This window comes from Helianthus annuus, chromosome 12 (assembly GCF_002127325.2).
Source record: "Helianthus annuus cultivar XRQ/B chromosome 12, HanXRQr2.0-SUNRISE, whole genome shotgun sequence".
NCBI lineage: Eukaryota > Viridiplantae > Streptophyta > Magnoliopsida > Asterales > Asteraceae > Helianthus > Helianthus annuus.
The window spans coordinates 57102723-57174811 of record NC_035444.2 but is presented as its reverse complement, the minus strand read 5'-3'; the positions used below and the strand labels follow the sequence as shown (position 1 = coordinate 57174811).

Here is a 72089-nt window from a genome sequence, read left to right as displayed (position 1 = left end):
TCAATAGGGTTATTCACATCGCTCGCCGCTCGCTCGACACTCATTCGAAAACTACTCGGAAATTGCTTGTTCGATTTGACGCTTGGTTGTAAACGAGCCGCTCTGCTCGGTTCGGTTTGTAAATGAGCCAAGCATGAGCAAAGGTCCGCTCGGCTCGGTTCTGCTCGAATTATTATCTTAATTAGTATACATACACATATACATATACCTATACACATACATATATAAACATGTATATACACAAATATATATATATATATACACAAATATAAATTATACATAATACACATACATATCTACTTAAATATAAATTAGATTTATAGTTTTATATGTACCACTCTATTAGATTTTGGTCAACGTTATACAAATTTACAACTATATCTATACGTACTAGCCCAACCATGCCAATAAAAAGTTAATATTAAAACTAAAAGTTAAACCCTAAACCGATAAAAGTTAGTTCGTTCATCGCCTCAATGTTTTATGTCGTTACCCTAAGTCGATCGTCTCCTGCTCTCAACGTAATTGTTCGTGCAATACGATCATCGCCTCGGCGGCTACAACATTGTAATCAATAAAAAAAATATTGTGCCATTAAATGTGCATATTTTTAAAGACATAAAAACTTGAGACCCAACATTGTCACTATCTGTCCCAGCAAATTTAAATCGGCCGACACGGTTGTTCAGATCGCTCGACGCTTGCTCGGAATTTTTATTGCTCGAGAAATGCTCGATTGATTTGAGGCTCGATTTTAAATGAGCCGCTTGGTTCGGTTTGTAAACGAGCCAAGCACGAGCGAAGGTCCGCTCGGTTCGACTCGGCTCGTGAACAGCCCTAATCATCAATATAAGAATTTACAACTTGTTGTTTTATTTCATACTGTCGCCTAAGCGTATCAGATGTTTTAAAACAATGTTCTAATCTAGATTGAACAAGTTTCATTTGGCTTTTCACGTCTTCATATGACTCTTTTGTAATATGGTATGCAAGTTTTATTGAATCATACTCTTTTTTCATTTCTTGAAATGCTTTTACTTTTTGCAAACATTCTTCTGTCAACACTTTTCTTTCAAAATATCATTTTCTTTTTCTAAAACTCTACATTTCTGTGTCAGCTTTTCATCATTATCTTTTAAAACCTATTCGTTTTCTAACATTTCTTTACATTTATCTTTGAAAACTTTCTCAATTTTAGTAAATTCTATATCTCTTGCTCTGAATTTTTCATCTTTTTCAGTACAAACACTACAAGTTTCCATGCATTTCTTGCACTGTTCAACATTTTTATTTAAGACTTCAGAAGATTCAGTTGAAATATTTACCTCAGTGATTGGCACCTCGGTTGTTTCTGCCGTCTGCTTCTAGTCAGCTTCTTTCTTCTTCCGTTCCTCAGCACCACCAGCACCACCTACACCAACCACTTTTCCAACTCCTCAAAAACTACCACTTTCTTCTTCAGATCTTCTTCATTCTGTTGTTCTTTAGTAACAGCTTCTTCTGCTGGTTTTTGTTTTTCTTCTCCAGCTACTTCTTCTTTCTCCACTTCCACTTTCTCATCTTCAGTAACCTTCTTTAGTTCATCCACCAAATTCTCAACATTCTTCTTCATCCTCTCTTCATCTCTTTGTTTCAGACTTGTTGTCATGACATCTCTGATGATTTTGTCTAGTTTTTTAACATACTCTTTATCTTTTGCAACGTTTGAGTAGTATTCGCTAGACAGAGGGATTACTGCAAGAACGTCGTTATACACCACTTTTCTTGGATGAACAAGCGGTTCTCCTTTGCTGTTGATGTAAGACTCTCGCTTCTTGTCCCATCTTCGATAATTACTAGCTTCTTTGTACTCTTGCTCCATCTCTTTTATTTTGTAATCAACAATGCATCTTTCTCTATATGCTTTTTTTCTTTTAGAATCTCTTCTTTTGTTTTTTCTTTCACCATAGCCACAAATGCACTCTCTTTCACTTCAGCCACCAAAGCAGTTTCACCATCATCATCAAGATAATCATTCCAATTAAACCCTTCATCTGCATGAGTGACCCTGTGTCTGGCATGTTCAATTTTGGGTTTGACATGGTCACGAATCACTAAAGCTTGTGATTTTTCCTTTGATGAATTTCCAGTAATCTGCTTTAGGCTTTCTCCAGAAGTATGCTCACCGGTTTTATGATAAATTGCCTTTTTGTAAAAGTCATCATGGAAAGGATTTCCATGATCAGCTACTTCTCGGTTAACACACTCCTTCTTGAAGTGACCCTTCTGTTTAAATCGGAAACATGTCAGTTTTGACTTGTCAAAACCGAGCTTTGTGCTAAGTAACCCTCCAAGATCCTGCCTGCCTGTTATCTCCATGAACCTTTGAGCTATTCGAATGTCGCTTGCCAAACACCATCTGATGTCAATGAGTTCCATCTCCTCCGGATCTATCTGGTCATAATCTTCCTTTGTCAGCTCAGGATTTCCGATTCTCCCTGCCACCAGACTCTCATACGATTCCAGAATTGATGCTAGGAAACTCATTTGTTGTCTAACTGCATTAATGCTCATTGCTGGAGAATTTTTCAACTTTAGAGCAATATTGCAGAGAATCTCATCGGGTTCTTCTGAGTTTGAAGCTGTTGAAGATGAATGGTACCCTGGATTGTAGCTTGATGAGCTTTTCTGTGAGTCTTTTGACTTTTCGACATTAAAAGCAGCCTTTGGTGACTCATTGACCGACACCGAAGGTACACTGCCTCTGTAATAAAGACCCACATTCTGCTGATGCGAAGAACTGCTCATCTTACTTTGCTTTTGCAGTTCAAGCTCATGACTCTCAATCTTCTCTATCAAAGCATCAAGAGTAATTTCATCAAATAAAGCATCATTTTAATAATAAACACAAATGTTTGCCAATGATCAGCACGTGGTATTTTATTCTTTCAATCATTTGTCTTACAGATTCACCTTTTATACCCTCAAACAAATCAAATTCTTTTTAAGTAACGATATTTTATTCTTTTTGATTTGTTTCCCACCCTCAGCTGTAACCCGTAATGCTTCCCACACTGATTTTGATGACCCATCATGATTAAGCAATGCAAATATGTCATCTCTGATCGACTGTTGGATTAAGGAAATCATTCGTTATTCATGTGAAAAGTTCTTTTTATCTTCAACTAATAAGCTTTTAAGCGGAATCTCTTCATTCTTATCATTAACTGGCCTACTATAACCAAATTCCATGCAAAACCAACTCTCATGCGCATAAGCCTTGGCCCAGATAATAAATCATTCTTTCCACCATGTATAATCTTCAATACTGTCAAGTTTTGGTGGTTTCGAGTTAGTTCCGTAAAAATTATCATGATTAATGTTTTCGGTTATAACTTTCGAAATGCTTTTTGGTGTGACTGTCGATGTTTCAGAAGACTCTGAAGTATAAGCCTTGTAAAACGTGTTATAAAACTCTTCAGCCATGATCACCTACAAACAAAGTCAAACACTTGATTAAATCGAAAAATCAAAGTACAAATACTCCATATTCGAACGAAGCTGGAATCCTGATTGGTTCGAAGCTGGTAAACTGCGTTATTACGAGAGTAGGTTCATACGAAGCCAAGCTATTACAAATCACAGAAGATAAACTGCCTTCTTTTGAAGCTACGTATATGTGGCTTCGTTCGATGTTACTGTTACGATGAACATTGTTACGTTTTTCATTGATTTTCACTGATTTGATCACGATTTTGTTTGAAATTTGATTTAAAACTTGTTAGGATTGTTCAAAAACCATTTTTACACAACATTCTAAAAAATCAGCTGTTTTTAACCGTTAGAACTTTGTAAATCTGAGTTTTAAGTGTCAAAGGAAAGATAGAAGAAATGTAGAAGAGAATATGAGTAGAATATGATGAAATCCTCTCTGAAATTGATATAGAAGCTTGTATCTTCGTGTTTCTGATCCAAGACAATAGTCACCCGCTCTGATACCACTTGTGAATTCAGGATCGGAATGAATTCTCTGACCGATGAATGCGTACCGTCACGTGATATGTGCGAAATCCAATCACGTGCGTGGATGAGAACACGAGGATGTAATTATAATTGTTTTCTATTGCTGAATATAGCAGTACAGTACCACTAAAAGTTGCAAATGACAAAGACAAGGTCCCTATTTATAGACCAATAGGTTTGAACCAGGATTGATGTGACTTCGTACGAAGCCACCAGACCTTCGTACGAAGGCACTCTTTGAAGACCTCTTGCCTTCGTTCTAACTGGTCCTTCGAACCAACATCTATTTCTTCAATAACCTTCATGCTTTAAACAATTCTGCACCAGTCCTGTCTCATTTGTTTAAGCTACGATATGTGATTGATGCAAGCAATAGACAAATACACTCATACGCACCAAGCCACAACTGATACTACCACTGTTGAACCCTCCCCCTCGTAGTCATCTAAGAAAAACAAGGCCAAGAAGCGGAAGGATTCAAGCCAAAATTGTGCGGTCGTCACTCCGCAAAACCCTAAACCACTCCAATCAGTCGTTGCTACTCCACACCCTGAACCACAACGCAAAGCCTACACTGGGACTCAACCCAAGTGTAACACTTGTTTTTAGCACCATCCAATCAATGCACCATGTCGTTTGTGCACGAACTGCAATCGGTTAGGGCACTTTGCCACCCAATGCCACAACCCAGCAGCCAATCAAAATCAAGTCGTTGTAGCTCAGAACCCTGCTCCTAACCAAGCCCAACCACAAGCTAACACTGGTCGGGTGCGTTACAAATGTGGTGACCTGAATCATCTCGCTAATGCTTGCACTTAGCACGCCAACAACAACAACCAGCAACAGCAGCAGCAGCCTCAGCAAGCTCGAGGCAGAGCCTTTGTCATCATCGCCGCCCAGGCGCAAAACGCCAACAACGTCATAAACTGTACGTTTCTCGTCAACAATGTCTATGCATCTTGTTTATTTGATATTGGCGCAAATAAAAGTTTTGTACCCATCGAATTCGAGCATATGCTAAAGTGTAGACGTTCTAAGTTGCCTAAATCGTTCGATGTCGAAGTCGCTAATGGAAAATCCATCAAAGTCGATTCCGTTCTTTCTAAGTGTTCCTTGAACCTCAACGATCATACGTTTCCAATTGACCTCATACCTATGCAAATGGGTAGTTTTTATATCATAGTAGGCATGGATTGGCTTAGGCGAGTTTGTGCTGAAGTCGTTTGTTCCGATAAGTTCATTCATCTTCCTCTTCCTAACAGTGATTCTCTACACGTCTATGGGGAGAAACATTCTAAAGGTCTCAAGCTTATATCATGTACTCAAGCGAATAAACACTTACGTAAGGGTTCCTTCACCTTTCTTGCCCACGTTGTGGAAAAGAAGGATAAGGGCTCAAGCATAAGTGATGTTCCCGTCGTTTTTGACTTCCCTAATCTTTTTCTTGACGATCTCCCTGGTCCTCTGCATGCTCGTTCTGATGATTTTCGAATCGATTTAGTACCCGGTGTCATGCCTATCGCTAAGTCTCCCTATCATCTAGCACCCTCGGAAATACAAGAGCTATCGAGCCAACTTAAAGAACTTCTTGATAAAGGCTTTATACGCCCTAGTACTTTTCCTTAGGGTGCTCCTGTTCTGTTCGTCAAGAAGAAGGATGGATCATTTTGGATGTGCGTTGACTATCATGAGCTCAACAAGCTTAAAGTAAAAAACAGATATCCTCTTCCTCGCATCGACGATCTCTTTGATCAATTACAAGGCGTGACCTACTTTTCCAAGATTGATCTCTATTCTGGTTATCATCAACTTCGAGTCCTCGAAGAGGATATACCCAAAACCGATTTTCGTGCATGTTATGGTCATTATGAGTTCGTGGTCATGCCCTTTGGTTTGACCAATGCACCTGCGGTTTTCATGGATTTGATTAATTGCATGTGCAAAGCTTATCTTGATCATTTTGTGATCGTCTTCATCGACGATATTCTCATCTATTCTAAGACTTAAGAAGAGCACGAGCGACACTTGCGTCTTATCCTTCAGCTTCTACGCACTGAACGTCTTTACGCCAAATTCTCCAAGTGTGAATTCTGGTTAAAAGAAGTTCAATTCCTTGGTCACACCATCAACAAACTTGGTATTCACGTTGACCCTGCAAAGATTAAAGCAAAGAAGAATTTAATTGCTCCTAAGTCTCCGTCTGAGATTCGTTCGTTTTTTGGTCTAGCTGGTTATTATTGTCGTTTCATTTCGAACTTCTCGAAAGTCGTCGTTCCTCTTACTTCCTTGACTCAAAAAGATAAACCTTTTGTTTGGGGTCCTGAACAAGAGGAGTCTTTCCAAACGCTCAAAGACATGCTTTGCAATGCTCCTATCCTTGCTCTTCCCGATGGTAACGATGACTTCATCATGTATTGCAATGTGTCAAACCTAGGACTTGGTTGCGTTATTATGTAACGAGACAAGGTTATCGCTTACGCGTCGAAGCAACTCAAAATACATGAGAAAAACTACACTACGCACGATCTTGAACTTGGTGCAGTTGTTTTTGCCTTGAAGATTTGGCGACACTACCTTTATGGTACTAAGTGTGTGGTCTTCACCAACCATAAGAGCCTTCAGCACATATTCAACCAAAAAGAACTGAACATGCATCAACATCATTGGGTAGAGTTGTTAAACGACTACGACTGCGAAATTCACTACCATCCAGGTAAGGCGAATGTTGTGGCCGACGTACTTAGTCGTAAAACTCATGTCAAGGGTATTCGTTGCTTCCAACTCATAAACGAAATACCGCATTCGTGAAGCTCAATACGCATATGTTAACGAGGGTAACCTCTATTTGGGTGACAATATTTGGGTGATCATTGATCGATTGACCAAATCTGCTCATTTTCTCCCCATTTGTGAAGATTACAAAGTCAAGAAGTTGGCTCGTATCTACACAGATGAAGTCATTTGTCGTCATGGTATCCTCATTGACATCATTTCAGATCGCGATGGTCGTTTCACTTCTCGTCTTTGGCAAACGTTTCAATCCGCTATGGGTACTCATCTCAAACTTAGCACCGCTTTTCACCCTCAATCCAACGGTCAAACCGAGCATACTATCCAAACTTTAGAAGACATGCTTCATTCTTGCGAAATCGATTTTGGTGGCAACTGGGATATGCACTTACCTTTGATCGAAATCTTGTACAACAACAGTTACCACGCGAGTATTCAAATGACACCTTTCGAGGCATTATATGGTTGTAATGTCGTTCGCCTATTTCTTGGCACGATATCAGAGAAGCTCAAATCACCAGTCCCGAGCTTATATAAGAGACGACGGACAAGATTTTTTAGATTCGAGACAACCTGCTTAAAGCCAGAAGCCGACAAAAGAGTTACGCTGACAAGCGTCGTAAACCTTTGGAATTCAACGTCGGTGAGATTGTACTTCTCAAGGTATCCCCTTGGATGGGTGTAGTTTGATTTGGTAAGAAATGGAAACTCGCTCCTCGCTACGTAGGTCCTTTCAAGATTCTCGAAAGGATTGGCAAGGTAGCGTATCGACTCGACCTACCTCCAGAGCTCAACAGTGTTCATCCTACCTTTCACGTCTCAAACTTAAAGAAATGTCTAGCTGAAGAAGGACTTCAAGTTCCACTCGAAGATCTTCAAATCAACGAGACTGTAAGACCCTAACACGCTTTAACGGAAAAGACGCAGCGGAAATTCGTACCATAAAAATTTCTTTCATTAAAAACGTTTTGACCTACTTGCAAGTTCATTATGAAATACCTTCTTACAATATATACATTTTTTGTACTCATTTACATAATAAAAGCATAACTTGTAACTATCATTTTACATAATCAAGCATTCCCGTACAATCTATCTCGTGACTCGGTCTTTGATCGCTACACCTCATGGTGATAATCTGTGATTTATACAACCTGCACCCACCATATATATTCACAACATTAGTATACGTTATATACGAGCAAGATTCTTAATCATGTAACCTCGTTACATTCTATCCACATCTACTTTCCATCACATCATCCTTCTAGAATTATTCATTCCATCCGGGTGTCTAATCCTTGACGAAACTTCAATATAGTACCTGCACTACATTCATTCTCGAGGCACACTGTTAATAACGTCAATACTTAAGTGTATTGAAACCACGTATGCAATATATACATAACTGTGTACATACATTCCTACTCACATACAAACATACATACATAACTACATATAAACATACCTTCTCGCATACATACGTACATACATAACTACATACAACATACATACTCACATACATACATACATACTTAACTACATACAAACATACCTTCTCACATACATACATACATACATACTTAACTACATACAAACATACCTTCTCACATGCATACATACATACATACTTAACTACATACAAACATACCTTCTCACATACATACATATATACATAACTACATACAAACATACCTTCATAAAACGGATCATAACTACACACGTGCATACCTTCACTCACACGTACATGTACTTACATAATTACATAAACACATTCGTACATACATACTGGCTCGTATTCATGATTACTTATTAGCTTAAGCGTATTGGGAAGAAGTTAAATCAATACATACATACCCACATACTTAGTTCATTACCCCGCATACTCGCTCCTACAACCCGATCTTACCCACACGTCATAAACGCTTTTTAAATGCCCTTCGGGTATGTTTCAGATCTTAAGAATGAGTTCCAAACTTATCCGTAACTTACCAAGCCTTTCGGTAGGGTTGAGGAACATTATAAAGACTTAACAAGGCTTGGAATGGGTCCACGGGGTCCGAATTTGAAGGAAAAACAAAGAAATCCACAAACTGTACATTTGTATCTGACCTCCACCGTAAGCTACGGTGGCTACCGTAGCTTACGATGTAACACCTCGAAATTTTGTGTCCAATAATGTGTTGACACGTGTCATGAGTTTACACGTGGTATTAAATACTAAATAAAGGACTAAAGTTGACAAACCTTGAAAGTATGTAAATTCGAGGGTTATAAATGTCAACGAAGGGTAAATATACTGTATAGTAGCCCTAATTGATACTCGTACCTTCAAACGAATAAATCATGGATCGTACGGAGCGAAACGCGGGAGAAAGTGAGAGATTACAAGCTACAGGGGTTAATTGTGTCAACATGTTTAATTTATACCTCTGAGTGACCCTTTGACGAACCCGAGGCTTTGTAACAGTAAAATACGCTCACTAGAATATACTATATAAATTTCGCGAAGTTCCGTTTTAAAACGAGAAAGTTATGATCAAATTCGTACACGAGGGGTTAAAAGCGTCAACAATAAAAGTTAAGGCTTTTCGGATAGTAATTAAACTAACCGGGGACTTAACAATGCGGGTAAAAGTCACGAGGCCCTTAATTGTAATTAATCGAGGGCCAAATCGCAAAGTTACCCCTTCGAAACCGAAAGGTCAGGTTAATGATTACAAAAGATTTGAAAATCTTGGAAATCAACCCTCAGGCGGGCCACGTTAAGGATATGGTTGAGCTAATGCGGGCCGCGCGCCAGTTGAAGATACGTTTACTGACTTTAGGATTCATGTGGCCCGCGTCCGAGTTGCTTGAATCCTAATGCGGGCCGCGTACGACATACAGATGCAGAATTCTTGGACAGATTCAATGTTTAAGCTTGTGAACGATCATTGAGGCACTAATTGAAGCATGGGTGCCCTCTACATGTCCCCTAGCACTTTAGGACACCTGCTGATCATCCATGGACCATTGTAGAGTGAGTTGTAATGATCTTGAGCATGGAAATTCACTATAAAAGCCAATGCATTGCACCAATGTTCAACACACCTCAAACCTGCATTCTAATTCATCTCTGGAGCTCTCAAGCATTCCTCTAACATCCTTAGTCATGCACCAAGCTTCTGTAAGTATGCCTACACTTTTGTGGCTTAGTTTATGCATAGTTTAGCTTAAAAGTCAATACGTCGTAATTAACGATTGACTTTGCGATAAATCACAAATGGTCCGGTGGTTTGTCGAATCAAAGATAGTTATATGTTGGTAATCATGTGGGCTTTAAACCCCTAAAAGGGCACCCTCTGATTCCCACTCTAACTAGTCCAAATGTCGAGTCAAACGTGCTTCGAAAAAGTCAACAGAAATGCCATTTTGCGATTTAATGCATAATCAGTAATGTAGATGATGTGTAACCTGTTTAAACACTCATAAAACATGATATTAAGTATATTAACTAGTCTAAGCTTGTTTGATCCGACCAATTACTGTTTTGACCCGGTTCGGAGCCGAAAGTCGCAAAGCTTTGACTTTTGCATTGACTTTAGTTCTGACCCGTTAAAGTATGATTTAGATATGCCTTAGGACTCTCTTAGGACCAGGTTACATGATGGTATAACCCTCTGTGACCGGTTCGTTGTTTGTCCGAGTCTTTTACATATTTCCGTTAAATACTTAAAAGTTGACCGTAACGCCCTTTTTAATTTAAAATGAGAATTTCGGACATGTGAAAGAACCATAACCTTAGTTACTGATTTCTAAGCATGTCCCTAAAATTTCACGTCAATCCGAGGTCCAGAATAGGAGTTATGCTAAATAGCGCAAATTACGAAAACTTTGTAATTAAATAGCGCAATTAGCATAACGCCTATAAAAACCCGGATTTCGACACCAAACCTTTTACACACTGATGTAAAATAATATTTTGGGATTTTTAAAGATTTTTAATTATTTTTAACCTGCTCATAACCTGCGGTTATGGCAACGGTTCGGTAAATACCGAATATACCCTTTTCGGCCATAACTTGAGTTCTACAAGGTCTTTTGACCCGATTCCAGTTGCTACTGATTTTAAATAATAAATAAAGTATTTTAGACTTTATAAACTGTTCGGGAAACTTAGATTTCCTGTAGAACTCAGAAACCTCTTTTATAATCTTTAAAAAGACCGAAATACCCCTACGGGGCATAATATGAACTTAAACTCGTTATGAGCATTATGGAAGGTATCCTACTGAATAAATTTGATCGGCTCGTTTAAACAGTCTTGTTACTTAAAAGCCTTTGGGGGGTTAATGACCATGTCCCGAATATCCCTGGCATCATTTTACGAAATGGCCACGACCTAAGCGCGGAGTGTAGGCGTACACTCGTCAGTGCATAAATAGTCGCTGTGGTGTGTCTATTGATCTTTAACCCGGACTTGATCCGGGCTACTGAACGCATAAGGAACATGTAATTCGTGCACAAGATTATATACTTAAATAATTCTCCCGAGTTATAAAAGAGTTTGTGCCTTGTGCATTCAAATCAATTTTAATAAACATTTTTCAAAAGTGTCGGTTTAATGTATTTACCAGTGTAAACTGACGTATTTTCCCAAAAAGACTAAATGCAGGTACTATGCGTCATTGGCTGGATATATTCTCCTTAGCATCATAAAGAGTCTCGCAAGCTTAAGATGCCTTCGTCTGTTGAACAAAACTTATATTTTTATTTGATCCCCTGTGGATACTTTTCGACTATTCGTAATACATTTGATATTACAAACAATGGTTGAAATATAATTATCTTTATGCTTCCGCTGTGCATTCATATATTGTGTGGTTTGACTATATTGTTGCCAACTACGTCACGATAATCCCCCACCGGGCCCACCGGTGAGACACATGGAAATCGGGGTGTGACAGGTTGGTATCAGAGCCAACATTGAGTGAATTAAACACTATCATTAACTGTTTAATCTTAATGACACAATTGCACATACTTGAGTCTAGACAAGAACATAGGACAAATTCGAATTGTTATTCCAGTTTGTCTTTTATTTGTTTATTGTTATTTAAAGTTTTGAAAGCAGGAAATATGCCACTAGCAATCAGACGAGGAAGAGGAGGAAGAGGCAAGGGAACGATCATTACTCACAATGATCACGAGGCTGGTCCTTCGAACATGCGAGCTCCTTCCAGTACAAGGAGTGAAGAACCACAGAGACGAAGAAGAAACCTCTTTGAACCTGCGAGACATTCTACCTCGCATAGCTCAACACCCTCATACCGTCATTCTTTTGGTCCCAACTCAGAAAATGACCCCAATAACCCTCAACCATCATTTATACCTCTCCAGCGATCTGCTTCGCACCGTTCTTATGGCGATCCTTCACCTTTCTTCGTAGGACAGTTTAACCCGGCGGATTATGTCCAAGAGCCAATAGGGTACAACCCTTTAGGACCAGAGGATCACTTTTCTGAAGATAATGCAGTGGATATGGACGAGGATACAGATCCTGTCGAGCCTGCACGGGGTACACCCAACCATCCAATCGAGATCTCTGATGGGTCATCCTTTCATGGGACAGCCTATCAAGGTCCCGACAGTTACCAGGCGAGGTTTGACCAATGTAATTGGTACTTCACACCATCGCATCACTTCTCGCCTCACGACCAACAGCAACAACAGGATCCTTCCGAGGATTCGCGGTTTGTGGCAGTTACGCCACCGCCACCGCCACCGGTTCAACCAGTAATTCCAGATCCGCCAAGGCGTAGAAGATCAGGCGCACGGATGTCCACCCGAGGAGGTGAATTCCATTTCAGCACCCCTCGCAACTCGAGTGCGAGTCACTTTCCATCAGTGCCTGAAGAAGAACCACAATTAGGGTAACCTTCTGGTCACCCAGCAGAGGTGAATTCTGCACCAGTTGCACCACCTCCGCCACCATTCGGATATGACAATCCGATACCAGCGTACGGCGGTTCCACCGCGTACAATCCGTTTGAGCAGCCGACTCACACGCACTACAACTATAACTATGATGCCGATCCATATGTGGTAGCGGCTAATTACAATGCCCTCCATGGAACCTCTTGGAGACCCGATTACTCAGCTTATGGGTATCCAATACCTCCTAGACCTCCGGTTCAGCAACCGTCGCAGCAGCCACGTTTTTCTCCACCGGAGCAAGAAGAAATACTCCACCGTCTAAGCCGTGTGGAATGAGACTTCGAACAAGAACGTAAGAGTAATCGTGGATTTCTCAAAGGCTTAGCAAACCTACTAAAAGGGAGGAAGAAACGAGATCATTAGTCTCCTTATGTATTGTTGTATTTACAATTTAGTCCCTGCGTGGACATTTATCGTATTTCAGTCCCTACGTGGACTTATCTTTTAGTCCCTGCGCGGACATCTATCTTGTATTTGGTCCCTGCGTGGACTTGTTTTTTCTATAAACCTCTGCATAGGTATTTACTTATTTAAAAGTCCCGTTTAGGGCAGCGTGTAATCATATTTGAAATTTATGGAATGTTATGTTATAAATTTCATTTTTGTTATTATTATATATGAAATAAATAAAAAATCATTCCTTTTAAATTTAAATCTGCCTAAATAAAGAATCTTAAGAGTGAAACCTAGCCAGGTGTCTTTATAAGACCCGGCCAAGATGGTAAGACCTGATTAAAAGATTCAGATTCCCAGTTAACCTCTGTAAACATGTTAACGTTCATGGCAGATGTGATTCGTTTAAATCGCACGCGTCATTCTTATATAAGAATCCTGTTAAGGATTCCAAAGCCCAAATTAATGATTTGTAAATCATGGGTTAAGTCGTCAACGAAGATGATCAATTATTAAACATCCATTAGTGATGTAGTGCCTACGGGCCAAACTTGTTAAACATCCATTAGTGATGTAGTGCCTGCGGGCCAAACTTATTAAAACATCCATTAGTGATGTAGTGCCTACGGGCCATAATTATTGTCATATAAGACAAAAGGCAGTGGTAGTCTATGACTCCCTGTCAGAAAAGGTAAAAGGACTACGGTTCAAACCTTCATGCCTTGATTCTCTGTAATCCCGGCTTATGTTATAAAAACGTCCTCATGACTAGGCTTTTATGCTACTAACAATATTGCTTGTAATTAGGATAAGTTATATTCAAATCCTAAATAAAAAGTGAGTAACAAATTAACCAGATATGGTCTCTGTTTACCATGGTTAATGAATTGCCATAAAAGACAATTCCATAATAAACTCCTAAATAAAACTTTTTCGTTATCTTCTGTAGCAGATTCAAGTTACGATGGCCGATCCAAATGAGGAGAATAGTCATTCGAAAGAAGATGAATACGATAACGCCCAAGTTCATTTGACGGGCGCAGAATTGAAAGCTCTTGTCGACGGTGCTGTTAAGGCAGCCCTGGATCGACAGTACGAAAAGTATACTGAATCCCGGAGCAGAACCATATCTAAACCACACTCCAAGCCGAAAACCCACTCAAAATCTCACAGCAAACCCCCGTCTAAGCCCAAAAAGGACGATGATAATCACTCATCCAATGAAAACAGTGTCCGTCTAGAAAAAGTGTATACTGATGCATCTCGCGCCAGGGGCTGCACCTACAAATATTTTGTATCTTGCAAACCCCGAGATTTCACTGGGGAGAAGGGCGCGATAGATTGTATGACGTGGTTAGACGAGATGGACACCATGGTGGACATCGTGGTTGCGCAGAGAAAGATGTGGTAAAGTTTGTTTCACAATCATTCAAGGGCGAGGCCCTGGCTTGGTGGAGGTCTCTGGTTCAGGCCTCGGGGAAGACTGTTTTATACAGCATGACATGGGAGGAATTCATTTCTCTCATCAAGGAAAATTACTGCCCTCAACATGAGGTTGAAAAGATAGAGACCGACTTCCTATCGTTGGTTATGACGAACCTTGACTGTCAAGCTTACCTCACGAGCTTCAACACGATGTCCCGGTTGGTTCCATATCTGGTAACCCCGGAGCCAAAGAGAATAGCTCGTTTATCGGTGGTTTATCCCCCGAAATAAAGGCAAGCGTAAAGGCCTCTCAGCCAGCGACCTTTAGATCTGTAGCTGACATTTCTTTGTCCCTCATTCTGGATGCGGTCCGACAAAGATCGCTGAGGAACAAAGAGGCTGAGAAGAGAAAGCGTGAAGATGATACTTCGCGAAGTTCGGGCAAGAAGCACCGTGGAAACGGTGACAAAAAGAGAGGGTCTGAGTCAAGGAAGGATGGGCAACAGTCTGGTGAGAAGCCCAAGTGCAAGAATTGCAAGAGACATCACTTTGAAAAGTGTAGACTCGAATCAAACTCGCAGACTCAGTCAAAGTCATTTGCTTGCGGGTTATGCAAGTCCAAGGACCACAAGACCTTGGATTGCAAAAAGATAAAGGATGCAACTTGCTTCAGTTGCAACGAGAAGGGGCACATTAAAACCAACTGCCCTAAGAACGCCAAGAAGCCTGAAGAGGCCAAGAAGACTAATGCAAGAGTCTTCAGGATGGATGCGAAATAAGCAGTGTTAGACGATAACGTGATCACAGGTACTTTTCTCGTAAATGATATCTTTGCAAGAGTACTTTTTGATTCGGGCGCTGATAAGTCTTTCGTAGATCATAAATTTTGCAAATTTCTGAATATGCCTGTCAAAACCTTGAGTGTAAACTATGAGGTAGAGTTAGCAGATGGCACCATAGAAACCGTCTCTACTGTGTCAGATGGATGTGTGATATCCATTAAGAACCACTCTTTTCCTCTATCTCTACTTCATTTTAAATTGGCCGGTTTTGACATAGTGCTGGGTATGGACTGGTTATCTCACAACCAGGCCCAAATCGTCTGCAACAGAAAGCAAGTGGTGATAAAAACTCTGTCTGGTGAATCGCTTACCATTCGGGGAGATACCCAATATGGATTGCCTGAGCAAGTGACTATGCTCAAGGCTTCTAAATGTCTAAAGAAGGGTTGTGCCATCTACATGGCACAGGTGATTTTTGATGAGCCTAAACCGAAGATAGAAGACATTCCCGTCATTTCGGAATATCCAGAAATTTTCCCTGAAGATCTACCTGGTTTGCCACCAGATAGGCAAGTGGAATTCAGGATCGATATCATCCCTGGAGCAGCACCTGTTGCTCGAGCGCCTTACAGGCTAGCACTAACCGAAATGAAGGAATTGAGGACCCAGCTGGATGAACTGCTAGCTAAAGGTTTCATCAAACCTAGTTCGTCTCCCTGGGGAGCACCTGTCCTGTTTGTCAAGAAGAAGGACGGATCGATGCGTCTGTGCATCGATTATCGCGAGCTTAATAAGGTCACGATAAAGAATAGATATCCCTTGCCGAGGATCGACGATTTGTTCGATCAGTTACAAGGGGCAAGTTATTTCTCAAAAATTGACTTGAGGTCAGGCTACCATCAACAGAAAGTCAGAGATGAAGACGTACATAAAACCGCATTTAGGACTCGTTACGGTCACTACGAGTTCCTAGTGATGCCTTTTGGGCTCACTAATGCACCGGCTGCGTTCATGGATCTCATGAATCGCGTTTGCAAGCCGTACTTAGACAAATTCGTCATCGTTTTCATCGACGATATTCTTATCTACTCGAAGAACCGAGCTGACCATGAGAAACAACTTCGCTGTATTCTCAAACTCCTGCATCATGAGAAACTCTATGCCAAATTCTCTAAGTGCGAGTTCTGGCTTCGAGAAGTCCAATTTCTTGGACATGTTGTCAGCGAACGTGGTATCCAAGTGGATCCCGCTAAAGTTGAGGCTGTCATGAATTGGCAAGAGCCAAAGACGCCTAGAGAGATTCGTAGTTTCTTGGGGTTAGCAGGATATTACAGGCGTTTCATTGAAAAATTTTCAAGGATTGCTGCACCCTTAACTTCCCTGAACAAGAAGAAAGTAAAGTTCGTTTGGGGCCCTAAGCAGCAAGAGTCCTTTGATATTCTGAAGCAAAAGTTGAGCAACGCTCCTGTGCTGACATTACCTGAAGGTACCGAAGAGTTCGTAGTTTACTGCGACGCATCACACACTGGCATGGGATGTGTGCTCATGCAGAAAGGCAAGGTTATTGCCTATGCTTCAAGATAGTTAAAGGTGCATGAAAAGAATTACACCACCCATGACTTGGAGTTGGGTGCCGTTGTGTTCGCACTAAAAATGTGGAGGCATTATCTGTATGGTATCAAGTTTGTGATCTATTCTGATCATAAGAGCCTTCAACATCTGTTTAATCAGAAGGAATTAAACATGAGGCAACGCCGTTGGATGGAGACTTTAAATGATTATGATTGTGAAATCAGATATCATCCCGGCAAGGCGAATGTAGTCGCTGATGCCTTAAGTCGAAAGGAAAGGGTGAAACCCATCCGAATCAATGCCAAGAGCATTGAAGTAAGGAATAATTTGATTGAAAGGTTGTTAGCTGCACAGAGAGAAGCTGTGTTGGAAGCTAACTATCCTAAAGAGAAGCTGGGAGTAACTGAGGAGCAGTTAACTCTTAGCAAGGACGGAATTTTACGATTAAATGGACGAATATGGGTTCCAATTTATGGACTACGAGATGTTATCCTCCAGGAAGCCAATAGTTCCAAATATTCTGTTCACCCGGGAGCTGATAAGATGTATCAGGATCTAAAGGCAAATTATTGGTGGATAGGCTTGAAAAAGTCTGTAGCCGCTTATGTATCCAAATGCTTGACTTGTACGCAAGTCAAAGCTGAGCATCAAAAGCCATCAGGCTTGCTACAACAACCTGAACTTCCCGAATGGAAGTGGGAATGTGTAACTATGGATTTTATTACCAAGTTACCCAAGACGAGGAAAGGAAATGATACAATATGGGTTATAGTCGATAGACTGACTAAATCAGCACATTTCTTACCCATCAAGGAGACTTATAGCTCCGACATGTTAGCCCAGTTATACGTTGATAAGATTGTAGCCTTGCATGGCATACCTGTGTCTATTATCTCTGACCGAGATACTAGATACACATCTCATTTCTGGAAAAGCTTCCAGCAATCTTTGGGCACACGTTTGAATTTTAGTACTGCTTACCATCCTCAAACAGACGGTCAGAGTGAGCGTACTATTCAGACGTTGGAAGACATGCTACGTGCATGTGCTATCGATTTGGGTGGTAGTTGGGATAAGAACCTACCATTAATCGAATTCTCCTATAACAATAGCTACCATACCAGCATTTAGGCTGCGCCCTTCGAGGCATTATACGGTAGAAAGTGTAGATCGCCTGTTTGTTGGGCGGAAGTTGGAGATGTCCAATTATCAGGACCAGAGATAATCTTCGAAACGACGGACAAGATTGTCCAGATTCGAGACCGTCTCAAAGCTGCCCGAGATAGGCAGAAGAGTTACGCAGATCCAAAGCGTAAAGATTTTCACTTCGAGGTAGGTGAAAAAGTGTTACTTAAAGTATCACCCTGGAAGGGGGTGATGCGCTTTGGTAAGAAAGGCAAACTAAGCCCGAGATACATAGGACCTTTCGAGGTTATCGAACGTGTCGGGTCAGTTGCCTACAAGTTAAACTTACCAGAGGAGCTCAATGGAATTCACAATGTGTTCCACATCTACAATCTAAAGAAGTGCTTCGCTGATGAATCACTGGTAATACCACATACAGATGTGCATATAGATGAGAGCTTGAAATTTGTGGAAAAACCTTTGTCGATTAAAGATCGACAGGTAAAGAAGCTTCGAAGGAAGCATGTACCTGTTGTTAAGGTCAAATGGGATGCCCGTAGAGGTCCCGAATTCACGTGGGAGGTTTAATCCACGATGAAAAAGAAATACCCTTATTTGTTTCAGTAAATCTCGGGTCGAGATTTATTTTAAGGGGGTGAGGATGTAACACCTCGAAATTTTGTGTCCAATAATGTGTTGACACGTGTCATGAGTTTACACGTGGTATTAAATACTAAATAAAGGACTAAAGTTGACAAACCTTGAAAGTATGTAAATTTGAGGGTTATAAATGTCAACGAAGGGTAAATATACTGTATAGTAACCCTAAATGATGCTCGTACCTTCAAACGAATAAATCATGGATCGTACGGAGCGAAACGCGGGAGAAAGTGAGAGATTACAAGCTACAGGGGTTAATTGTGTCAACATGTTTAATTTATACCTCTGAGTGACCCTTTGACGAACCCGAGGCTTTGTAACAGTAAAATACGCTCACTAGAATATACTATATAAATTTCGCGAAGTTCCGTTTTAAAACGAGAAAGTTATGATCAAATTCGTACACGAGGGGTTAAAAGCGTCAACAATAAAAGTTAAGGCTTTTCGGATAGTAATTAAACTAACCGGGGACTTAACAATGCGGGTAAAAGTCACGAGGCCCTTAATTGTAATTAATCGAGGGTCAAATCGCAAAGTTACCCTTTCGAAACCGAAAGGTCAGGTTAATGATTACAAAAGATTTGAAAATCTTGGAAATCAACCCTCAGGCGGCTGCGTTAAGGATATGGTTGAGCTAATGCGGGCCGCGCGCCAGTTGAAGATACGTTTACTGACTTTAGGATTCATGCGGCCCGCGTCCGAGTTGCTTGAATCCTAATGCGGGCCGCGTACGACATACAGATGCAGAATTCTTGGACAGATTCAATGTTTAAGCTTGTGAACGATCATTGAGGCATTAATTGAAGCATGGGCGCCCTCTACATGTCCCCTAGCACTTTAGGACACCTGCTGATCATCCATGGACCATTGTAGAATGAGTTGTAATGATCTTGAGCATGGAAATTCACTATAAAAGCCAATGCATTGCACCAATGTTCAACACACCTCAAACCTGCATTCTAATTCATCTCTGGAGCTCTCAAGCATTCCTCTAACATCCTTCGTCGTGCACCAAGCTTCTGTAAGTATGCCTACCCTTTTGTGGCTTAGTTTATGCATAGTTTAGCTTAAAAGTCAATCCGTCGTAATTAACGATTGACTTTGCGATAAATCACAAATGGTCCAGTGGTTTGTCGAATCAAAGATAGTTATATGTTGGTAATCATGTGGGCTTTAAACCCCTAAAAGGGCACCCTCTGATTCCCACTCTAACTAGTCCAAATGTCGAGTCAAACGTGCTTAGAAAAAGTCAACAGAAATGCCATTTTGCGATTTAATGCATAATCAGTAATGTAGATGATGTGTAACCTGTTTAAACACTCATAAAACATGATATTAAGTATATTAACTAGTCTAAGCTTGTTTGATCCGACCAATTACTGTTTTGACCCGGTTCGGAGCCGAAAGTCGCAAAGATTTGACTTTTGCGTTGACTTCAGTTCTGACCCGTTAAAGTATGATTTAGATATGCCTTAGGACTCTCTTAGGACCAGGTTACATGATGGTATAACCCTCTGTGACCGGTTCGTTGTTTGTCCGAGTCTTTTACATATTTCCGTTAAATACTTAAAAGTTGACCGTAACGCCCTTTTTAATTTAAAACGAGAATTTCGGACATGTGAAAGAACCATAACCTTGGTTACTGATTTCTAAGCATGTCCTTAAAATTTCACGTCAATCCGAGGTCCAGAATAGGAGTTATGCTAAATAGCGCAAATTACGGAAACTTTGTAATTAAATAGCGCAATTAGCATAACGCCTATCAAAACCCGGATTTCGACACCAACCCTTTTACACACTGATGTAAAATAATATTTTGGGATTTTTAAAGTTTTTTAATTATTTTTAACCTGCTCATAACCTGTGGTTATGGCAACGGTTCGGTAAATACCGAATATACCCTTTTCGGCCATAACTTGAGTTCTACAAGGTCTTTTGACCCGATTCCAGTTGCTACTGATTTTAAATAATAAATAAAGTATTTTAGACTTTATAAACTGTTCGGGAAACTCAGATTTCTTGTAGAACTCAGAAACCTCTTTTATAATCTTTAAAAAGACCGAAATACCCCTACGGGGCATAATATGAACTTAAACTCGTTACGGGCATTATGGAAGGTATCCTACTGATACCACAACCTCTTTAAAGTATATTGACTTAGGAAACCAGTGTAGGACTCTTACGGTTACCCGTTACGCCTTTTGCGCGCACGGTTGGGCTTATGTAACTAGTTTACACAAACTAGCCGAAACGGGTCAAACCATATTGTTTTGACCCCAAAATCCAGAGTGTGATTATTATACCCATATAAAACAAGCCTTCAAAATTGTTGGGTCAAAATCACATTCCATTCCCGGTTTTCGCCTTTCAAGCGATTTAACCGTAATTATCCTTTGAAACTGACCGGTCTAAGCTACGGCTAAATTAAAGACCCGTTAGGATTCTAATAGGTTATTTTTAAACCTTCGTTCCAGAATAGGAGACCAGTAAAAGCTATTTGCAATTTACTCAGTTAAGGATTTATACTTGCAAAGGTAAATACTTTTAACTTATTTTCCGTTATACGGGCTTGGGTTACGGTATATAGTATACCGCTTGATCGGGCATCAAATTCTCCACCGCTTGAGTGCGTAATTGAATAAATTTGATCGGCTCGTTTAAACAGTCTTGTTACTTAAAAGCCTTTGGGGGGTTAATGACCATGTCCCGAATATCCCTGGCATCATTTTACGAAATGGCCACGACCTAAGCGCGGAGTGTAGGCGTACACTCGTCAGTGCATAAATAGTCGCTGTGGTGTGTCTATTGATCTTTAACCCGGACTTGATCCGGGCTACTGAACGCATAAGGAACATGTAATTCATTCACAAGATTATATACTTAAATAATTCTCCCGAGTTATAAAAGAGTTTGTGCCTTGTGCATTCAAATCAATTTTAATAAACATTTTTCAAAAGTGTCGGTTGAATGTATTTACCAGTGTAAACTGACGTATTTTCCCAAAAAGACTAAATGCAGGTACTATGCGTAATTGGCTGGATATATTCTCCTTAGCATCATAAAGAGTCTCGCAAGCTTAAGATGCCTTCGTCTGTTGAACAAAACTTGTATTTTTATTTGATCCCCTGTGGATACTTTTCAACTATTCGTAATACATTTGATATTACAAACAATGGTTGAAATATAATTATCTTTATGCTTCCGCTGTGCATTCATATATTGTGTGGTTTGACTATATTGTTGCCAACTACGTCACGATAATCCCCCACCGGGCCCACCGATGAGACACGTGGAAACGGTGGCCCCAAAAGCTTTACGGTAGTTCTATACTGTCTTACGGCAGAAAAAGGAACCCAGCTCCCACCGTAGCTTACGGTGGGCACCGTAAGCTACGGTGATGCCCAGTTCAGCTCCCCAATTTAATACTAAAACTCGCATAACTCGTTCGTTTTTGCATCTGTTTCACTTGAAAGCTGTTCCTAAACATCCGTAAAACAATTCCATACGTATTAGACTAAGAATCCTTACCCCGGGTCCTTAATCATTACCAGTTTTATTACCGTTACCTCACTTATTCTTTTTTATTCGACCCGTTTGGTCCACAAACTACCTTCGACTATCTATATCAATACTTATCTTAATAATTTCAATCATTTCATACCATACATAGCTTCCCTTAATTTACAAACAAGAAAGTCCTTATGTATACTAAGAAGTGAGTCGGAAGTCACTTACCTTAAGCGTTAGTGTTCATGCTTGATTCCTCGCCTCCGCTTGACCCGTTAACCTTCCGTTCTTGAGTCCATGCTAATGTGATTCTTATCCTTTCATGTCATCACAATCACATTATGATTAGCATATTTGCTCATTCATACTAATATTCGTTTCCTTCCATTCATACATTACTTGACTTTATATTACCCAAATACCACATACACAAAGCATAGACTAAGAGTCACATTGGCCCATATTCATACAACTCAATTATCATCATTTACGACACATAGATCATCTACTACGATACACATGACTTCTCTACTATTATAATCATGTCCGAAAGGCTAATCACGCTATACATTCATTATTGACCTTCAAGAAGTCAAATGTCCTATTTACATACTTTCAACTTATGAACATGTATCCTTCTTAATAGGGTAGCTTATATTAATGACGTGACATTTATTTCATACAAAATGTTGTGTGACACAACCCACTACATAATTACCTAGTCACATACTCGACATACAAGCTCCAAATGCATAAACTTGACTCACGCATATATTCAACCCGAATTCTTATACGAGTTCCATCTAGAGCACATTCTTCAAGTTAGTAAACTACTAGTCATATCATTATCATATTCCATTCATATATGTCAAGCCGTCTCCTACAATCTCACGTCCTAACTTCACTTAGGCATTTCATCAAACACTTGGTGTGCGTACACCATTTAATGCACAATATACAACTAATTCATGCATAGTATTACAAGTTCATGTCAAGATCATCAAGTTCCACTTAGAATCATATAATCCTCATAATATGCCCAAATTAACTAATTATCACTCATTACATACTACATCATACATAAACATTATACAACAATTAAACATGCATGATTATCCATATCATCATCTTCACTACTACATGTGGGTTTCATCTCTAATCATCTAATTAACCTAAACCATGTGTAATCTATGCTCTATATCATGATACTAATACATTCTCATGCTCAATTTCATCCCAATTCATGGATTAAGACATAACCCATTTCATATAAGATCACCAATCTTAGTTTTGAGACATACCTTTTGATCCTCTTGTGATGGTGAGCATTAATCCGTGTTTATTCATGATTTTGAGCTTCGATTTACCCTTCAATTTGATCATATAAGCTTGAGCTAGGGTTTGGCTCCTTTGGGAGCTCCTGATCGTTCCAGAACACACACGAGATGTGTGTTTGTGTGTGTTGTTATTTCCTTATAATATCCCAACTTTCATTTTAACCCACATTAGTCCCTCAAGTTTGTTAATTAAACATATTTGGCCCCATTGTTTTCCACTCTCAATCTATAACCAACACTATCTAACCAAGGGAGGTGACTTGGTTATTAGTGAAACAACTCACTTAACCAATAAATCCTACTTACTTATGCCAACCTAATAAAATGTCTAAATGAGATATTTAGACCCAAGTTTTGGGGCGTTACAAGTCTACCCCCCTTAAATGAGGTTTCGTCCCCGAAACCTTTCTCATTTCCATTAGACACTAATATCCTTTCCCTTACCCTATCAACACGACCACTGGCCCATCTTAGTAACAGCCCTCTTTTTTCAAGAACCCGTCTCGGAGTTCTTATTAGTGTCGCTTTCACTAATAGCGCTAGCTTCCAACACATTTCTTAGCTAATGGTTCATTCATCATTCTATTATTCGTATATCCTGTGCAATATACCAATTGTTTGCTTGAAACGATTCCAACATCCTAATAATAGCATTCCTTCCTGTTTATTTCAAATCTCATATTATCTTTGTTGACTATACGATCTAAGTTCGTAATTTATACATACACATCTACGTTTAATTTTGATATGTACGTCGTAGTGCTAAATAACTATCCATTCTCAATTCATGATTATTCGTATATTTGACTTCTTTCTAACAAGTCCATATTTCTCATACTTTACCTTCAACTTACCTCATTTATCCTACATTACTATTCTTCTCAATTCATGCATCACTAAAGTTGCCTAAACAAGCGCATCATACAGGTTCTTCATACGAGAGTTTAACCCATACCCGAAAGTTTCGCTCATAACTTATAAAATCTAATTCTCAATTACATGGTTCTCTCCTTATGTTAACTATAAGGAATCAACCATTCCATGCTATACCGTACTCCTTCCATCATTCAATTTGCAGGGCGATTACAATTTACTAATTCATACTTATCCGTCATAAATTAAAACACTTTACTTACCTCGATTTCATTCCATACTACAACGATCCGTAAATCAGATCTGTCCACATTCTTCACGAGTACTAGCCATACCAGGCTAGATTTCATTCATCCATGTAATGTGCCTCCACTCGTACGCATCCTTCCACCAATTCTGTTGGTTTCATTACATCAAAGATTCTAACATTATCATCAAGAAATTTAGCAGTTAGTATATTTCATTTCTCACACGAAACTTTTTCATTCTAGTTACTTATTTCTCCAACCTTCATAATTTGATCTTTCAAGGCCAACTGTCATTTCTTATTTATCGTATATGCATCGAGGTACACGTTCGTACTTCTTTTCATTCATGCTTACTTGCAAAGTCATTCATTACATTATTTCGGTACTCATGACCAAGCTTACCCTTCTCATTCATACTTAATTTATTGTCCGGGTCGTAGCCCGCCCTACATTATGACTCCTACGGATCGATTACTAACACATTTAACACATAACGGGTTGTAAAACTCCTTTCTTTCATTTTACAACTTAGGTTTGTGTGTGTCCATTACGATCATTCTTTTGTTCATTTACTTTGCATTTACTCATAGAACTCGTTTGACATAACTGCGGTCAATTATTGACACAATTCTGATGTGGGTAAATTTTTATCTTTTATATGTGTTAAATCCGCTTTGCGGATTCAAATGTAACACCCATACCTTTTACTACTTCTATATTTTGAATCCGTCTAGCGGTTTCTAACCTACCATTCATACTTTTTCTTCCTTTTACGATTTGAATCCGTCTCGCATATTCAAGCATATCATTCCTGCATTTCATTCCTTGAATCCGTCTAGCGGATTCAAACATTCCATTCGAGCCTTTCATTCCTTGAATCCGTCTCACGGATTCACACATTCCATTCATATCTTTCATTCCTTACACGTGTTGAATCCTTCCTGCGGATTCAAACAGGTCATTCACACTTCATTCCTTTCATGCTTCGAATCCGTCTCGCGGATTCTAACACATCATTCATACTTTTATTTCTTTCATGTTTCGAATCCGTCCCGCGGATTCTAACATATCTTTCATACTTTCATTTCTGAAAATCTTACATTTCTCTTCACCCCCACGTTCACCTACGACCTAATTCTAACGGACATACCTGTAACAATTATCACGGTCTCACGAACGTCATACGTTTCTTGTGTACTGGCCAGGTACACAATCCACATACTAATTTCGTGTCTTCGCGTAATCGCCACCTTATGTCCGCAGAATTAAGTTTCGGCACGTGTAACATTTCCAAAACTTCCTTACCATACCATTATTATATTCCATTTAAAATTTTCTTTCTCTTGCTTAATTCTACCATTTCATGCATCCATAAGCTAAATCTACGTACCTCGGTCAATATGTCATATTACATACCTTGGTGCCGGCGCTAGACCGCATTTACAAATCATCCTTTCCAAGCAATCATGCTGACCTTACACATAACATACTGTTAGTTATCTTCAAATACATACTTAAGCACATACTTACCTTGGCTTCTACCCTTAGATCTTGATCGAGTCTTGGATTGTACGGGTCCTTGTCACAAGAGCACACAGGTTTGAGTTTAAGTATTTACCTCCTCATACTTGATTTCTCTCAAACCAGGGCTCTGATACCAACTTGTAAGACCCTAACACGCTTTAACGGAAAAGACGCAGTGGAAATTCGTACCATAAAAATTTCTTTCATTAAAAACGTTTTGACCTACTTGCAAGTTCATTATGAAATACCTTCTTACAATATATACATCTTTTGTACTCATTTACATAATAAAAGCATAACTTATAACTATTATTTTACATAATCAAGCATTCCCGTACAATCTATCTCGTGACTCGGTCTTTGATCGCTACACCTCATGGTGATAATCTGTGATTTGTACAACCTGCACCCACCACATATATTCACAACATTAGTATACGTTATATACGAGCAAGATTCTTAATCATGTAACCTCGTTACGTTCTATCCACATCTACTTTCCATCACATCATCCTTCTAGAATTATTCATTCCATCCGGGTGTCTAATCCTTGACGAAACTTCAATATAGTACCTGCACTACATTCATTCTCGAGGCACACTATTAATAACGTCAATACTTAAGTGTATTGAAACCACGTATGCAATACATACATAACTGTGTACATACATTCCTACTCACATACAAACATACATACATAACTACATATAAACATACCTTCTCGCATACATACGTACATACATAACTACATACAACATACATACTCACATACATACATACCTACTTAACTACATACAAACATACCTTCTCACATACATACATACATACATACATACATACTTAACTACATACAAACATACCTTCTCACATACATACATACATACATACATACATACATACATACATACATACTTAACTACATACAAACATACCTTCTCACATACATACATATATACATAACTACATACAAACATACCTTCATAAAACGGATCATAACTACACACGTGCATACCTTCACTCACATGTACATGTACTTACATAATTACATAAACACATTCGTACATACATACTGACTCGTATTCATGATTACTTATTAGCTTAAGCGTATTGGGAAGAAGTTAAATCAATACATACATACCCACATACTTAGTTCATTACCCCGCATACTCGCTCCTACAACCCGATCTTACCCACACGTCATAAACGCTTTTTAAATGCCCTTCGGGTATGTTTCGGATCTTAAGAATGAGTTCCAAACTTATCCGTAACTTACCAAGCCTTTCGGTAGGGTTGAGGAACATTATAAAGACTTAACAAGGCTTGGAATGGGTCCACGGGGTCCGAATTTGAAGGAAAAACAAAGAAATCCACAAACTTTACATTTGTATCTGACCTCCACCGTAAGCTACGGTGGCTACCGTAGCTTACGGTGGCCCCAAAAGCTTTACGGTAGTTCTATACTGTCTTACGGCAGAAAAAGGAACCCAGCTCCCACCGTAGCTTACGGTGGGCACCGTAAGCTATGGTGATGCCCAGTTCAGCTCCCCAATTTAATACTAAAACTCGCATAACTCGTTCGTTTTGCATCCGTTTCACTTGAAACCTGTTCCTAAACATCCGTAAAATAATTCCATACGTATTAGACTAAGAATCCTTACCCCGGGTCCTTAATCATTACCAGTTTTATTACCGTTACCTCACTTATTCTTTTTTATTCGACCCGTTTGGTCCACAAACTACCTTCGACTATCTCTATCTATATCAATACTTATCTTAATACTTTCAATCATTTCATACCATACATAGCTTCCTTTCATTTACAAACAAGAAAGTCCTTATGTATACTAAGAAGTGAGTCGGAAGTCACTTACCTTAAGCGTTAGTGTTCATGCTTGATTCCTCGCCTCCGCTTGACCCGTTAACCTTCCGTTCTTGAGTCCATGCTAATGTGATTCCTATCCTTTCATGTCATCACAATCACATTATGATTAGCATATTTGCTCATTCATACTAATATTCGTTTCCTTCCATTCATACATTACTTGACTTTATATTACCCAAATACCACATACACAAAGCATAGACTAAGAGTCACATTGGCCCATATTCATACAACTCAATTATCATCATTTACGACACATAGATCATCTACTACGATACACATGACTTCTCTACTATTATAATCATGTCCGAAAGGCTAATCACGCTATACATTCATTATTGACCTTCAAGAAGTCAAATGTCCTATTTACATACTTTCAACTTATGAACATGTATCCTTCTTAATAGGGTAGCTTATATTAATGACGTGACATTTATTTCATACAAAATGTTGTGTGACACAACCCACTACATAATTACCTAGTCACATACTCGACATACAAGCTCCAAATGCATAAACTTGACTCACGCATATATTCAACCCGAATTCTTATACGAGTTCCATCTAGAGCACATTCTTCAAGTTAGTAAACTACTAGTCATATCATTATCATATTCCATTCATATATGTCAAGCCGTCTCCTACAATCTCACGTCCTAACTTCACTTAGGCATTTCATCAAACACTTGGTGTGCGTACACCATTTAATGCACAATATACAACTAATTCATGCATAGTATTACAAGTTCATGTCAAGATCATCAAGTTCCACTTAGAATCATATAATCCTCATAATATGCCCAAATTAACTAACTATCACTCATTACATACTACATCATACATAAACTTTATACAACAATTAAACATGCATGATTATCCATATCATCATCTTCACTACTATATGTGGGTTTCATCTCTAATCATCTAATTAACCTAAACCATATGTAATCTATGCTCTATATCATGATACTAATACATTCTCATGCTCAATTTCATCCCAATCATGGATTAAGACATAACCCATTTCATACAAGATCACCAATCTTAGTTTTGAGACATACATTTTGATCCTCTTGTGATGGTGAGCATTAATCCGTGTTTATTCATGATTTTGAGCTTCGATTTACCCTTAAATTTGATCATATAAGCTTGAGCTAGGGTTTGGCTCCTTTGGGAGCTCCTGATCGTTCCAGAACACACACGAGATGTGTGTTTGTGTGTGTTGTTATTTCCTTATAATATCCCAACTTTCATTTTAACCCACATTAGTCCCTCATGTTTGTTAATTAAACATAGTTGGCCCCATTGTTTTCCACTCTCAATCTATAACCAACACTATCTAACCAAGGGAGGTGACTTGGTTATTAGTGAAACAACCCACTTAACCAATAAATCCTACTTACTTATGCCAACCTAATAAAATGTCTAAATGAAATATTTAGAGCCGAGTTTTGGGGCGTTACAGAGACCCTACACTTCGTGGAGAAACCTGTTGACATCATGGATCGAGGCGTGAAGTAATTGAGGAACAATCTAATTCCTATTGCTAAGGTACAATGGGAAGGAAAGCGTGGCGCTAAGTTTACTTGGGAACTCGAAAGTGAAATGAAGACTAAGTATCCTCACCTGTTCGTTACATCTTCCTAAATTTCGGGACGAAATTTCTTAAAGGAGGGGAGACTGTAACGCCTCGCTTTTTGTGACTTTCCTTATTTAGCAAGTTTATTATACTTTCCATTTAATGAAACTTGTATTCCTTTATATTCGTATTTCCTTCCAAACGTTGTAATCCGAGACTTGAATCATAATGAAGATTCCATCTTTTATATACTTGTGTTATTCATTATTCACAAATATTTTTTCGATTATTCGTGTTACATACATACTTGATACAATTTTACATGCAAATTCATGAGTATTCATACTTATTATACATACAAAATATATTTATACATTCCTTTATTTATGCACAACACTTATACATTGCACTTGTACGCTTAAAACCGTCGAAATATAGCAAAATTGGAAATTGGGCTTTTGGGCCTGGCACTCTCGTGCGAATGGGCCTGGCCCATTCGTCCGATTGCACTCTCGCCCCAAAGTGCCACTTCTAGTCTATAAATAAAAGTCCATTTCCTTCATTTTAAACCTTCAACTTCTGAATTCTCTCTCAAACCAACTTCGAGCAATTCACTTAGAACTCATCTCAATCACTCCTAAGTGAGTATTTAGCTCGTAAACAACTGATTTCCTCTTCATTCTTCTACTTTTCTTCTGTTTTCATCAAACTATTTACAAAGATTCTTCACAAATCTCCGTTTGGTTTATCAGATCTGCCATGGCAGCTAATGTAAACACTCAACTCAGTTGAGGACCAAGATGGAAACGAAGTAGATCTTTCAAAAACCTTTTCACAAACTTTCTGACTTCGAACTCATCCGGATCTGAGGTTCTATGAGCTCACAAGCTAAGTCAATAGCTGTGGATTCAAGTTTGAGCCAATTCCAGTTGAGTAGGTAATTAGTTCAAACAAAACCGAACTGATTTTACCTAAGAAATAGTCCCAGTCGTCCGAATGGCTGGCCCACCCGTCCGAGAGGGACATCCCTCTCGTACGAAAGGGGACTCCCACTTCATCCGAATGTAACTATTCACCAAGTTCCGACGATTTTCAAGTGCTGAATGACTGACCAGATCACTATCTTCAAAATAGATGATTCTGGAATGTCAGTGTGTGTTCTGTGGGAACCTTGGTTTACAATCTACATCTACCACCTCACTTAAACTCGTAAAATGAACACCCAAACAATCTCCTAGAACTAGAACAAGTGAACCCCGTCCAGCCTCCGACACTTAGTTAATTCTTTCTATGTCGTGTTGGCACACCTGCGTTGTACATTGTTCGGTTGTTTAGATTATTTTACATTCTGTCTTTCCTTTTCGTATTCATTACCAACCGGTCAATTAACTAAGTTAAAACCTCCATACATGACTTATATGAACCTAGCCCAAAATTACAATTTTGCCTACAGTTAAAAATTGCAATATTGTCATTGTTTTAGTTTTTTTTTTAAGGTGTGGGGGGGGGGGAATAGTGTTAGGCTGCTGCATGGCACTCCCCCATTGGCTCAGGTATGTTACGATTTTACCCCTAGTTTAAAATTACGAATTTGCCCCTGTTCAAAATTACGATTTTGCCCATGATTCAAAATTACAATATAGTCATCGCTTTAGTTTTTGGCAAATTACGATTTTACTCTACTCAAAAATTACAGTTTTGCCATCAGTTCAAAATTATAGTATTGCCATCATATTAGTTTTTTTTTTTTTTTTTTTTTTTGCAAAACAATAGAAGTGTTTTGTTTTAATTGGTTGACTCAATTTAATTTTTTATTCGTGTCAAGGAGCTGCTTAACACTCACTTATTAGTCCTGACAAATTACAGTTTTGCCCCGAGCTTAAAATTACGGTCTTCCTATCGTTTTAGTCTTTTTTTTTTTACCAAAACTATAATAATATTTTTTTTAATTAGTTGAGAAATATTTGGCATATTACCGAGCAACACAGACAAGACATCAACTGGTACAAATATACAAATGTTGGCGTTCTACACTGATCGTTATATAATAGAAAAATGTTCCTTTTAGAAAAACATTCATTTTACGTCATTTTTTTATGATTACTACAATGACCAACTAAGGGAAAACATTAAGAAAGAATGTTATTTTTAAATAAAAAAAGACAACAATAACAATTATTCAATATATACAATTCACGTAAGGCCTTAGGAACAGTAGCACCCACGTCACTCACCTGATAAAACCTGCTTCTTTTGTGTTTGTACTTTGCACCGCTTATACCGGTCTCCCCCACATTGACCTTGGCTACACAACAGCAACAACTTAGGTTTTCGAGCGCCAGCCACCGATCACCACTGCTCGGCCCCAAATTGAGGTCGGCAACACAACCTTCGCCAAATTCCGTCATCGACTCCGTCCCGCACATCGGCTAACCTCCGTCGTCACCACAATCACCATTGATTGCCACCTGAAAACCCCCTAATCGAACACTAGGGCTTCGGAATCGCCTTCAATCGGAGTATGCAACATGAAATCTGTCACACGGACCAATTTGCTATCATTTGTGAGTCTCCGGTCACCGGCCTCCGGCGCGAAGCCGGTGAACCATGATGGCAACAGTGACGGCGTCGTGGCTCGAAGTCGAAATAGAGACGGCGGGGCTTTATCTGCCATTCCGGCCGCAGTGTTGCGGAATTTATCAGATAAGTTGTATGAGAAGAGGAACAATGTTGCGCTTGAGGTTAGGGTTGATTTTTGGTTGTTTTGATTGAATTATGAAATGTGATGTGTTTGTTAGGGTTTTGGATGGTGATGAGTTTTGTGGTGTTTGGTTAGGTTGAAGGAATTGTGAAGAATTTGACCGCGGCTGGAGATCATGATAAGATTACTGCTGTGATTAAATTGTTGACTCATGAGTATACATACTCGCCTCAGGCGAATCACCGCAAGGTATAGCGAGAATAGTTATGGAATATTATTTGCATTGTTTGTGATCGGATGTTGCTATATATAGGGAGGGTTGATTGGCTTGGCTGCAGCTACTGTTGGATTGAGTTCTGAAGCTGTGCAACATCTCGAGGTTTGGATTAATGTTTTTGCAGTGGTTTTTGGTATGCTATATGTACACGAGTATAGGGTTTGAACTTTAAGGATATGCCAGATGGATTTGTGTAGTCATAATAAAACTTATGCTATATTAGTTATTGCTTATCTTTATGTTTTTTGCACCACGTTATCACATTAATCACATTGGCGACCTAATGTTATGCTGATGGTCAGATGATAGAGATGTTATTTGGTAGTCGTGATTGATTTGTGTTTCACCCAAACAGTCATGCAGCATGCTCATATCTTTTGGATCATTTATGGACTGTGTTGTGAGGTGTGTGTTTTCTGATGAATAACAATAATATAGGCACATCATAGATGTGGTTATAGGTACTCAGTTTTGGAATTGCTTCCAAACATTACAAATTGGAGTAGAAACATAAGACATAAAAAAAGTGATGGTCTTCAGGAGATAAACATATTTACGGACGCAAAACTGAAAAAAGAAGTCGGAGTAAGTTTTGTAAGATTAAGATTTTATGTTCGTTTTAGTTGATCCTTTATTCTTTTGAGTCTAAAAGAAAAAGTAATGATAATCTTTCTTATAATTCTACGTTTAGTTACTTATAGTTTTAAACTTGGTATTTCTTTTAGGCGTACTTTTAGCACGTGGTGAAGAATACTGGAGCGCTTATACTTCTTGACAAGGGACACCAGATGGGGCACATTACTAAAGTAGAGATGTCTTTTAAGGTACACAAGCTTAAACATGGGCTTCCTTTAGTTTGTAGTTAGGTTGGTGTTTATTTTTTAATTCTAATTGTGAGTGCAGTTTCTAGGGTCAAATTTCTCTACTTGTAAAACTTTAACAAAGCTATCATACGGTCCCTAGACTTTCGTCATCACACGTTTTAAATATGCTTGATCTACCGCGCAACGCGCGGTTGGGGAACAACTAGTTTTATACTAAATTATTGAATAGATTGACCACGGACCGTTCATACCGGTTTCCCCCTCATCTATACCATGTAATTTTTAGAGTAAGCTTCTCTTTTGCTTCCTTTGGTTTGGTCATTTTAATATTTTTGCCTCAAATTTTTAAAAATAGTCATTTTCCTCCAATAGTTTGTTATGGTTTTTCCATTTTGCTTCCTGCAATGAGCAAAATGAAAAAACATACAATTTGGATGGAGTTAGAGGCGGGGAGCAAAACGGAAAAATCATAGAAAATGGCTATTTTTAAAGGTTTGGGACAAAACCGTTAAAGTGACCAAACCGCAAGGAGCAAAATGAAAGTTTACTCTACTTTTTATAAATAATAATAAAATTTACAAATTAATACTTGATAAATTAATAACTTCGATAAAATTAAAAAATTGTTCAGTCCGAACTTGGGACGAGTATAAAATTGAACCCCAATTGATATAATAACAAGATAATAACTTTTTTTGAAATACTATCTGTCTGTTTATTTGTTTTTTGTTGAACTTCAAATCTATCTGGAGTTCATCTTTAAATCTTCTCATTGCACATAACAGTTGGGGCTTTGTCTTCTCGTATTACCACAAACAATTGTGAATAGTTGTTGCCGCTTGCAATGCATTTAAGAAATGTGCATTGAAACTTGTTTTTGTAATTTATTTTTTTGTTACCATGAATTAACTTTTTGTATTAAAAAACAATGAATTTGACAAATTCAATTAATTTGTAAATATACATTGGACTTAGAAATTTAAAGGCCATACGTAAAACCATACTAAATTAATAAAATATCTCGGTCCCAACATATTAATTTATAAATGTACAAATTATGCAACTATAAGTAATACACGGGCCCATGTTTTTTTTTTTTTTGAACGGCAACGTAGAATCACTCATGGACCACTGTAGTATTATCGTGCCACCGGCAGAACCATCCGATCATATCCATCTCCATTAGGCTATAATGCCTATACACCAATTCAGGAGGAAACCTAATAAATCTGGAAAAAACACCCTTTGTGAGAATCGAACCCAGAAACTAATGGTTCCAAAACCTTATCTCACCCCCAATAAACCACTAGGCTATAATACCATGGACTGAGCTCGTGTTAAATTCCAATTACCTTCGTCAACAAAGTGAAATCTTGCTATATATTATTTACTGCGTTTCACAAGATATATCTGAAATAACATTTAAGCTCATGATGTCTAAAATCTAAATTATCATTATGGGGTAATGGAATGAACGAGTGAATGAAATGGACGAGGTAATGGAATGGATGAGGAAATACAATGGATCATTACCATTCCATATCTTGTTTAGTTACTATGTGTGAATGGAATGAATTATTATTGTGTATTGTTTGGTAGGCAATAAATACGAAGTGGTGATGGTCGGTGGTAGTGATTATGGATGGTTATAGGTGGCAGTGGTGGGTGGCGACGATGATGGGTGGTGGTGGTGGTAGCGGCGGCGAGTGGCGGTGCGGTGGCGACGACGGGTGGCGGGGGTTGGTGGCGGCGGCGGTCGTCGGTGGTGGTTGCTGGGCGCCGGAGGTGGAACTGGGTGGCGGCAGCGACGGTGGTGGTTTGTGGTGACGGTGACGGTGACGTCGACGGTGGTGGTGGTGGCGGCGAGTGGCGTTGGAGGCGGTAGTGGTTGGTGGTGGCGAAGGTGGTGGGTTGTGGTGATGGTGGTGGTGGCGAAGGTGGTGGGTTGTGGTGTTGTTGATGAATGATGCAAGGGATGATAGAATGAAAAAAAACATGGGGTGGACGGAATGATTTTGAATAAATGAAATATCTTATAGAATAAGTGATTCATTCCATTAATCAACCAAATATCATTTTCTTCATTCCCTTATCTATACTATATAATAAAAGAAACCACTTTAGGGACACTTGTCATTATATTAGACGATCTCTTACAGATAATTATTATTTTAGTTTAATCTTTTCTAATTAATTATAGATAATCACCATACTAAATATTATTTAGTTTAATATATTATATTATAGATAACCCTCCTACTAAATATTATTAGTTTAATATCTTATGGATAAATATTATTAGTTTAATTTCAGTGAGTATTATATATTCATAAATCTTAAGTATAAAACGACTTATTTCACTCTTCCATATTTAGACCATGCACACTTTACTTTGTTATTTACTCCATATTTAGACCATATACTCTACTTTAGTTCAATTTCTTTATAGTCTATTCGGTTAACTTTATACTCGGTATTTCATATCCACCTCCCTTTTTGTAGTGTTGTTTGTCACATTTGTAGCGTTGGTTATGGATCCATGATATGAAAACAAATTATGTTATCGATTGAAACAACCGATGATGTGAACATCTATATCTATATCTATGCTATATAATTAAAGAAACCAATATGTGACACGTGTCATTCATTGGAGGCACCTATTTTTTGGGTTTTCCGCCTTTCTTTTATATTTATTATTTAGTATATAAATTAGATTTTTTACTATTATTAGTATTTTATTATATATCAAATATATTAATTACTTAAAATTTATATATAAGACTTTATCCAACATTATATTTATTTAATACACTATTAATCTAAAATTACATTTATTCAACTCGTGTAATACATAGAGTTTTTAAAGATTTAACTTTTTTATTATTTGGTATATAAATTACAATACACGTGGTTCTTAAAAATATAATAGTTTTTATTATTTAATATATAAAATTACATTTATTCAACCCATGTAATAAATGAGGTTTTTAAAGATATATTGTTTTATTATTTAGTATGTAAAATAACACTTTTTTCAACCCGTGTAATACACGGGGTAATAATCTAGTAATATCTATTCAATTTCACCTCCATTCATCCGTATCAAACACTACCTAACTACTTCGACGAGAAATACTAAGTTTTCATGTTTGTATCCTTCTAGAAATTGTTGACAATTGTATCTAATAAAATAAAATAAAATATAATAAGGAAAAAACTCTCTGGGGTAAATTGTATGTTTGACAGATTGAGATTTTTTATTTATTTATATATTTTTTGATAGATTAGGTAAGCAACTAATATATATGCTATTTATTATATATTATATGTGTTTGAAATTTAACCAAATGTCGTAGTTAACTTTCTTTTATAAATATAACTAGGTTATTGCCCCGTGTAATACACGGGGTGAATCATTTAAATAAATTAGTAAAACAAAAGAATAATTATATTTTCGTTGTTGCTTATACATGTGATTTGATACATTATTAGTAATTATTGTTTATATCCAAATAATATATTTTATTTTAACAAATATATATGGTCAGGGTAAAATAAAAACTTCTACAAGTTGCGAGAACTTAGAGAACTCAACCTTACAAAAGGTTATTTTAATTTTGTACAGAGTGTGTGAATGAGCAGTTAGCAGCTCAAGGTGTTAAACCTTTTGATTTTAGATTCAAGTGGTTAAAACCACTAAAACATAGGGACTCAAAAAGTAATTTACTATTAATTAAATTTGAAATTATATGTTTGATCTCTAACTATATTAAATAATATTATACTTATTATATTATTTGATACATTTATATTTGTTATAGATAATTGCTAATTAAATTTGAATTTAGACGTTTATCTCTAACTATATAAATTAATATTATATTATATTTTGTGTATAAAATTAATATGTAATACTATTATTAAAAGGGATGAGGCACCAGAGGGTGACCCGTGTATAAAAAAATTTCATTTATTAGTATAGGAAGATTATAATCTTATCACACGGATTGCATATGTGTATTATTATATAACGTCTTTATTATAATAATTGTTTTATAATATTAGCAAGTATAATGGGTTGTAAACATCATAAACCGTTTGCCTTGCTTGCGCATTCGTGTTTTAAAATGAAAAAATTTGAGACCTAACTTTCAAAAAATTACAAAATAAACATAAAAAAAATAATAAAATGTGAATGCTACCCTGTAGTTATTTTTACTATTCTTATTGTAATTATTAATTAAACACCTTTAATAGTATAAACGATAGCTCCACAAAATTGTATCTCTTAATGTTTACTAATGTCTTGTGAGTTGTGTAATTGGTATTATAATTTGAATATTCTGTCGTATATAGTAACATCTTATTTATATACTAAGTAATTGCGATAACATATTTTGGACTTTGTTAAATTGCTTAAAATACTTTATCCTTTTAAAATACATATAATTGAAGACGTAAGACATATCCTTAATTACTATAATAATAATAATAATAATAATAATAATAATAATAATAATAATAATATAAGAAAGGATAAGAGTAAAAAATATTTTTAAAGAAAATATGAGTAAAAATGTAAGGTTGAAGGAGAAAGTGTCATGTGGCATTAATTGTAGTCTTTTATTAATATTTAGATTAGATAATAATATATGGCAAAGATAAAGCATTTAAACATCTCAGAAGAGGAAGGTATTTGATTCAAGTCCCATAGACGACATGAAATGAAAGAAATTTGTCGTTAAAAAAAATATAATAATATAATATAATATCTATGGCTTATAAATAAAGAGTTTATTATTTTTGAATGAAAATACACCAAGTAATTTTATCTATCACATTAATGAAAATAGTGTAACATAAATAATACTTTTGTGGTAGTGTTATTTAACTAGAAACTTGTTATACTCAATTAATATATTTAATCTTAAAATAGATTAAAAATCAAATCGTTCAGTGGAAAAAATAAAATTTACTATAGATAATCCATTTTGGCATGTATTAAAGATGTAGTAAATAAATGTAAAAAAATTTGTATTAAAAAGTATATAATAATAAAAATAAAAAATATGCTTAGTTAATAGATGAGATTTTAATATATAAAAGAGTGAGTTCATATAATATTGTGAAAACATTCTTTATCGACTAAAAGTCTTATCCAATGCCTTAAAGTAATACTACTAAATTTGATTAGTACACGGTTTGGACCAATATATGAAACAGGAAACGACTCCATTTAAAAAATGTGAGCCAACCACTATGGGAATTATAAACAAGTTTGATTATTATTCACAAACAAGTTTCTAGAAAAAAAAAAAAAAAAAACATTATTTATTTGGTTCTAATTAAATAACTAACACCGATTCATTCTTTTATTTTGCTTACAATAGGTTCTTACGTAATGAAATTTCTTAGTAAATGAGCAAGATATAAATAATAAATGAGATTTATCGGATAATCTTATTTCTTTAATTCATGAAATATATTTTTGATATTGATATACGTTATATACATAATAAGAACACCCCAACTCCGTCCCCATCTCTATCATTAAAACTTAAGGGAACTCATCTAAAAGCATCATTTTATATCGTTCTCATATGTTTTAGAGAAAACTAAAGTGAATCCTGATATTCTACGAAAACTAAAGTGAATCCTTATATTTTCAGATAATGAGGAGTAAGATATAAAAGGTTTTAAAAAAAATAAGAGATAAGTTATAGGGACGAGGATAGAGAATGGGAAATAAATGATCTAATGCATGATCAAATGTACTCAAAGTCAGAGATGCACACAAAAAAAAGAAAGAACCGGTTATTAATCAATATTGTAACCGATATACTAGTAACCGGTATACTAGTAACCGGTTTAGGTTAGAAAAAAAAAATTGTAGATTTAAGTTAGAACTAGAACCGGCTAGTAACAAGGCTTTTCTTGGGTTAACCGGTTATTATACTTTTTAGCCCATATCCATACATACATACACAAACAAACATATAAATAAATGAAACGAAGTTTATTTAGTTTATATTATATATTTATGTATTTTTTGAATTTTTTTGTTTGAAAAAAAAAAAGAGTTAAACGCCATTTTAGTCCCTGTGGTTTGGGCCATTTTGTCAGTTTAGTTCAAATGTTTCATTTTTAACCAATGGGTCCAAAAAGGTTTCCCAGTTGCCATTTTAGTCCACTGGGTTAACTTCATCCATTTTTTCTGTTAACGAAAAGGCCAATTCGGTCATTTTGTATTTAATTCTGTTAACTAAAAGGGCAATTCAGCCATATAAATGACCGAAATTGGTCTTCTCGTTAACAGAAAAAATGGATGAAGTTAGCTCAGTGGACTAAAATGGCAACTGTGAAACCTTTTTGGACCCACAGGTTAAAAATGAAACCTTTGGACTAAACTGGCAAAATGGCCCAAACCACAGGGACTAAAATGGCATTTAACTCAAAAAAAATTAATAGGTTAAAGAAATGGTTTTTTGAACCTATTATCAGTTAACCGGTATTTAAACTTAAACGGTTACTTATAATAGGTTATAGATTTACACCATGCAATTTGAAAAAAAAAAAATAATAGGTTAAAGAAATGGTTTTTTGAACCTATTATCAGTTAACCGGTATTTAAACTTAAACGGTTACTTATAATAGGTTATAGATTTACACCATGCAATTTGAAAAAAAAAATTAATAGGTTAAAGAAATGGTTTTTTGAACCTATTATCAGTTAACCGGTATTTAAATTTAAACGGTTACTTATAATAGGTTATAGATTTACACCATGTAAAACCGGTTATTTTTTATAACCAGATATATTTTCTTAACAAAAAAACCCAATTCGACTTTTTAAACCTGTTCGTTGTTTTTAAATTGATTTTTGCACCTCTACTCGAAGTCAAGAGATTTCATTATTCCATATGACAAAACAGGTCTAGGTTCTTCAACAAAAGCCAATTTTTCTAAGAAGGCTAAGAAGCCATGAAAACATAACATGTGGCAAACTTAAGTATTCAACAAGGATTAGTCAATTTAACCATGAACTATTTTTTATATTTATCATGCATTTACTTGTATTTCCAGTTTTTATGGAAGGTATCCGTCTTCTTCAATTTTGATTTATTCAATCATAATAACACAACATCAATACATTTATTTTAACGACAAATTTCTTTACTTCTATTGTCTGTGAGATTTAAACCCAATACCTCCCCCTCCCAATATGTTTAAAGGCTTTGCCTTTGCCTATGGACCACCACCCCAATAACACAACATCAATACATGGTGTTTTTAATTGTGTATGGTGTTGCTACATATTTACATAACATGGCGTTTTGATAAAGTCCTGGGTCAATGTATTGTATTTTACAACCTACTTCAAGAAGATATTCTTAGTATGATGTTTTATATATAATAATAAGATGTTTTTAGTACAGTGTTTATACATGCATTAACACATAGTGTTAGTTCAATTCTTGGTGTTTTACAACTCGCCTTTCTAAAATACGTTGGTGTTTTATATATAATAAGATGTTCTTAGTAGTTAGTACAGTGCTTTATACATGCATTAACACATGATGTTAGTTTAACTCATTGTGTTTTACAACCTTCGTTTCCAGAAGAAGTTCTTAGTATAGTGTTTTATGCATAATAAGATGTTCATAGTATGGTGTTCTACAACTCATGTTTCTAGAAGATGTTCTTAGCATGGTATTTTATACATGATGTTTTAAACATGTTCCAGAAATGATGAAAAATAGTGATTTTTAGAAGTGAAGGACCGAGGAGATCTAGATTACTTTTGTAGGGTAAAGTTCTTGTACAAATAATCTTAACATACTAAACATACAAATTGAAGGAAAACTCAAAAAGACAAGGTGGCATTTTTGTAATTATCAATAACTATCAAAGTTACTCTACAAATATACCTAAAAAAAACCTAACCACTCCCCCCACCCCAAAAAAAAACCTAACCCCCCCCCCCCCCCACCCCCACCCAAGCTAAAATGCTAAAAACTAAACCCCCCAAAAAAACCTAAAAAAATAAAAAAAAAAAAAAACACAATTATTTTATTTTATTTTTTAACATTTTTTATTAAAAAATCGCTACTTTTAGTAGCAGCAAAAAAAAAAAAAAAAAAAAATTTTTTTTTTTGCTAACGAAATGTAGCGATTTTTTAATAAAAAATGTTAAAAAAAAAAATTTGTGTTTTTTTAGGTATTTTTGGTTGTAACTTTGATAGTTGATGGTAATTACAAAAATGACACCTTGTCTTTTTGGGTTTTCCTTCAATTTGTATGTTTAGTATGTTAAGATTATTTGTATTTGATCTTTTGCCTACTTTTGTATCATGTTAAACCCCATTTATTTGGTCGATCGTCCATTTGATTTTGAAAAATCCCGATTCGAAGGAAGATAGAAGAGTTAGCTTGATAATCGCGGTTGGTTAAAGTGATATATGGCAGTTTCTTTTTTTAAACAAGATCAATTATAATTTTACCCCTACGTGCCTTAACTAATACCCAACTAAATAACACTATTTACAATTTTGCCACTACCGAATCTCCACCATCCATTAACACATCCAATGGCTCAAAACCCTTCTCACACTTCTTAGATAAAAACCCTTTTGTAGGATAACTCCACCCTACAAAACACGTCATTAAGAACTAAATTACCAAGAGATTCAACTTCGTTTGATATACGGATATACCAAACTTAACTATATATTGACTATTACTGATCTGGAGAAAACATACTCGACCAAAAGATGATTAGATCGATACGCAGTCTACCAGGCAGATGAACAGGTAGTCCGGATAGGACATACAACGGTTCAGACATATACCTACCATTTGGATCGTTGCTATCCTATCCAAGGGTTGATTTAGTACGACATGTGTTATGCATCACATATAAAGTGACACGTCCACACCATATGAAGAGAGAACAGTAGTCATCACTAGCTACATTACATTACTTAAAATTTATATGTATATATCTAAGTCAAAGTAGCACTAATACATCAACCCATATACCTGGCATATGTTTGCAGATGGGCTTCCAGATATTAAGACAAATAGAAACATAAAGACGGGTCCATTTTGGTGGCTGGTAAAGTTGGACTTTGTTTAGCTTTTTTACATAACACTACACAGTTGATATTTTATAGTTCAATTATTATTTCATTTGAGTTTAGGTAAAGGTTATCACTGAAAAACAATATTCCAGCAACACAAACAATAAACCAAAATCATTTCTTGAAATAAACTTCTGATGGGGACCAGTCCTTCCTTGCCAGAATACAACCCACAGAAACTAATGCAACAAAATACACATCCATTGTCGGTTGCAAACAAATAAAAAGGTGATTAATCATACCAGAAACTCCCAATACTGAAATTTGGTGTCGAGTCAAGTATAGTATAATCAGACAACTCATCTTGCTTGCCTTCCGCTGCGTGCAAGCAGAGCCAGAAGTATCTTTTTCCTAGGTCCCTGAAGGGTGTAATTGATTGTGATTATATAAGAAACAAAACTTTAATTGATAAGTGATATAGAAAAACATACCATAGGTATTCCTAACTCTTTGAGATCTTGGTCCCCCATTTGGCTCAAAGCAGACATATCAACCTACATTCAATAGGATTAGCACAGCTTTACAGCAACAAACATGATTCCAGGTAGCAATATAATCCTTAAAACTTTCAGCCAATTCTATACAAAGAGAGCCCACTAGATAAGATAATTTTACAACAAACCAAGGGTTGTGACCATGTTAAGAATGGTGCCTATGTTGTCAAAAGCCCTTAGGGCGCACACCTAGGCCCTCAGGCAAGGGGAGGCGCAGGGAAAATGCCTTGCTGCCATCCGGTCTGGCGCTCCGGCAACCTTCGGCAAACTTGTCTGAAACATCCAAAAATAGCCTAAACAAACCTAAATCATGTCTAAAACCCCAAAAGATGGCATGTTTATGCTATGCGCCTTGCTAATTCTAGACCCTCGCTTTTTAAGCGCCTTACGCCTTTGAAAACTATGAATGGTGCAACATAGTTAGTGTGGGAAATCACATCTATACTGTACAATAAAGTGAAGGCTAGCAACTCTTTGTAGGTCTTGTGTGATTCATACTTGGTTTAAAAAAGCGAGCTTTAAGCGCGCTTAAAGCGTTAAGGGCTGAAGCGTTTGGTAAAACGCTTTTTTTGGTCTGAAGCGCCATAACACATGAAGCGTTTTGAGGCGAGCTTTAAGCACGAAGCAACCATGGTCTGAGGCGACGCTTCAGCCCAATCAGGTACAAAAAACGACGCTTCAGCATAGGTTTAAGTTTGTTTTTAGAAAACAACAATAAAAACGAAAAAGAAAACAACATTAAAATTGAACAGCGCGTGCAAAAAACAGGCTCACGCGGACCCGGGTTTTCGGAGCTGCATTCGTGCGGGCACGCACGGGTTTTCGGAGCTGCATTTATGTTTTAAGTGTGTTTCGACTTTAATTTATGTTTTAACTGTGTTTTTATGTGTTAAGTGTGTTTTTTAATCATGTTTTTGTGTTTATTATTGATTAACAAGTAGAATAGGTCATATTGATGTGTACAATATTTTTTTTTATTTTTTTTATTTTAAGCGCTTCGAATACGTGAAGCTCTCGCTTCGCGCTTGAAGCTTCGCTTAAAGCTTTTGGAACCAAAACGCTTCGGAGCGCCTCGCACTTTTTTAAACCAAGGATTCATATAATTGATGATATACGTACTAGACCTCTTTTAACAGCCATACATAACTTCAAGTTGCCATATACATGTGTGAATAAAGCAGGGAAACAACATATCAAAGTTGATGATAAACCTTCATGTAGTATGCATTTTATAACGTCTTAACAAGAATAATGTAATGAGAAGAATTAATCTTAGTTAACAATGCTTAGTACCTCCTCAACCTTGAACGAAATCAGATACTTCTCCAATCCCAATGAGCGCAAAAATCCTTCCACAGTAAGATGTTCTGCCTATAACAAACAATCACCAACAAAAAATAAGAAAAATAGCAATGAGTATTTTTTTTATTTATGAGGAAACAAGGGATGGCAAACAGTTTCACATCTAAACTAATTTAACTGTTCAATTATTCATAAATTGCATGAAAAAGAAGATGGATGGCTTACTGGATATTGACTTCTTTGCATATTGCCACCAGGGGCAACCAAAGGCGTAGCCCCCACAGATTTCATTGAGAGGGGTTGTTTTGTCAGAAACGATGCGGGGGGCGCAGGCCTTGAATTATCACTAACATCCCGAGTGCCATACGCCACTGGTCTAGAATCTTCAAATGCCCGCCTTCTCTGGGGTGATAAACCTCTAGTATTCGAAACCCTATCTGGTGATTTACGCCTAATATGATCCAAAGTCCACGGGGAATCTCCTGAAAAGCCCGTACGGGGAGGACCTTCTGAAGGTCTCAGGGAAGCGTATTGACCTGTCATGGTACCGATGGGCCGTTCTGCTACGTGTGGTCTGACATCATTTAGCTTGGGTACTCGATTTCTAACCTCACGTGGCTCAGGCATGCCTTGTCTACCATCCAATGGTTCAGCCATCCTCTGTCTATCGTCCCTAGACATGAGCCCACGAGGTCTATCATCCCTAGACACGGGCCCACGAGGTCTATCACCCCTTGGCTCGGGAACGCTCTGCCTCTCATGTCTTGGTTCAGGCATATGCCTTGGGTCGGGTACCCTCTGTCTTCCATCTCTAGTTTCATGCATGCTATAGGAGGTAACAGGCTTAGCAGTTGAAGGACGGGCTGACCTTGACAGCATATCACGAAGGTCCACCATGTTCTGATGTTTGTTGATTTGCTTTTGTTTCATGATTTTGAATCGTAGATCATCTTTACGAAGATGAAGATCTTCACAAATAGACAGTAGTATTAGGACTCATGATAAAACTTGACCAAAAAGACAGACATAAACAATAATCATCAACAAAAGTCATTACCATCCACGGAATTACTAGCCTTCAAGTTCCATGTATCATTATCTCCACGCGACCTGAGAATTAAAGTGAAATTAACTATATTAAGCATTAAATCATTGCAAAGTTTTAAGCATGTCAATAACCTCTACAAGTATATAAACTGCAAACCAAACCAAAATGATACAACATACAGTATAAATCCAATTCAAATTACAAAATTTCCTGATATTTTATAGTTTGTCCCGTGTAATGCAGGAAAACACTAAAACTTGGGAAATAATCATTCACAGCCTAAAACATAGTTGTTAATGGTGAATAGTGACAAATGGCGTTGAGGTACCTATATGCTACATAGTGAATAGCGATAAATAGCGCACGGCTATTTTATATATAACGATACACTAGAAAAAAATTTAAAAAAAAAAATTATATGTATATTACATCAAAATACCCTGGTATATATGCTCTTTTACATGTATATTTAACAAAAACCTAAAATTCAGCTATTTTATAGCTATATTTAATTGCGAGAAGGTGTCCCTATTCTCGCTATCCATCAGTACAACCCTAATAGCGACACTATACTTATACGCTACATATCCCGCTATAGCGATCGCTATCGACAACTATGGCCTGAAAATAGACGGTTAAGCATATGCTCCCTCATCCAATAATAGATAGTATGGTCTTATTTTACTTTCTAGCAAGCTTCAATACAGATTGCCCAATAATAATGAGTAGAAAGTGTCATCTATGGCAGTGATGCTGGCTGACTAAATTTCCCTAATATTGATACTTAAGGAACAATTATTAAGCATGAGCTTTGGTAAAGTGAGTTATAGATGCATTGTGTAGAAAGTGAAGATATAAGCAAACATGATAGTTTAAGTTGTATATGCATCAGAAAACAAATAGAGAAAGAAGTGCAGCACCGTTTATTATGAAGGTCCACTGTATCTCCTAATCTATCTCTAACAGAACGTTTAGTCCCAACAGCCGGAGGAAGTGGTACGCTATCCACTACCCTTTTCACCACCTGCACAAATCAACAGCTACCAGAATAACTACCATTTGCACTGTACCTACAAACCAGCTTAAGTAGTATGGTATGGTTGGTTACCTGTCCACTGCGACCTAAGGTGATTGTCACTCGCGACCTCGAGGTCTCTGCCATAACTCAGTACGAAACCCTAGCTGCTCATTTCTATGAAATCAAGAATCGAGATATACTTGCATCAACAATCAAATTAAAATTGAAACTGAAACTGAAATATGAAACCCTAGATATAATTGGGATTTTGATCTAATAAATGGAAATCGGGTCAAGTTACAACGATTCAACCGTCACAAGGTCGTCTGCTCTCTCTTTCTCACGTCTAGCGGTCGCCGTCATCAAGTTCTCTTCATTTTTATTTTTTATATATATTTCACATTACCTTATTTCATTTTTATTTTTTATATTTATTTCACATATTACCTCATTTATTTTTTACTTAGTACTAAAAACCAACTAAATTAATTTTTTTTTTAAATACACATCCAATATATATATAATACCTGCTTTTAACCATTTAATTTTACTATTAATATATATATATATATATTTTTTAAAATTACATATCCAATATATATAATACATGCTTTTAACCATTTATTTTTTACTAATTTATTTAAAAAAATAACAAGTTATAAGCCATGAATTAGTGTAAAGCCTCGAGACATTTATTTCACTTTTGAGTCACTCATTGGCCCAAAACTTAAATATCGGTATTCATGTTAACGTCTTGACTGAAAAATTTGGAGTGGGTTTAACATGTATTAGCCGGGTTGATAGTTTTGCCTTTGTTTAGTGTAGACTCATGCTCTGTTGGTTTAGTTTTGATGACACTATGTAAATATCTGGCTAGTGATCTCTCAGCTTTTGGCAAAGTAACGGATATTTGTTTGACATTCAAAAAAACACGGTATATTATATATTATGTGTACATGACTAATGTTGTTTGATGAGCAAATATGCGTCAAGCGAGCACAACTTGAGGTCAAGTTAGTAATGATACATGTTTAATCACCGACTCAATTCAATACATCTGACAAAACATGAAATTAAGTTTGTTTTTTCAACCCACCTCCAACTTAAGTAAGTTTACGATTTTTAAGAGTTGAGTATTTTTTTCTCTAATTTGGTTGTTTTCTATGTTTTGTTTTATAAAAGCTTCAAATCATAAAGTAATCACAATCCCAAATTATTCAAGGCGCAAATAATGTAGTACCAAACTCTTTGTATACGAGAAATTGAGTTGATGTGTACGAACCAATATATGAAGGCAAATAAGCTCGTGTTTTAGCAAACTAATTTATACAAGGTGGTGGATTATTTTTTATGTTTTATTTTTTTGAACGGCGAAAGATTCTATGATATATAGAAAAAAAAGGCCAGCAAAGGATGTAAAACCCCACACAAACGGTACAAAGCCATACAGAAGCGAATAGAAAACAAAGACACAAGACAGAATCACGAAATTACATCTTTTATATTAAAGTCAACACATCTCTCCTATACTAAACTCTAGAATTTCGACCTCACTTTGATCCATAAAAAAAAATTGTGCTTTAATTTCTTCCACCGTTTAGTATGTCGGAATGAGCCTACATTTAAATTTCTTTTCGTTTCTCGCTTTCCAAATATGCCATAATGTGACTAAGAGAAATTCACTAATGGCCTGTTTCCACTCCTTTGATCCATGAAGTCCGTTTGCCAAATCCAAAATATCTAAGCAAGACACCATTACCTGTATGTTTGGGATTTTTATTGATACTAAAACTTGGCACCATGTTACCAAAAGTTGCTCCACATACTCCGTTTCTAGCCCACATCTCGCACATGCCAAATCTTGAACCGGGACCCGTCGTTTACATAATTTCGTTTTGCATGCAATGGTTTAAGCCCCCTATTAAATAAAATAAAAAAAAAATAAAGAGAAAATATTTGATTGGTTGATCATATGGGCCCCACCAGCTTTTCCCTTTTAACACTCGTTAGCACGCTGGCGGGGATGCCATAGCGCCCCCTTGTTAACATGGCCGGCCCTGAGGGTGGGCGGGGAGGACCACCAGCTAGGGCCCAATATTTCGAGGGGCACGTTTTTTTATTAAAAAAAAACCGATATGTATATGTAAAATATTTTCTTTAATAAGGTACACCCATACAAACACCAGCATAGAGTAGACCCCTTTACAAAACTATTATTATGGTTTAGATTAGGTATTAACCCCGTTGGCATTAGGTTTAGACCTTTAGTGAGTCCAATACCCAATTTCATTAAGCCTTAAGGCCACATTTTTTCGAGCTCGAACAGGGTACACGAATTCTCAGGGCCAGCCCTGCTTGTTAACAATTGTGGTGTGGTTGATGACGCCCCGGGGCGCTAAAATGGCTGACATGGCGGGGTTGAAATCTTGATTTTCCATAATTATATTAAAAAAAAGGTAAAATGAGTGAATGAATGAATATTTGGTGATTCGTGATATGCCGTACATTTCTGTTTCTCCCTGAATAGAAAAGAAAAAGGTAATTTATAATTGTTTGATTCTGAGAAGCATATTAATCATGTTCCTAAAATGTAAGGAAATCGATGGATCAAAAAAACAAGAATTCTAAAAAACCCGTTTATTCAAAATTTTCGCAACAAGAGCTTCCTGCTTGGAAGCCAATCCTAACCCCTGGATGGGTGATTGCATCATATATAACAATCGGGGCACTTTTCATCCCGATTGGGCTTTTAGCATGGACAGCATCCGACAGCGTTGTCGAGATTGTTGATCGCTACGATGAAGCGTGTGTTCCCGACGACTTTAGCAAGAACCCCCAATCATATATTCAAAATCCCGACATTAAAAAAACATGTACAAGGTCTATAAAAGTGCCAAAGAAACTAGTTGCCCCAATATTCGTGTATTATCAACTTGAAAACTTCTACCAAAATCATCGTAGGTAGGTGGTATAAATACTTGGCCTTGTTGATGGTACATTGGTTTAGTAGTTTGTTTTGTTTTCAGATTCGTAAAGAGTAAAAGCGACAAGCAACTACGTGACGTAAAAGCTGAAAACGATACAAAGTTTTGTCTCCCCGTAGCATACGACTATGATAATAAACCAATTGTTCCTTGTGGATTGATAGCTTGGAGTTTGTTCAATGACACTTACAAAATATCAACACGGGGGAAAGATATAAGCATCGAGAAAAAGGGCATCGCGTGGAAAAGTGACGCCAAAGCCAAGTTCGGTTCAAATGTGTACCCCAAGAACTTCCAAAAGGATGGCTTGATAGGGGGCGCAACCCTTGATGAAAGCATACCCGTAAGTAGCTAACAACAGTGGCGGACATAGGAATTATTTTATGTGGGTGCGAACGAGGGGTTTAACCAAAATTTCAAGGGATGCGATCGGGATTTTACCCTGTAAAATACACTAATTTTTTTTCAAAGGGTACGCCCACCCACCCAACCCTCTACCTAGGTCCGACCCTGGCTAACAGTGGCAACATACTTACTTTAAATGTATGCTATATGTGTTTGGTTTGATATGTGTGATTGATTTGATTTAGCTAAGCGAGCAAGAGGATCTGATGGTGTGGATGAGAACCGCGGCTTTGCCTACTTTTCGAAAGCTATACGGGAAGATAAATACGGATATAGAGGCGCATGATACAATAAAGGTGGAGATACAGAACAACTACAACACATACAAATTTGGTGGACGAAAGAAGCTTGTTCTTTCTACAACAACTTGGATAGGTGGGAAGAATGATTTTGTTGGGATGGCTTACATAAGCGTTGGTGGTATATGTTTGTTTATGGCCATAAATTTTATACTTTTGTATGTATTCCGTCCACGACGTCTTGGAGATCCATCCTATTTGTCATGGAATAGACATCCGATTACTTGAAACAAATCCATTGAATTTGTATAAGTCAACATGCATCCTTGATGGGACTCAAAAGAAATCCATTGAATTTGTTACATTCAACATGTCAATCTAATCCATGGAGGTAATGATTTATAGTATAACACTAAGACGTACATGCTTCGAAGGGACGTAAAAAGTTTTGATACTTCATGGTTAAACATATTAATAGGCAACAAAACTAGTAGTTGATAGTTGGGGAAGTGTCAATCTAAATGTATATATATCTAAGGGCTTATCAAGGTGTTTGTGGTCGAGGGTTTTAGTCCCATGGAGGACATTAGTGTGGATTTAGGAGCATGTTTAGAGTTAATTAGTCATTTTAAAAAACAAACCAAAAGTAGAAAAAATCTAGACGTATATATGATTTTATGCAACAAACAAGTAGGGGCAGATCTAGTGTATAACAAGGGGTAATGCCCGCTACCCCTTGGTGCTCTGGCGGTAGTGTAAAATTAGTGTAAATTTTGGAAAAATTTGACGTTTTTTCTATTTCGTTACCGCTTATTTATAAAACGTTACCGCTTGGCGCGAATACGAGATCCGCCACTGCAAACAAGACAAATCATTTTCTGGTATTCACTACATTCTTGCATAACCATCAATCACATAACTTACATCCTCCCATTACCACCACTATCTAGTTTTCTTTTATTGTCTTGTTTACTATAAATAAATAAGGGTTAGTTTTCATTTAGTTTTAAGTAGCCAAGTAAGCTCTTCACATCTCTATTGTAATTCCAAGTTTATTCAAGTTTAATTCAACGTGCTTCATCTAGACTATCTTTGTGTGCTTCGTCCTTTTTCCTTTTTTCCCATGAGGTACCTTCTCAAAAGGCAAAAAAAAAAAAAAAAAAACAAGTGAACCGGCAACCAACATCTTTGACCTATCTTACACAGCGACCTCTATCCAGAACTTTTTAAGTTCCATGTGAAAAAACGCCCGGTTCAGGTCGGTTTGGTTTGTAAACGAACCTAGCACGAGCAAAAGTTCGCTCAGTTCGTTTCGGATTGGTTGGCTCGCTTTATTTTTTAATATATATATATATATATATATATATATATATATATATATATATGTGTGTGTGTGTGTGTGTGTGTGTCATTTTAATGAAATGAGTTAAATGACTAGAGGTTCACCATGGCCGGCCCGGGGGTGGGTGGGGAGGACTACCGGCCAGGGCCCGATATTTAGATGGCACGTTTTTTATGAAAAAAAAAACTGATATGTATATATAAAATATTTTTTAATCGGGTACATCTATACAAAACCAACATAGCCCTCCTTACAAAACTATTCTTATGGTTTAGATTAGTTATTAACCCTTTGGCATTAGGTTTAGACCTTTAGTGAGCCAAATACCCAATTTCGTTAAGGCCTAAGGGAACATTTTTTCGAGCTCGAACAGGGTACACGAATTCTCAGGGCCGGCCCTAAGGTTCACATTAACAATGTTTGATCTAAGATCCAAATAGAGCTCAGTTAAGTAATTACAATTGAAGTCCAATATAAATAGTTCATTGTCCAATACTGAAATGTGAAGCGTTAATCTATACTCAGGTTTCAACCCACCATTCGATTCAGAAGTACAAGATCCTAATCAAAACCCCTCATTGGCCATCATTATTCATTTCTCCATCGGCACTCGCCAAGACGCCAGCTCGCCAGGGTTTTCTTCCACCGATTCATTCCATTTCATTCTTTCGATATAACAAGGGTCTGCTTCTATCAATCGACGATTTATCTTTCCGCTCAGTTAATCTTGATAGAACTAGTTGAGTGTTTTTGTATTCCTTGTCATTTATTAAATTTTTACTTGTGTTCTAATTGGACGAAAACTTCATTTTATTCTAATAACTAGCACCCCATCGTCACTTTCTTTTTTTTGTTCTGCGATGCTCGATAATCGCTTGACATTCGATCGAAAAATGCTCGGATCGAAAGACGCTCGCTCGACTTTGGCTCGGTTGGAAAAAAACTCGGTTCGGTTCGGCTTGTAAACAAACCGGGCACGAGCAAAGGTCCGATCGATTCAGCTCAGCTCGTAAACAGCCCTAGATCTCATACACCACCAACAACATGTCACACTTAAACGTGCATAGACAGGTGCAATTCCAAAATGAGTGATCTTATGGGATCCAAAATTCTGCTAGGACAACCAAAATCAAATTCTATTAGTCCAGAGCAAAAAGCATTATTGTAACCTGGATAAAGAACCCTATAATATTACATTCCAACATGGATAAGAAAGTAGGTGTGAGTAGTTGTTATTTAAAAACAAATAATGCCAAAAAAATTGATCGGTTTATAAACGTTAACTAATTAAATAATCATTTCCTTTACAAGTTTACAACCACCTTAAGAGAGTTTGATTAGTATACGTTCTTTGATTAGAATCATGGATATTCATCAATATATAGTTAATCGCTACAATCCATTTTAATATGAAAATTATTACAAGGGAAAAAAATAATCATGTAAAAAGGTAATTGACAGTGATGTATACACGATCAGTTTACATCTTCTAAAAAGAAAACCAAAAGCAAATCAAATCAAATCCTCCGATCATTAAGGAGACAATTTTAATTCATAGTATAACTACTGTAGTTACTTTTTGAATTATCTTAACTTTACTTTCAAAGAATAATATTGTTTTCTTTAGAGTAAATTACGTTTTTCGCCCCTGTGGTTATATCACTTTTACTATATTAGCCCAAAATAAGAATTTTTAATATATCTGCCCTGTAGAAATTTATGATTTAACACAATCACAAAGAAACAACAGAAATAGCGACAAAATCAGGTGACAAAATCTTATTAAACCAACCCAAAACGATTTGCCCCCCAAATACCCAAAGATCTTACAACAGTAAGATCAGATCTTACAACAGTAAGATCAAATGTACAAACAATACAGAAATAAGAAAGATGATCATCTACAGATGATGATCAACAGAACAACAGAACCAAACTACCAGAACAATCTCTCAGATACAGATGAGAGATTGTTCGTACAAGATGAAACCCTAGCAGAGAGAATGAACGATACAAGTACAAGATGATCACCAATAATGACCAAAACAAAGCTTTAAATACATAGAAACATTTGATGTTTCACTCCAGCCCTCAAGATATGAAGATCAGCAAATGAAGTCCCTGAAGTTACACTTTAGCCACCAGAGATATTTTGATATCTGTAACAATAATGCAACAGCTAACAACCATATCAAGACAGGCCCATAACAACATAACAAACTAAAACAACAACAAGAAGCCCAACAACCAATAAGCCCAAATGAATGAAAGTATCAATAATTTCAACACCCCCCCCCCCCTTCATACATTTGGCTTAAACAGATCAACAAGTGTAAGTTTTTTGCAAAACTCTTCATGTTGACCCACACCAAGGCCTTTGGTAAAAACATCTGCAAGTTGACTTTCAGAGTCAACCTTAACAGTACTAATAACACCATCTGCCACCTTTTCTCTCAAAAAATGCAGATCTAGCTCAAAATGCTTAGTTCTTTCATGGAACACTGGGTTAGCTGCTATTGAAATAGCAGCTTGACTGTCACACTTTAACAACATAGGTAAACTACACTGTACATTTAATTCAAACAGCAAATTTTTAAGCCAAATAAGTTCACAAGTTGCAGAACACATTGCACGATACTCAGCTTCTGCAGAGGATCTAGAGACTGTGCTTTGTTTCTTGCTTTTCCAAGAAACAAGACAATCTCCCAAAAAAATGCAAAAGCCAGTAACAGATTTTCTAGTAGAAAGACATTTTCCCCAGTCAGAATCTGCAAACCCAAGCAGATTAAGACTTTCACTTTTCTTAAAACTCAGTCCTTTCCCAGGACTTAGTTTCAAGTATCTCAATAACCTCAAAGCCAAATTTAAGTGCATTTCATTTGGACTATGCATAATTGACTCAAAAACTGAACTGTATAGCTTATATCAGGTCTTGTTAAAGACAAATATATAAGCTTTCCAATTAGCTTTTGGAAACTAGTGATGTTTTTAAGTAACTTTTGATCCTTGTCAAGTTTTGAAGAAACTAAGTAACTTTGTTCTATTGGTGTATTTACAGGTTTACACCCTAAATAACCAAATTCACTTAAAAGCTCTAAACAATACTTCCTTTGACTAAGACAAATAGTTTTTTTATCATATAACACTTCAATGCCAAGAAAATATTTTAACACACCTAAATCTTTGATCTTAAAAGTTTCATTCAAAACATGCTTAACTTGATTAATTTTATCAACAGAATTACCAGTAACCACAATATCATCAACATATACTAACAAAAAAACAGTTATACCATCTTTTGACAAGATAAACAAAGAATGATCACATTTGCTTTGAACAAAACCAAGATTCAACAAAACATTAGTCAACCTCTCATTCCACTTTCTAGGTGCTTGTTTAAGACCATATAGTGACTTTACAAGTTTACAAACTTTTGACTCATTTTTTGAATAGTAACCTGGAGGTAATTTCATATATACATCTTCAGTAATTGTACCATGTAAGAATGCATTATCAACATCAAGTTGAAACAAAGGCCAATCAAAATAAACAGCAACAGTTATAATAGTTCTAACAGTAACCATCTTAACCACAGGTGAGAAAGTCTCTCCAAAATCAAGACCTTCTCTTTGATTGAACCCCTTAGCAACAAGTCTAGCTTTGAACCTTTCTACTTCACCATTCGACTTATATTTTACCCTGAACACCCATTTGCAGCCAATAGCCTTCCTGTTTTGAGGAAGTTCAGTTAGAACCCAGGTATTGTTTCTGAACAAAGCTTCCATTTCTTTGTTCATAGCCTCAACCCACCTGGGATCAGAAGCTGCTTCCTCATAACATGAAGGTTCAACAACTTTATTCAAAGAAGCAATAAAACACAGATTTTCAGAAGACAAACAAGAATAATTGAAAATTTTGTCTAGACTATATTTAGATGTACTATTCAATACAAAATGTTCAAATTTTTTTTGGCACAACAACTTTTCTACTAGACCTTCTAAGAGAAGGACCTGTTCCCTCAGATGGGTTAATCTCATCAGTTGAGGTACTAATGTCCTCTGCCCTACCATATCCTTCACTACTACTACTCTCAACTTCAGTTAATAACTGTTGTGAATCAACATTAACTGGAGAAGCAGATGTAGAGGGGATTGGTTGCTGATCATCATCAGTAACCTCATGAGATTCATGTCTCCCCTCTTCATCATTGGGAACTATAGGATTAGTTGTTAACACTTCAACACTATCAAAAAAATTTAAATGATTTAGATTATCAGTTAACAAAACATTTTGACTAATTGATTTAAAAGGAAAAACAGTTTCATAAAAATTGACATCCCTAGAATAAAACTCCTTTTTATTATCTAAACTCCAAAGTTTATATCCTTTTTTTACATTTGAATAACCAATTAGCACACATTTTTCAGCATTATAAGACAACTTATCTAAATCATTCAGAATAGTGCTAAAGCATAAACAACCAAAAGTCCTAAGATGTGAATAAGAGGGTTTAAAACCAAACATTAACTCATATGGACTTTTTCCTAGAAGCACAGAAGATGGTAACCTGTTAATAATATAAACAGCAGTTAACACACATTCTGACCAAAAATTAAGAGGAACACCACTTTGGAACAACAGAGATCTTGCCAAGTTTAAAAGGTGTCTATGTTTCCTCTCTACAACACCATTTTGTTGTGGTGTGTAAGAGCAGGATGTCTGATGCAAAATCCCCTTTTTTTTACAAAAAACTTCCATTTTGTTATTCACAAATTCAGTTCCATTATCACTTCTAAACACTTTAATTTTTTTTCTTAAACTGAGTTAACACTAATTCATAAAAACTTTCAATATTGTCAAAAACTTCCAATTTACTTTTTAGCAAATAACACCAAACAGCACGTGTATAATCATCAACAACAGTTAAGAAGTATTTAAACCCATCTTTACTAGTTACTTTATAAGGTCCCCAAACATCTAAGTGAATTATATCACCCAATTCTTTTGTTTTATGTTCACTTAAAGGGAATGGTACCCTAACTTGTTTAGCCCTATGACAAATTTCACAAGGATGTTTTGCAATCTCAGCAACCCCTAAATCACCTTTTAAAACTGACAAGATCTGATCAGCAGGATGACCTAACCTACTGTGCCACAAATTACTGTTGTTCAAACTATTAAAACACAAATTAACTGAACTACCACCTTTATTAACAAAGTAAAGACCATTATCTTGTTTACCAGTCACCAACACTTTCTTTGATTTCGAATCCTGAAGTAAACAATTATTTTCATTAAAAACAACAGTAATTTTATTATCTTTAGACAACTTATAAACAGATAACAGATTTACACTATAGGATGGAACAAAGAACACATCAGTTAAAATGACATCTTTAGCAAGTTCTATACTACCAATTTTTGACACTTTAGCTTTAGTTCCATTAGGATGAGAGACAGTTAAATCATACTCAGACACATCAACACAATTGAACATATCTTTATCAGTTTTGACCATATGCTGATTAGCACCAGAATCACAAATCCAATTATAATCAAAACCAAAGTTTATAAGACTATAACAACAAACAAACTTATCTAAAGAACCAAAAACACAGTTTGACTCACCTCCCATATTAGAAGGTTGAGATTCAGTACTAGTTTTTTCACCCAACAAACTCAAAAGTTTAGCAACCTGTTCTGGAGAAAACTGAGACACAGAAGGAACAGAAGATATATTTGACCTAGAATTAGAGAAATTTTTTCCAACCTGACCTCCAGGTTTCTTTTTGAAACTTGAAGGATAACCAACCAACTCAAAACATCTGTCAACAGTATGACCAAGTTTATTACAATGGGTACATTTAAGATTAGGATTACGACCTCTGAATTCTTTCTTTTTTTGATCAAATGTTTGATTGGTTTTTGAAACAAAAGATACACTCTGAGTTTTAGATCCAACACTAGAATTCCTATGTGACTCTTCCCTGGACACAATAGAAAAAGCAACCTTGACTGAAGGTAATGGCTCTCTGGTTAACAGGTTAGTTCTTACAGGCTGATAGACATCATCCAAGCCCATAAGAAACTGCATTAGTTTAATTAAGGTAGAAAAATCATTAAAATCTTTTGCAGCTTGACATGAACATGTAGGCAGTTGAAGCACAGCATCAAACTGCTTCCACATTGTATTTAGCTTATGATAATATTCAGAAACAGAACTTCCATTTTGAGTAATACAGTTAATCTTTTTATATAAATCATAAACTATAGAGCCATCAACCTTGTCATAGGTTTCTTTTAGATCAATCCAGACTTCTGAGGCTAACTTTGAGAATACTTGCCCTAAGTATAATTCCTCAGAAACAGAGTTTAACAACCAACTTAGCACAACTGAATTACACCTGTCCCACTGACTACTTAGAACATCATCATCAGAATTCTTTTTACATTTACCATCTATAAATCCAAATTTATTTTTGGCTTCAAGAGCCAATTTCATAGCACTAGACCACACCCTATAGTTTTCAGTTCCCTTTAGTTTTATACCAACAATAGTTAAAGAACTTGAATCACTAGGATGTAAAAACAAAGGATCACCTATATCCAACTTGCTAATCAAAGTCTGAGAAGACCCAGCATTATCATCTTTACCAGTCATGATCAACAATCAATAAGAAAACCAACACAAACAACAAATATACCAACAACAAGACAAGAATACAACAGACTCTAAGGCGAAGCTGTATCAGTGTCCAGATTCCAGGTTCGTCACTTATAGTGCCTGGACAGGTCTTAATACAGGAGCCAAACACAAAAAAACAAAGATTAAACAACAACTCACCACAGATCAAATAAAACAAACAATCAAGTGTCGGTCCTCACTACCCCGACTTCAACTAAGCCAACCAACAAAAAATAAAGAGAGGAGATAGAAAGATCTCACAGTGGGTGCAAGCTATCCAAAAAACACCAGATCTAAACAGATCTGAAGTTTTAACGCAATCAAGGACAAATCAACTGGTCAGTTTGCCCTAAACCTTCAAGGGTTTAGAGACCAACACAGTTCTTCAACAAGAAGCAAGAAACCCTAGCTAGGGTTTGAATATCAACAACCTCCCAAGATCCAGAAGATCAAACAATATCAAGAACAGATCTGCAACTTGAAGCAGACCTACACAAAACAACAATCAAATCAGATCAACACAGCGGAAATAAGACCGGATCAAGAGCTCAAAAGCTCTGATACCATGTAGAAATTTATGATTTAACACAATCACAAAGAAACAACAGAAATAGCGACAAAATCAGGTGACAAAATCTTATTAAACCAACCCAAAACGATTTGCCCCCCAAATACCCAAAGATCTTACAACAGTAAGATCAAATGTACAAACAATACAGAAATAAGAAAGATGATCATCTACAGATGATGATCAACAGAACAACAGAACCAAACTACCAGAACAATCTCTCAGATACATATGAGAGATTGTTCGTACAAGATGAAACCCTAGCAGAGAGAATGAACGATACAAGTACAAGATGATCACCAATAATGACCAAAACAAAGCTTTAAATACATAGAAACATTTGATGTTTCACTCCAGCCCTCAAGATATGAAGATCAGCAAATGAAGTCCCTGAAGTTACACTTTAGCCACCAGAGATATTTTGATATCTGTAACAATAATGCAACAGCTAACAACCATATCAAGACAGGCCCATAACAACCCATAACAACATAACAAACTAAAACAACAACCAATAAGCCCAAATGAATGAAAGTATCAATAATTTCAACATGCCCCATGGTCTCTATAACTAACCATTTTGGCCCCTAAGTCTAGAGATCATGGGGGCCAAAATGGTTAGTTATAGAGACCATGAGGGCTAAAATGGTTAGACTTAGGGGCCAAAATGGTTAGTTATAGAGACTATGGGATCATAATGTTAAAAATTCTTATTTTGGGCTAATATAGTAAAAGTGATATAACCACATGGATCAAAAACGTAATTTACTCTTTTCTTTATTTACGTCTAGTCCAGAAGGTAAAAAAGCTACAAAATTAATCTTCTCTAGCTATTTAGAAGATCAAACATTTTTTTCATAACATCTTGTAGCTTGGATTAACCCTCAAATTTTTCATAATAGCTTGTAGCTTGGATTGACCCTCAAACTTTGTTATTAATTTATAAATGACTAGTGGGTTATTGTCACACCCCGACCACGTAAAATAACAAAACGTGACGGAAACGTCGGGGAGTGTTGTAACAGAATCATTGTTTCACAACCATGGATTAAATAATTTCGTTTTATTGAATTATTGAACTCATTATTTTATTACAAATTAAATGAATACAAATATTGTCTTTCAAATTTTAAAGTCGCTAAGGCACGAGTCCATCCTATGTATAGCATGTATCAACAATCATCACATACCAACACCTGAAACATGTGTAAAAATGGGTACGTCAGCATAAAAATGTCTGTGAGTTACATAGGTTTTATTGAAAATAGGATTCATGACTTGTAGGTTTAAAAGAATGTTTTAACAAAATTGTCATGAACTTTAAAAATGTTTTCTTTTATAAATCATATAACAAGTGATAAGAAAACAGATGATATAAAAGAAAGATGTATAAATAAATAATTAAGTAAAATGAGTTTGTATAACAATATTTTACAAAAAAAAAGGTTTGTAGTATACATGAAAATATACTTTGGTTTTAAGAAAGTCGAATAAGTAATATATCAAAATATTTTTCGCTTCCAAAATGGTTAAACAGATAGTATATTAAATATACTTTAGTCGTCAAAATAATCGTTTTCGGTAGTATATCAAAAGTATACTTTGGTTTTATAAATAACATATTAAACTATGCTTTGGTTTTATAAATAACATATCAAACTATGTTTTAGTAATTAACAAAATATATGTTGTTTTGTACAATATCACACATGAGAGTATATCAAACTATACTTTTGGGAGTATAACAAAATATACAATAAAAATGTGATTTAAGAATTCAACCAAACCTTAGTGCATCAAATACACCTAGGAGACTATAGAAATACCACGAAGGCAATCCCTATTTGGATAAAATATCGGTTTCTGACATTCCATAAACAACAGGAATGGGGTGTCAAATCCTATAGCGCTTGATGTGTGTAAAATGCAAGATATAAAACACATCAATTAAGGCATAAAACTAACCCTTTTTAAGTACTAATGTTGGAAAAAGAGTGTTTTTGTCTTCCTTTTGTATTTTCAGGATGAAATGAGCTCAAAATCACAAAAGAAGCAAAAAGACCACTAATTCTACCATAAATACAAGAAAAGGGACAAAAGAAAACTGCCCGGACCCTCAACGGCACCTCCCAAGACAAAGAGAAGAGAACAGAGCCTGAACACGCCCCGTGTCCAGTGAACACGGGGGCGTGCCCAGGAAGCAGCAGAAAAGACAAACCAGTAGAAGCTTCCATTGCTCACCACGGGGCCGTGCCCAGCGGACACGGGGGCGTGTTGAAAGTACAGCAGGCGCATTAATTGTAATTCGCAATTACAATTAATGAGGAGAGAGAATGTCAGACGGGCACGGGGCCGTGTTCAGCGAACACGGGGCCGTGTCCAGCGTTCTGTTCAGCCTATAAATAGAGGAGCTTGGCTTCATTCTCTCTCATCCCTTGGCACACCACCTCTCTCACACTTCATCCACCACCCACCACCACCATAACACCATCATCCACCACCATCATCCATTGTCCATCATAGAGTGTGTGAGTCGTCTCGGGATCCAAGATTGATCGTAAGAGTTCTTGACAATCAAGGCCATGTTTGCCTAAGTCTCTTACATCACTTGGTGAAGACAAGTGTTTAGTATAATACTTTTTATTTTTAATCTTTTGCACTTTTTATTTGGTTTTGTATTAATGACTTTAATAACTAGTTACTTATGTTGAAGGTGATCTTTCCTTATCGTTTGTCCGTGGTGTCTTGGCATTATTTTACTGTCTATATAAAATAAAAGATTTTCACCATTCATATCTCCACGGTCTATATGGAGGTATGTTGGCTACCTGGTCGGGGGTTAAGGGAACGGTTTGGTAAAGGTCTTGCCCTTGTTCAGCGTTTAGAGGTCCTGCTTGGGACCTGGGTCAAATTTAGTAGGATTTCCTTCAATGCCCATAGGTATTGGATGGCGGGGATCCAAACTCTTTGACCCCCTCATAAGCTAACTACTATTAATACTATAACCCGGCTACTTAGGACTGTATCCCTGCTGACTCAGACTACTTAGCCGAGGGTAACGTCACCGCCAAAAGCGGGGCCTACCATAATTTGCATTAATAACTTAATTCATTATCTTTCAATAATCCGACCCTTTAGGATTGTATCCTTGCTGACTCAAACTACTGGGTTGAGGGTAACGTCGCCTTCAAAAGAGGGGCCTACTACAATAACTAAGATAATCTCTTAAACAAGTGCAAAAGTGCGAAAATAATCAAAGGTTATACTAATACACGTGTCGGATCCAAGTGATTCATCTTGTCTATCTGTTTTTATTTTATTTTCTTTTTCAGCATTTAGTTAGTTTTTATTTTTCTTAGTTTAAAACATTTTTCTAACTTTTTGATTTGATTAGACGTTGAGGATAAACCGGTATTAAAAGCTCTTGTGTCCTTGGACGACCTCGGTATCTTACCAACACTATACTACGTCCACGATGGGTGCACTTGCCCATATGTGTGTTTAGTGTTAGTAAATATCGTGTTTTATAAATTTAAAACTTGGCTAAAAGTGTAAAAAGGGCTTAAATATATATCTAAAAATATAACACACTTCACGCACATCAAGTTTTTGGCGCCGTTGCCGGGGACACAAGGATTTTAAGAAAGCTTAAAATCGACGGCCTAATCAGTTTTTCAAAACCTTTTCAAAACGCGCGCATTTTTTTCTGCATTTTAGTTTAGTTTTGCATTTACAGTAGCTTGAACACGGGGCCGTGCTCGCTGAACACGCCCCCGTGCTGCATATTTTTAGAGTAGACACCCAGATACAGAGTCTGACCACGGGGCCGTGTTCACTCAACACGCCCCCGTGCTCAACGTGATCAGTTAATTTAATTAAAACGCCCAGATACAGTCCCTGAACACGGGGCCGTGTTCAACCAACACGGGGCCGTGTCCAGCTTCTGTTTCCGTCTTATTTTTGTTTTCTGGTCCCGAGACTCAGTTGTAGTCTGTTGAGTGATTCCTATGGATCAATACTCAAGAGGTTACAACTACACCTATGATGAGGATGATTATAGGGGTAATTATTGCACTAATTGTCGTAATGCACACTCGGTTCAATATAATACTTCATATCAACCATCCAATTCATACAACCATTATGAGGAGCCCAGGTACGAGCCATCAACTTCATACACATCCTATGAAGACCAAAGGTATGAACCTCCTTCCTCATACTCATATTTTGATGAACCAAGGTATGAGCCTTCATACTCATACTTTGAAGATTCAACATATGAGCCACCACCTTCATACACTTATTATGAGGAACCATGGCGTGAACAACCCACCTCATATGAGTACTATGAAGAACAAAGTTTCGACCCTTATCCATCATATACTTATAATGAAGAACAATGGTGTGAACCATCTACTTCATATGAGTACTATGAGGAACCAAGGATCGAACAACCGGATTCAAGCTTAGAGGATCCAAATTCTTTCAATCTCACCGAAGTGACCAATAGGATATTAGAACACATTAAAACTATCGAACGTTGCATGAAAGAATCTCGCGCAAGGGAAGAGGAATCCCGCGCGAGAGAAGAGTTAAAAAGTAATAATAACGTAGAGGTAGTTGAAAATGTAAAAATGGAAGAACAAGAAAGTGAAAAACAGACACATGAGTTAAACAACGAAAATGGTGAGTCCGATAATGTTAAAATTCAAGAAGAGTCTAATTTAGATGAAATTATTCTCTTGTCACCTACTTTCGAAAACCATTGTTTAATAACCCCTCATGCTAAGTTTTTAAAAGAGTTAAACACTAGTGCTAAAATCAAAGAAATGGTAAGTGTTAAGTTAACTAATGATCAAACCTCGCTAATAAAAGAAGATCCTTTTGAAATTAACATCACACCGGTTCCATGTTTCTTTCAAAATTCGTTTATTAGTAATGTAACTATTGATAAAGATCTTTGTGTTAACATAATGCCCAACTACATTTTTGAAAAGTTAAGTATTAGTGATTTTACTCCACTTCAAATACCCATTTTTCTATCCGACCGAAAAGTAATGAAATCAATCGGTGTAGTCGAAGATATTTTGGTTCAAACAAATCAAATGGTAATCCCAACCGACTTCGTCATCTTAGATGATGCCCCCTAGTCTTGGGAAAACCTTTTGTACAAACTCACAAAGCTTTGAAAAACCGGAAATTCAACACTCTAACTCTTCAATTAGGGGCATTCAAAAGGAGCATAGATCTAGAGCGCTCAATGAAATATCCTTTTGGCAACAATGACCCCCTAATTGAAGATGAAGCTGAACCACCTGATACAAACCACGAGGAAGACCACTTTGTCGACGAAGAGGTAGCCATAGAACAAACTTTTAAAGTTCTTGATCTAGATGAGCCACAAAATAAGGTGTCTCCTAAAGACCCACCCATCGAGCTCAAAGAACTCCCTAAGGGTTTGGAATATGCTTTTCTAGGCAAAGATGGTAGTTTACCTGTAATTATTTCGTCTAAATTAACTAGCTTAGAAAAAGAAAAATTAGTTAACCTACTTAAAAAACACAAAAATGCGATCGCTTGGAAGCTTGTAGATATTAAGGGAATAAGTCCTTCCATGTGCACGCACAAAATTTTAATGAATGATGACTACAAAACGGTGATTCAACCACAACGAAGAGTGAACCCCAATGTTCAAGAAGTGGTTAAAAATGAAGTCATCAAACTACTCGACGCCGGACTAATCTACCCTATCTCCGATAGCCCGTGGGTAAGTCCCGTCCAAGTAGTCCCAAAGAAAGGAGGTATGACGGTAATAACTAACGAGAAAAATGAATTAATACCCACAAGAACCGTCACAGGATGGAGAGTCTGTATAGACTATAGGAGATTAAATGAAGCAACAAGGAAAGACCACTTTCCTTTGCCCTTCATTGATCAAATGTTAGAAAGATTATCCGGTCATAAATTTTATTGTTTCTTAGATGGTTTTTCAGGTTACTTCCAAATACCGATAGCACCAGAAGACCAAGAGAAAACAACTTTCACATGCCCCTACGGAACTTTTGCATATCGACGCATGCCATTCGGTCTATGTAATGCGCCTGCAACATTCCAACGTTGTATGGTCGCCATTTTCCATGATATGATTGAAAAAACCATGGAAGTCTTCATGGATGACTTTTCCATCTTTGGAGACTCATATGATCAATGCCTCGATAATCTTGAACGAATGCTATCCCGATGTGAGGAAACTAACCTCGCCCTTAACTGGGAAAAATGCCATTTCATGGTAACAGAGGGAATAGTACTCGGACATAAAATCTCAAGCGAAGGAATGGAAGTTGATCGAGCAAAAATCGAGACTATATCTCGATTACCTCCTCCATCCTCCGTGCGAGCAATCAGAAGTTTCCTAGGGCATGCCGGATTCTATAGAAGGTTTATCAAGGACTTTTCGAAAATCTCAAGACCTCTAACAAAATTGCTTGAAAAAGATGCACCCTTCATCTTTGACAAGGAATGCAATCAAGCATTTCTAACCCTCAAGGAAATGCTAGTCAATGCACCTATCATGATAGCACCAGATTGGAAATTTCCTTTCGAAATCATGTGCGATGCAAGCGACTTTGCTGTTGGAGCAGTATTGGGACAAAGAAAAGAAAAACATTTCCACCCAATTTATTATGCTAGTAAAACTCTAAATGATGCACAAGAAAATTATACAACTACAGAAAAAGAGTTACTAGCGGTGGTGTTTGCTTTTGATAAATTTCGTTCTTATCTTGTTCTTTCTAAAACAATAGTTTATACAGACCATGCAGCCATCAGGTACCTCTTCAAGAAGCAAGACGCAAAACCCCGTTTGATAAGGTGGATTCTACTCCTCCAAGAATTCGACATTGAAATCAAGGACAAAAGAGGAGCAGAAAACACTGCTGCAGATCACCTCTCACGCTTAGAAGACCCAGCTTTGGAGACAACCAGGGACGAGCAAATCAACGAAAAATTTCCCACGGAGTCCCTAGAAATGATGGAAAGCAGACAAGAACCATGGTATGCCGACTACGCTAATTTCTTAGCCAGCGGTATAGTCACCAAAGGATGGCCACATCATCAAAGGAAAAAATTCTTTGCTGATGTAAAGCATTACTTTTGGGAAGACCCCTATCTTTTCAAAATGTGTGCCGATCAACTCATCTGAAGGTGTGTCCATGGTAATGAAGCACGAAGAATACTCCGTCATTGTCATGAAAGTCCATACGGAGGACATCATGGTGCCGCAAGTACCGCAAGAAAGGTATTTGATTCGGGATTTTACTGGCCAACCATTTACAAGGATGCACAAAACCTTGTAAAGACATGTGATGCCTGCCAAAGATCGGGTAATATTTCTTCCAAAAACGAAATGCCTCAAAATGGCATTCTCGTTTGTGAAATCTTTGATGTGTGGGGACTTGATTTCATGGGACCTTTCCCACCTTCAAAAGGAAACAAATATATACTTGTGGCGGTCGATTACTTGTCTAAATGGGCAGAGGCCGAAGCTCTTCCAACAAATGATGGAAGAGTAGTGGTAAAATTCCTAAAAAAATTGTTCTCTCGTTTCGGCACACCAAAGGCATTAATAAGTGATAGAGGTACCCATTTTTGCAATCATCAACTCGAAAAGATCTTAACAAGATATGGGGTCTATCACCGGGTCTCAACAGCATATCATCCTCAAACAAATGGGCAAGCCGAAGTGACTAATCGAGGTTTAAAACGAATACTTGAGAAAACCGTAGGGATAAATAAAAAAGAATGGGCTGACAAACTAGATGACGCTTTATGGGCTTTTCGAACCGCTTATAAAACCACTATAGGCACAACCCCATATAAACTAGTCTATGGAAAAAGTTGTCACTTGCCAGTAGAAATTGCTCACAAAGCCTACTGGGCAATTAAAAACGTAAACTTAGACTTAGAAGTTGCCGGTAAGAATCGATTTTGTCAAATAAACGAATTAGAAGAACTTAGGAATTATGCATATTCTAACTCCGAAATTTATAAAGAAAGAATGAAAAATTTGCATGATAAATATATTAAATCTAATGAATTTCGGATTGGAGACCAAGTTCTACTGTTCAATTCGCGACTTCGATTGTTTCCTGGTAAGTTAAAATCTAGGTGGTCGGGACCTTTTTCAGTCACCCATGTTTTTCCACACGGTGCAGTAGAAATTAAAACTCGAAATGGGACACCATTCAAAGTCAATGGCCAACGGCTGAAACTCTACAGAGGATCCATTGAGGATGAGGAAGAGGAAATCGCACTTCAAACGGTCAACGAATAAACTCGTACCCGACATGTTACAGGTAAGTATACATTCGAAACTGGTAAAATCATCTAACCATTATTCGGAGATAAGGGGCATGCACACAAGCACGTTAAAAAAAAAAAAAAAAAAAATATTTTAAAAATTTCACCCGGCACGGGGCCGTGTTCGCTGGACACGGGGCCGTGTCGAGGCGACCGTGGATGTAAAGCATTACTTTTGGGAAGACCCCTATCTTTTCAAAATGTGTGCCGATCAACTCATCCGAAGGGTGTCCATGGTAATGAAGCACGAAAATACTCCGTCATTGTCATGAAAGTCCATACGGAGGACATCATGGTGCCGCAAGTACCGCAAGAAAGTATTTGATTCGGATTTACTGGCCAACCATTTACAAGGATGCACAAAACCTTGTAAAGACATGTGATGCCTGCCAAAGATCGGTAATATTTCTTCCAAAACGAAACCTCAAAATGGCATTCTCGTTTGTGAAATCTTTGATGTGTGGGGACTCGATTTCATGGGACCTTTCCCACCTTCAAAAGGAAACAAATATATACTTGTGGCGGTCGATTACTTGTCTAAATGGCAGAGGCCGAAGCTCTTCCAACAAATGATGGAAGAGTATGGTAAAATTCCTAAAAAAATTGTTCTCTCGTTTCGGCACACCAAAGGCATTAATAAGTGATAGAGGTACCCATTTTTGCAATCATCAACTCGAAAAGATCTTAACAAGATATGGGGTCTATCACCGGGTCTCAACAGCATATCATCCTCAAACAAATGGGCAAGCCGAAGTGACTAATCGAGGTTTAAAACGAATACTTGAGAAAACCGTAGGGATAAATAAAAAAGAATGGGCTGACAAACTAGATGACGCTTTATGGGCTTTTCGAACCGCTTATAAAACCACTATAGGCACAACCCCATATAAACTAGTCTATGGAAAAAGTTGTCACTTGCCAGTAGAAATTGCTCACAAAGCCTACTGGGCAATTAAAAACGTAAACTTAGACTTAGAAGTTGCCGGTAAGAATCGATTTTGTCAAATAAACGAATTAGAAGAACTTAGGAATTATGCATATTCTAACTCCGAAATTTATAAAGAAAGAATGAAAAATTTGCATGATAAATATATTAAATCTAATGAATTTCGGATTGGAGACCAAGTTCTACTGTTCAATTCGCGACTTCGATTGTTTCCTGGTAAGTTAAAATCTAGGTGGTCGGGACCTTTTTCAGTCACCCATGTTTTTCCACACGGTGCAGTAGAAATTAAAACTCGAAATGGGACACCATTCAAAGTCAATGGCCAACGGCTGAAACTCTACAGAGGATCCATTGAGGATGAGGAAGAGGAAATCGCACTTCAAACGGTCAACGAATAAACTCGTACCCGACATGTTACAGGTAAGTATACATTCGAAACTGGTAAAATCATCTAACCATTATTCGGAGATAAGGGGCATGCACACAAGCACGTTAAAAAAAAAAAAAAAAAATATTTTAAAAATTTCACCCGGCACGGGGCCGTGTTCGCTGGACACGGGGCCGTGTCGAGGCGACTGTCGGGATAAAACCCTCTTTTTCTATCAGTTACACCATTCCACACGCCCCGTTTCGCCGAGAACTCTCTGGTTTAGAGCGATTTTCTGCCGATTTCGAACGTTACCACCAAGCCTAACAACGTCAAGGTATGATTCTATCCTTCTTAGTAGTTAGATTAGTTACTTGCATGTAGTTAAAACATCAAAAATTGGGGGAAATCTAGGGTTCTTCACGTTCATCCGGATCAAACTCAAAATTTTTGATGAAAATTGTTAGTAGTAGTTTAGAGTAGAGTAGTAGGAAGTAAATAGCCATGTATTGTTGATAGATTTGTCCGATTTCCAACTAAAAACACAAACCCTTGTTCTTGAACCGAAAAACACAAAATCAAAGGGGTAAATGGTTTGATTTTGGAAAAATGGCACTTAGGGTTTCATTTTCGGGGGAAACCGCTGCTATTAGGCTAAAAATTTTCAGGTTTTCGAAACCGGGACGAAAAAATGAAAATTAGGTGTTACAGACGCCTGAACACGGGGCCGTGTTCGCTGAACACGGGGCCGTGTCCAGCCCACTGTTTGCAGTTTTCAACCCGAATTTCCATGTTTCGCACTAACTTTTGTTGTATTCTTTTCAGATGTCCAAATTCACACGGTTCAATGCCAGCGAACTTGACGCCAGGGCTCGCTATGAGGTCCTACAAACAAGGCCCGAAGAGTATCCAAGGCGGGCATGTACCGATCTTCTGACAATGGTAAACCAACTGGACCGCTTCAACAACATAGTGACAGGTCCACTGCACGTAGCATTGACTACCCGACTTCGGTCGGTCCACCAATGCACATTGGAGTTCTATAGCACATTCATCTTCAGCTCGAGACGCGACCCGTTTGATCATGAGGCGGTCGAGTTTCGATGTGGGGGTACGACCTATAGAACCTCCATGGCGCAGTTCGGATCAATCATTGGGCTGTACAAAGACGAAGAAGCGGGGAACGAAGAGAATACCGGGGGATTGCGAGACCTGGACGCAACAGAACGCCAAGCCGCATGGGCTCAAATCGGTGAGGGGATCTACAACTCCAGCAGCACAAAGAGTACCAAACTGAGAAACCCGTTATATCGCTACATCCACAGGCTCCTCACGTACTCGCTGAACCAACGCCATGACAGTAGTGGCGTTGTTGGGGTTAGAGATTTGGTTGTCCTTCACTGCATCCACAACCGGAAGCCTCTCGATGTTCCTTACCTCCTACTGCGGAACATGCACTTGAACCGCCTTGCCTCTGCTCCTACACCAATCTTCTTCGGGGGATGGGTGTACCGTCTTTTCAAGCACTTCGCGAACATCCCGAAGTCCTTCGAAAGGAGCCCATGGTCGGGACGGGTTGATTACCATATCTGTCGGGCCATGAACTTGCTCTATGAAGCGGAGGACGGGACGGTGAGCTTTCAGAGGACGCAAGGCTACGCATGGAACCCGCAAGAGGCTCTAGTTCTTCATGCACCACCTCCACAGTACCAATACCCTCCCCAAGGCGAACAGGGTCAATCCTCCTCTCAAGGAGGCGGTTTTCCTAATTTCCAAAGTTTGCATGATCTTTTGCAGGAAAACCTCATGTGCACCCGGAACACCTACAACCTCGCCAACAACACACACCTCCGGGTAGGAGCTATCGAACGCAGCGTCAACGATATACAAGATGATATCGGTAGCATCCGGGAGTACATGGCGAGGCAGGGAGGCGGAGGTGAAGATAGTGATGAAGATATGGAGTAGGAGGCTGGGAGGAGCAAAGGGCTAGCTGGTGATAAGCCCACAGGTTTGATTACCCTTCTTATCCATCGAACAATTCATGGCCTGCGTGCCATTTGTCAAGACAATTTACTTTCCTTAACTACTTTTTATCTTTATTTTGTTTTTTACTTTATGTTTGGATAATATTTGACTATGGTAAGATTAGGATGGTTTGTGCTTGGTTGGATGGTATTGAATGCTTGAACAGGTGCAATGCAAGGGTTAGAATGCTAAACATTAGCACTCGCAGCCCTAGGAGGAAGAAACCGGGAGAAAACCCTATTTTTTCGGCTAACAGACTGTCACCACGGGGACGTGTTCACCCAACACGCCCCCGTGTCCATCTCTCAGTTCTGCTGTTTGGCTACTGACCTGCAGATTTTGTCGAACACGTGGCCGTGTTCACCCAACACGCCCCCGTGTTCACCCTCTGTAAGTTTTTCGTTACTGGCAGTTCTCCACGGGGCCGTGTTCAATGGACACGGGGCCGTGTCCAGAGCGCCAGTAACACAAATCTTTGTTTTTAAACACACTTTTACATATTCTAATCAACCAAAAACTCTATTTTTGGACACATTGAGGACAATGTGTAATTTAAGTGTGGGGGGGGATGCTAAAACCTTGGAATTTTGCAAAATCCTAAAACAAGCCTTACACAAAACTCTATTGGAACCGCTAAACACCCCAAATTTTTTCAAAAACTTTTTCATTTTTTTATTTACTTGTCTTAGTTTAAGTTGGGAATAACAAGTTATAAAAGGGTTATATTTTTACAAACTTACAACCGATAGCGTCGTGATAAAAAGAACTAACATAAGAAAATTATGAAACGGTATAACAAGTCTAGCTAAAATTCGATTATATATGCTTGGTCACATTAAAAACCCATTCCCACAAAAAAGTGAGTTTTGAGCCTTTATTGAGCATAAAAATACACATACTTAGATTAAATGCTCATTTTTCGTTTCTTGTGTGAATAGCCGCTCGGTCTTTACAAATCTAGAACTTGCCACGACGATACATTCCCGGTCCTTACCAACTTAAACCCAAGTAAGTAAATGATGGAGGCATTAGGACTAACTATTTTTCTTTCAAAACCATTATTTTTTATTTTTTTTATTTTTTTTTTTTTACCTACCCAAAACCCCCCTAGAAAACCCCTTTGAGCCTAAACCTTTCATTTCATTACCCCCAAAACAATTTTCTACCCACCAAAAACCTTTTTCATTTTTTTTTCACCTTTATTTTAGTGACAAACTCGGTTTTTCATAAACATACCTTTACGTGACGAAAAAAAAAAAAAAAAAAAAAAAACAAACAAACATAAGCTACAAAAAGCTTGTTTGGAGAAATACTTCAAAAATAAATGTCACCAAAAATAAGGTATTTCACGAAAAACCGACACTTGTTACAATTTTCGCCCTTTTTACTAACCACTAACCAACCACCCACCTTTAAACCCAAGCCTTCACCCCAAAAGACCTCTTGATATTTACAAAAGGTAAAAGTTAAAAAGGAGGAGGATTGATCTCTTGGCAAGCATATGGAGAATGTAAATCCGTGCCGCTCTCGAGCGATTCACTTAAATATACACCTTCGGCCGAGTGATTGAGTGATCTCCCGTGAGGTATGTGAACTTGTATATAAATGGAATTTTAATAAGGCATGCTATGCCCAAATAAGTAGTTTATCTTATGAAAAGTTCAAAATAAACCATGACGAAT

General features: G+C 37.2%; 2 protein-coding genes and 1 long non-coding RNA gene across 5 annotated transcripts; 2 read left to right on the top strand and 1 right to left on the bottom strand.

Moving 5' to 3' along the window:
• The first annotated feature begins 32252 nt into the window (after window positions 1-32252).
• LOC110896731 lies at window positions 32253-33688 on the top strand. Its single transcript, XR_002568120.2, has 4 exons — window positions 32253-32419; window positions 32515-32628; window positions 32693-32758; window positions 33382-33688. It is a non-coding gene; the product is annotated as an uncharacterized LOC110896731 (long non-coding RNA).
• Window positions 33689-42642: 8954 nt separating this feature from the next.
• On the bottom strand, window positions 42643-46892 carry LOC110895014. 3 transcript variants are annotated; one of them, XM_022142272.2, is made up of 8 exons: window positions 46790-46857; window positions 46576-46659; window positions 46388-46491; window positions 45477-45529; window positions 44645-45387; window positions 44411-44488; window positions 43055-43117; window positions 42643-42982 (listed from the first exon to the last, which is right to left on the bottom strand). In XM_022142272.2, the coding sequence occupies exons 2-8, from the start codon at window positions 46627-46629 to the stop codon at window positions 42923-42925; spliced, it is 1155 nt and encodes a 384-aa protein (XP_021997964.1). In that variant the 5' UTR covers window positions 46630-46659; window positions 46790-46857; the 3' UTR covers window positions 42643-42922. The 3 variants fall into 3 exon arrangements, with proteins under 3 accessions (XP_021997964.1, XP_021997963.1, XP_021997962.1); XM_022142271.2 differs by having other exon boundaries at window positions 46787-46852; XM_022142270.2 differs by having other exon boundaries at window positions 46576-46892.
• Window positions 46893-49087: 2195 nt separating this feature from the next.
• Window positions 49088-50401, top strand: LOC110895016 (ALA-interacting subunit 3). The gene is made up of 3 exons (XM_022142273.2): window positions 49088-49446; window positions 49512-49812; window positions 50060-50401. The coding sequence occupies exons 1-3, from the start codon at window positions 49088-49090 to the stop codon at window positions 50399-50401; spliced, it is 1002 nt and encodes a 333-aa protein (XP_021997965.1).
• Window positions 50402-72089: the final 21688 nt, after the last annotated feature.

Bases quoted from the DNA above. Each gene is read 5' to 3' on its own strand.
- LOC110895014 (XM_022142270.2), bottom strand. From the start codon at position 46,629: ATGGCAGAGACCTCGAGGTCGCGAGTGACAATCACCTTAGGTCGCAGT. The intron at 46,492-46,575 runs GTAACCAACCAT...TGATTTGTGCAG, and splicing joins CCTTAGGTCGCAGTGGACAG to GTGGTGAAAAGGGTAGTGGA. The intron at 43,118-44,410 runs GTACTAAGCATT...TATTGAATGTAG, and splicing joins TTTCGTTCAAGGTTGAGGAG to GTTGATATGTCTGCTTTGAG.
- LOC110895016 (XM_022142273.2), top strand. From the start codon at position 49,088: ATGGATCAAAAAAACAAGAATTCTAAAAAACCCGTTTATTCAAAATTT. The intron at 49,447-49,511 runs GTAGGTGGTATA...TTTTGTTTTCAG, and splicing joins TTCTACCAAAATCATCGTAG to ATTCGTAAAGAGTAAAAGCG. The intron at 49,813-50,059 runs GTAAGTAGCTAA...GATTTGATTTAG, and splicing joins CCCTTGATGAAAGCATACCC to CTAAGCGAGCAAGAGGATCT.